Below are 72,089 nucleotides of genomic sequence, written 5' to 3'. Positions count from 1 at the left end.
ACCTCAGAACTCTGCAGTGGGGATGGGGCTAAACCATATCCTTCACCAGCTGCTCCGCTGGGGACAGGTGCATCCAGTCAAAAATAATTAAAAGCACGGCACAAGAGAGGGCTGGAAGGGTGCCAGGCCGCCGGTGGTCCAGGTGTGCCCCGCCCCTCCGCCGCCCCTTCCCCGAGGACGCTACCTGAAGGAATAGCTCCTAAAGAATCTCTTCCCGCACGCTGGGCTCTAAATTGCCCACAAACCCGGTACTGTCGGCCTCCTCCTGAGCTGGGAACATCCCTCCGGTGTCAGCCCCAGGATGGAGGAAGGGCCAGACCCACCCCCTTGCTCCGCTTCACTGCGCTGCTGGGGTGAGGGAGGAGGGCGGGAAAGGGAGCGCGCTAGTAATGGAGCTAAGCTGCGGACCAAGCCCCCCGGAGCCCGCGGGGACCGCCCACCACGCTGCCCCACGCCCAGAATCAGGCCTTGGAAGAGTGTTAGGAAAGGAAGATTGTTGTTAAGGGGCTTTGCCCTTTTGCTTGTCGAGGGTGCTCTCTGTTTTCTCCTGCTTTTTAAAGTCCTTATTTAAAATGTCGGTTGAGTAAATCCAAAGTCAAAGACTACAGAGATGATTTAAGATTTAGTAACTTCACTCTCAGAAGCTGCTAGGCTAATAAGGGAAGAATAATTTGTCTCCAAAGAGTCAAAGGATGAGTCATTAAGATTTTTAAAATTAAATTGTTATAGAAAATGATATTTAAAGAATGAATGCATGTATGGATCTTGTTACAATAGAATACTGAAATTAAAATTTTATTTACCCAGGAAGTGCTCCTAAGAGAAGTCTTTGAAAATGGCAACCCAAGTTTTTGGTGGGCTCCGAAAGCAGTTGAACTTGAGAAAACAGTCATATCAAGGAATCCTTGGAAAATGTCTACGTAGGATCCTGAAACCATCCTGTAAATATGGTAAAAGTAATGAGGACACCATTCCTTTTAGTTTGGGAATTCATTTTGAATTGAGGAGGCAAGTTTTTGCTTGTCTGATGGACCAGAAAAATCATCTTTTCAAAAAAAAAAAGATACATTTTAGGAAATCTACTTTTCTCCTTTTACTCTGACATTACTTAGCTTTATGACTTTGAAAAAATAACTTCTGTTTGGAATTCAGGTTATGTTCCTTAAGGAATGGATCAGACTAAATATAATGACTTCATTTAATAGGTATTTTCTGAGTGTTCCCTATGAAATGAAAGTGAACATAAAAACTCTGCATAATGGGAAAGACAGAGGTTCTATACATACAAATGCAATAAAGTGTCAGTAACTCTAGTAATTATCTTAGTTGATAATTCATGAGTATATAAATTGTTTCCCTTTCTCTCTCTCTCTCTCTCTCTCTCTCTCTCTCTCTCTCTCTCTCTCTCTCTCCCTCTCCCTCTGTCACCAGTATAAACATAGTAGGGTAGAAGGAGGTTAAGGAAACTAGTACAGTTTAAGCAAATAACAAAGAAATGCTGACCAAATGAATGGTTACCTGCAAGTCTCTGTTATGTGTATATCTCCTGATATACATGTATTTATGTATCTTATACAAACCAACATATTTCCTCCTTAACCTACCTTCGGACACTACTTGTCTTGGAGCTGTATCTTCAGCTTTCTTTGTAAAAATTTAGTGTTATTTTTGACTGTGCATGCTATAAATCTTTGTATTTGCAAATAATTAGTGTAATTAGATCATATTATGTTTTTATATTGAAATTTACACCATTCTTTTGTTTACAGATGCACATGAGTTTGGTGTTCTTAATACATCTTCTGTTTTGGTTGTACATGATTTATAGTGCTTATGATTCTGGAGTACTTATTCAATGTTATAAACTATAAAATTCAGCCCCTGTGGCTATTTGTTTAGAATTTTACCTCAATAGATCTTTTTTTTTAAATGTATATATACTGTGTTTCCTAACTCATGATAGGAAATCTAGCAATAACTAAAAAATAATTCACTTTACTCTTAACATTTACTGGACCATTAGTCACATAGAAGGCATTGCTTGTTTCAATCTGAGGAATACTTTATTATAAAGAATTAGCTTTTCTTTATTCATACCAGGATGTCTTATACTTCTACTTGTATGAACCTGTCAAAATGAAAAAAATATATATTTAAATTAGTTTATATGCTTATAAAACTGGAGCTCTTTACTCTTTCTTCTTTACCCAGATGACTCATTCTTTTTTAACTCAGTCCAGGTAGGATTCCCTGAATTCTGCAATCTAGATTAGCGGAGGGCCCCACCTGTATAAGTATCACAGTTTCCTAAGTATTTCTTCAAGTCCCCCTTTATTGTGAACTATCATGCAGTAAATATACTATAATACCTAGAACAATCTCTGACATGTCTATAGGCCAATAATAAATAGTTGCTGAAATAATACTGTTTGAATAAATGAATATTCTTACTTTGTATTTGTATTCCCAGCAGGTTAGTCTATGCCGGGCAATCCATAGGTGCTTAATAAAAGTTGCATAAATGAATGACCAAATGAATGTCCAAATGGAAAATTGGAAATTTACTGTTAAAGGACTCTTTTTTTAAAAAATTGACTTCATTTTTAAAAATTCTAATTTTGTCTTTATTATGATTTTCCTGCCCATATTTTCCCCCAAGTAAATATAACAGTTTTTGTTCTTGTTTTTTTACATGTATTTTAGATGTGGTTATTATAAAGAAACTTTTTTTTAATTTAAAGAAATAAAATTAAAAATTACCAGAAAATATATCACATAGAGATAATAATCTTGGAGGGAAAACTTGGATTTTGAACAATATGTATATACATATAACACAATTTTAAAATCATACTGTCTATATCATTTTTGAGCTTATCCTTTTCTCCTTAAAAGCATAATGAAGGTTTTTTTCTACACGTATAAATATGGGTCTGTCTGATTTATAAATTTTAATCTGCAGTGTGGATATAATTAGGCTAATCCTACATGGTTAGAAATTTATATTTTTCCATTTTTTGGCTATTATACCAATGCTCTGATGAACATCCTTGTTGGGATACATTTGTGCACATGTGGATTATTATTACTTTGGAGGACCTTGGATTTTTGTAGAAAAGTATCCTGGTGTTAAAAATACCTTGATGAATGAAAGGGTAAGATTACTAAACATTTTGACACATTGCTAAGTTAAATAAAATGTTGTAGTGAAGTGCATTCTGATAAATAGTTACTTTGCAATCACTATAAATATTATTCAACTATTATAATTACCTCAGAAGCAAGTCTGGTGCATAGAACTCAGTTTTCTTTCTTCTTAATCATTATCATCACCATTATTGTCAATGTCATCATCACCTTGATGTTCTTGTTCACACTGTATGCATGTCAGCCATTTTTTATATCCAAGGAAAACTAAATAAGTATACAAGTAAATAAGGACCTATTAAACTATTGGAATTTTATATATTATTTTGTCATTTCTTTATAATTTGCTATTTAATCCAATAGGCTTTAACCCCAACTTTCCCAATTGACAGTAAGTATATGATAATTAATACATGTATTTTGAAACTCTGCTTTGTGTTGTCCTATATGAAATGCCAAGTTCTTATGATCTCTTTAGAATGATAAAGATGAAAATAATGTGTGAGGGTCATATTATAGTATTACCTCAAAAGCATGAAGAAAAGGGAAAATATAAATAAAATAGGAAATATTTATGTTTTAATTTATTCAGTATACATTTGTTAAAAAATGTTTTACATGAATAATGTGTACATTATCTTTCTCCACTTTGTGAAGTGATGTGGTTTATTTATATCTCTGTTATATCCCAGTGCAGTTACTACAGCTCAGTGCTGTGGAAGGACCTACATTATTTGGTGGTAAACAAATTATAGTAATGGCAGCCTTTCAAAATAAAGCCTCACATAAACATTCAGAGATCAAACATGTCAAAATAATGATGCTTCATCAGCAGTTAAATTCTCATGATTTTAAAATGAATATTTGTTTGTGAACTTCTGAAGCATGATTCCAGATTCAGATGAGTTTCTGCTGATCTCTGATGTACATTAAACACTTCTGTTCTTACTGAATCTTTGGAAGTTACAGAGACAAGAATTTTCTAAAAATAAATTCAATTTTTGAACTTATAACCCATGTACTTAGAAAACTCTCAATTTTCTTTGCTGAAGTTCATAGCTGGGAGGAAAATAAGACTTAAATCAACATGTAAAAAGAAAGCTTGTAATAATTTAAAATTATAGTAAAAGCAAAAGTATTTTTTTAAATTTTAAATTTCTAGCCTTAAGAGACAAGCTAGAATTTTAAATTTAAAATAGCCTCTGTGTTTTGGATGCAAAATGATATAAACCTGAAAAGCCCATAGTTTACACTTAACAGCTTCATGGGTTTGGATTTCATTATTGGTTTTCTGGTATATAAAGACAACTTAGTTTGTAATCAAACTGAACATAAACCACAACTCTTTCTGACTCTTTCCATTTCTGGCATTTTCTAGCAAGACATTTTTTCCCCTAGGCTTTCCACAATAGATTCTTCTAGACCACTTCTGAAATCCTGAGGCTAAAAGAAATAAAATATATAATTAGCCTTTTTATTCCCTTAAATTCAACTTGTGTAGTTGAAGCTTTGTGACTTATTACAGAGACTTTGACTTGAATATCCTTCTCACGAACTCAAGTCAAAAAGGAAAAAGAAACTACCTCACCTTTTCAACAAAGAGGGAGGAGCAAAAGTCAGTTTTACAGTAAAGCCTGCCAGCTTGTGACAAGCCTATCAAAGACAAACCTTAATGAATTACGGATTTTTTTTTTGTGTGTGTGTGTGTGAATCTGAGTGCTTCTTTTACTTTTTCAGATTCCGAATGAGAGTATACATTTTCCTGTGTTTGATGTGCTGGGTAAGATCTGGTAAGATACTTATTAATGATTTGTCTTTAAAACCGCATATAAAATAATTAGTACAGTTTGTATTCTGGGATAAAGAATGTTATGACATCATAGTATGAAAAAAATATGCTATGATCATAGGTATATTAAACCAGATTACTATGATGATTTGTATGTATATGTATACTTGTGTGTTTAATATTGGGAAATTGATGTTCTGTATTTTATTTACTTTTCAGATAATTAATAATTAGAAAACCTTTTACAAGAAGACTATATAGGGAATAAATTTATAAAGAGAAAAATAATTGAATAAAAGAGAAATTAATTCAGTGATGAAAATCATAACTTAATAAATGTTGTATTTTAATTTCATTAATTCAAATAGCCCTCCTTTTTAGAAAACTTTTTACACAGGTAAATTATGAATTGCAAAGCAAACTAATCATAAAATACAACTTTCTTCCTTGTTTAGCATAATACAAACCAAAGCCGGTATATGCTCATAAGGAAAAACTTTATTCAATCCTGGTTTACTGGTTTACGTTAATAAACTTTACTAATTTTAGTAATTTACTACTTTATTAGTTTTTATGGCAATGAAATAGTATTAATAACATAGAACAATTTGTTCTACTTTATGATAGTATAAACAGCAAGTTTAAAATTCAAAATGAGGAGTTTTCTGAGGAATTTTGTGAAAGTAGATTATTTTTTTATGTTTTAAATGTTTTCCTAAAATATTCTTGCATGTATACTAAAAATAAAATATGAAATAGAAATTAGCAAATATTTAATTTTATATTTTCAACTGCATATTTAAGCTAATTATTACTTCTAGAAACATTTAAATTTTCAAAACAGAATCTAAAGAATAGTAGTGTACAGTTTATCATATTTATTTTATCATTTATATTTATATCCTGTTGCATAAGTCTCTTAATAAGTGTTTTGTTTATGTAGTACTTAACTTGGGCACTTTAAAAGTTAGAGAAATTTGAACTCTGGGCTCCTAACCTTATGTGTCATTTTAATGTCATAGTTTGTGATCATTTTCATATTGTAGTTTCACTATGAACTGTTGGGCAGACTTCCTGAGATTGTTTTGATTAAAGCTTTAGTCAGTTGCCTGAGTTTTTTAATTAGGAAAACTCAAAGAATATTACTCAATGTTTCTTTGTTGACAGTTTCATTCATGTATGATAATGATTAAAATATAATAGAACCTTTATATATTAACAATAGCAAAAAGAAAATAAGGTAATCAAAAATTTTGGTGTGTCTTGAAATCATTTTTAACCCATGAAAACTCTTAAGATTTCTCTCATCTTCCTTGAATCTATACTTGATAAGGGAATTGTGTTGAATTTTCAGTAGATTATTTCACATGATTGTTTTATTCAAATCATACCTACTCTTCCTAAACCCCTAGATATTTACCTCTAGGATGGCATGCTTTGCTCTTGTTGACATGAGAAATCATTGATTACATCTGTATTTTAAAAAGGAAAAAAATCTGATAAGTGAAACTAGTCAGGTATTTTAAGAAAAATGAATATAATGGAAGTGGAGAGGTAACTATAAAAACAATATATAATTTATATGTCTCTCTGTGTATATTCTAATTATATGCATATATATTTGTAGTATAGTTGATGACTCATACTACCTGTAAAAATGGCAGTTTTTGTTGTTGCTATTATTTCTGCAGCAAAGGTTAGAAAATATTTCTGCAAAAGGCCAGAGGGTAAATATTTTTGTTTTTGAGGGTCATCTATTCATCTCTGCCAACATAGTATGAAAGGAGCTATAGACAGTATGTAAAAAAAGGAGTGTGGCTATGTTCTAACAAAACTTATGGATGGATGCTAAATTTTACATTAGTTATAATTTTCACCTGTCACAAAATATTATCATTTTGATTTTTTCAGTCATTTAACAATATGAAAGCTATTCTTAGATTTCTGACAGTATTTGTCTCATAGGATATAGTTTTCCAAATCCTGTGTTCTAATATTCTGGCAAAGATGTAAAAGATAGATCAATTCAGCTTTCTCATTTCATAGATGTGAAAAGTGAAATATAGGAAATTGAGTCATTTTCCTAAAAATCATGAAACTTGCATTTATGGTAAAGTACGCTTAGCAAACTTGGTAAAATGCAAATTCTTATTCATGGGCTGGAGAGGAAGCCCCAGTTTCTGCATTGCTAATAAGCTGTTAGGTGATACATGGGTACTGAAGCACACTACAAGTAGCAAGGGAATAGCATAGCAAGTCATGCAACCTTAATAGCCAGTATGTAGGACAGTGACTTTTCCAAGATCCATGGGATTCTGAGCTCATTGTCTAAAACAAAATTATTATATTTGTCTAAATTGTACAAATACTCTTCTGATGTGTCCAGTAATTTATTACTGTTGACTTATGAAAATGAAGTGCATACAAATGACTAATTTACTGTACTAAAGTCACTTTAATACAAGGGTGATGTGAAAGAACATGCAATGTGTAATTTTAAATTCATGTCCTGGTGGCTAGATATCAGGGCTAAGTGACTCAGCCTCCATGAACTTCAGTTTGCTCATTTTTAATTGAAAAGAATAGTTACAATACTACTTCATAGAATTGTGAAGCTCAAATGAGATAATGTAAATGTGTGATGTGACAGATTGTAAAGCAATAATCCACTGTTTTCTCTTTAAATGCATTTTCTTTTAATTCTGTTGGATAATTTCCAACTGTAGATCTTCTTCATGCAGTTTCATGGACTACTTGAATCTCCTAGGTTATACATTTAAAAATGCAAATCTACCTACCAATCAGAATCTCTGGAAATTGCCCCAGGAAACCACATTCTGAACAAACGTACCCAGTATTTTTTCACACTGTTTTTTAAACCTATGCTTGGGAAATCCTAGTTTGTTTTGCTTGTGTAGTCAGATTCCTTGTCAGTCATTGTCCACATATTTTTATAAATAAGTGATTGAATATCTTGATTTTGTATAACACATTGACTCAATATTTATTTTCTGAATTTGCATTGGTGGCTCAGAACTAAAATTTAAAATACATTTTTGCCTTTACTTTTGCTTTTGGCCTCTATCCTTGAGGGATCTTAGAGTTTCACCTATACAATTTTGTTTTAACTGCTGCTATAACCACATAAACACCTGTCTTGGTGACATCAGTGGGTAAATTGTTTCAGGTTTGGGATTCTGCTGTTTCCAAAGGCTCTTTATTCTTGATACACACAAATAGGCAAATGGACTAGTGAACTTCTGATGGGGTCTTATTTGTGTTGCTCAAATGTGTACAAAATAGCTTATACCATAAATATGTTGCTATGGCTTTTTGGAATTCACCTGAAAATGTTCTGTTGCTTCTTATTTTATGACCTTAGGTCATTTAATCTGTTTAATCATCACTTTACTCATATGTAGAATATGTGAAGAGTAAGGAAATATAAAACGACACAGGACTTGGCATGGAGTGAGTGCTAAATAATCATATGCCATATGATTGTTGTTGATATGAATGCTGTTGATAACAAATCCATTTTGTTTTCAGAAATAGGGAAAGAGAAGGAAGGAGATTTTCAGGTACACTTTTTGGGATGAGATTGTAGTTTAAGGGGATTATCATAGAACAATGGATTAAATTCAGGATATGTGTGAGGATTTGTAACATTTTATGCAAGTGTTGGTCAACACTGAAAGTCACAAGATAAAATCATTTGTCTTAGTAGTTTACCAACCAGGAAAATGTGTTTGGAGTCAAATAATATTATAGTAGTAGAGGACATTTGTCTCAACTCCTTCCATTTAAAGATGAGGGCATTATTATATTAAGTGAGTAAGTCAGAAAGATAAATGTCTCATGGCATGATCTTATTCATATGTAGAATCTTAAAAAAGTTATCTTGTAGAGGTTGAGAGTTGGATAGTGGTTACCAGAGAATTGGGAGGGGAAGTGGGAAAGGAAGATCAGGGAAAAGTAGGTCAACACATCCAAAGTTACAATTGGATAAGAATAAGCACTGGTGTTTTATCACCTGTTAGGGTGACAATATCTAATAATATTTTGTATATTTCAAGATAGCTAGAAAAGAGGATCTAGACTTATCACCAGAAAGAGGTACTAAAGATTGAGGTACTATATATAGCAATCTGATTCAGTTTTTTTTTTTTTTTAAGGTTTAGGCATTGAAACCAGGGGCACACTATGACTGATGTATATCAATAGCCTTTTTATTTTTTATTTTGAGACAAGTTCTCACTAAGTTGTTCAGACTTACCTTGAATTTGTAATCCTTCTGCTTCAGCCTCTTTACAGGCATGTGACAGTTATTCAGTGTATATATGTATTGAAATGTACTCCATAAACATGCAATTATTATATGGTTGATTACATAAAGTAAGGCAATAAAATATTTCAAAAAGTGAAGAAACCCAGGCTCAGGGTTGAGAGGCATAAGAATTTGTTCAGAGCTGTAAGGGAAGTATGAGAGGGACTAGAGGCCCTTGGGTTTTAGCTGCTCATGCCAAGGGCACTGTTCATTCTTTGGAATGTTGTGATCATTCTGTTCTCATTATTACAGCCATTGTAACTGTAATGAGAATGTATTGTGAAGATACAGTTGCACAGTGTAGAACAATTTTCCCTAACTTCACCATGTATCTGACATTTTTTAAAAATTTTTCTGCTACTTTATTTAAAATTTGAAACCTAAAATGATTTTCAGCATTCTTTATCAGTGTACCTCTCTTTTGACAATTTCCAGAATCTTTATCTTCCTAAGAACTAGCAATTAACTCCTATATTGTTTCCCAATTCTCAATTTTTAATCACAATAATGTTACATAATCTAATCCTCAGACCCTCAGTTTGTTATTCAAAAATTAATATTTCTTTTTCTGCTTTGATTTCTTTGACTTTTTTCCCCAATAACATTAATTTTTGGTGTTTTCAATTTTAATTCAGTGGGGTCTATTTAAACCAATTTTCTTCACAATAACACCAAAACGTGAATATTTTAGATTCAAAAATCTAAGAAAATAAAGAAATACAGGAAATAGAAAAGACAAAAGTACAAATAAGGAGAAAAAAATCGCTGTAATAGTAGCATCACCATAAACTATACTTTATGGATCTGTATCCTGGTTCTATTACAATAAAAATGTATGGTTGTGTATGTGCACATGTACATGTGTATATTTGTATTGTGCATACACATACATTAAGTATTACAGATGAAATTAGGACTATACCTATGGACTACACATAGAAATATATTTATGTGATTTATTTATATGTTTTTGTAATCTTGCTTTTTATTTTATTTTATATAAAAAGTTTTATAATTTATCACTAGTTTTTATAAATGATTTTTAATTTGTTTCATAGCCTTCATCTTAAGGATCCACTATAATTTATTTTATTAGTCTCTCATTGCTATAATTTAGTTGATTCCTAAATACTGACCATTAAAATTATAATACATTTTGATGTATTAATACTAATAAGGTCAATTGGTATGATTTTAAAAATAATATGGTAATATTTTAGTTAAATTTTATTTCTTTGATCATATTTTAATAATTTTGTGAGCCCTTTACTTTGGATAGTATCTGTTTTTCCTTTGCTTGCAAGTATCATTTTCCTTTACTCATTTATGTTTTTTAAAAAAATGCATATATATTTTTCTTTTCTACCTTATAATGAAAATGTTTTTCTAATTTATTTTTTATATTTTAGCTAGTTTATAGTTTCTGTATACAGACATTTTAAGTTTATGTGCTGTGGAATATGTTGGCTTGTATTTATATTTCCACCTTTGTTTTTATGCTTAAGATCATTTCTCAGTCTGTAATTGTACTAATTGTATCCTTCTAGTTCACACAACTTGGCTTTTACATGGAATGATTTAGTATAGCTAGACTCAAAAAATCATCTTCGCATTGTTTATTTAAAAATCTACTGCCTTTGACTGTTTTAATTGCCCTCATTTTCATAGCTAACATGATATACTTATTGGTGTCCTCATTTTGTTTCATCTATTAGTTCTTGATTCAATTTCACAGGCCTCTTTATTTATAATATTGGGATAATTTTAACCATGCCCCTTATTATCTTCAAAAAGTCATACTTTTTTAAATACATTTTCCCCTTCCTGTGACATCTTATTAACATCTTAATTTTAGAATTGTAAAATTAACTTGAATAAAAATTATTTCATATTAAATCTTCCATTCTGGATTGTGATATATCTTAGTGTTATTTGAATCCATTTTATTTCTATGTACAGTTTCTTTGGCTTTGTAGCTTTGTTTTCATTTAAAAAAATGTTTATTGTATATATTTTTGTCTTTGTTTTTTTTCCTTTCTTCCTCCTTTTCTTCCTCTTATTCTTTTTTTAAAGGTTTTGAAGTATTTATTTCATTGCACAAAATATACATTGTTATTCATCATCATAAAATTTGAAACTATAACAATATCTACTGCCATAACATTATCTACTGATTTTTAAAAAATGGTAATCTTGTTGTGGAAAATGACTTGCTTTGTTCTTCTTTTCATCATGATTTCTATTTTCCTGTTCCTTACTTCTTATACTTACTGCACACCTGCCTTTATGCCTTATTGCTTTTTTCAACTGTTCTTCTATCAAGATGGCCCTCTGATATTAATACCTCATCAAGCAAAAAAAAAATCACCTAAAATCAATCAATCAATCTATCTATCTATCTGTCTATAATGTTTTGTTGTTGTTTTCTCCTAATACCTCTTATTCTTTCTCCTTTCTCCTTACACTCTGCTTCCTCTTCTTTTTTTGAAAGAACTAGTTGACTTGCAAATCATAGAACCTTGTTCAAACTAGGTTAAACAAAAACAGGAGTTTATTATCTTGTATAACTTAAAGAGTTTTGCATGAAATACCACTGAATACAAGTACTCAGGAAATAATAGCTTCAGGATGTATTTCCCTCTAGCTTGAGCTCTCAAAAGAATAAAGGCACTTTTTTTATTTCAATGCCTCTCTCAAAAGGTTCCTAAGTGGGTCTGCTTAGATTTCACACACTCCTGTGGATCCAATCCAATACTCTGTTTGAGTATTCAGAGTTCACTGAGATGGAGAGAGAATACACCTTTGCAAATTAGCTTAAAAAATCATTTAGGATGGGGAGAAGTTTCCAAAAACGTAAGGCAGGAGAGCTGAAAAACAAATTATACAGATAGTAATATTAATTAATATTTTTTGTGGTTCTGAATATTTTTAAAATTATATTTTATATTGACTACTGTTGCTGTGAGCCAAATTATTGACTTTTATATATTAACACTAAAGTTTCTCACTGGATTACTTTTTCAGTTGCCATCTTCATATTTTTGGTAGAATATCATGTTATGTGCAATAATAAAGAATAATATCTGCATTCTTTTGATTATATCATATTTCTTTTTCTTATTGCTAATTTAAAAATATTAAAAATGCATAATATAATAGTATTTATTTTTATATTTTTTAAATGGATATATGCTATTATTATTTCCTCATTAATAGGATAATGGCTCTTAGTATGAAATTCACAGGATTTTCTCATTTTAATAAATAATATCTGTTTTAACTTATGTAGAATACTTTGTAAAATTTATTTGTTCTAATTAGTTATGCATGCAGCAGAATACATTTCAGTTCATAGTACACAAGTGGTGCACAACTTTTCATTTTTCTGGTTGTACAAAATGTAGAGTCAAACCATTTATGTCATCACACATGTATGTAGGGTAATGATGTCTGTCTCATTCACCATCTTTCCTATCCCTATGCCTTCTCCCTTTCCCTTCTTTGCCTTTGCCCTATCTAAAGTTTCTCTATTCCTCCCATGCCTCTCCCAACCCCCATTAAAGATCAGCGTCTACTTATTAGAGAGAACATTTGGTCTTTGCTTTTTTGGGATGGGCATAATTCACTTAGCAAGATATTCTCCAACTCCATCCATTTACCTGTAAATGTCATTATTTGATGATATTCTCCAACTCCATCCATTTACTTGTAAATGCCATGATTTTATTCTCTTTTAGTGCTGAGTAATATTCCATTGTGTATATAAATCACTGTTTATTTAACCATTCAACTGTTGAAGGGCATCTAGGTTGGTTCCACAGTTTAGTTATTTTGATTGTGCTGCTATAAACATTGATGTGGCTGCATCACTGTAGTATGCTGATTTTTAAGCCCTTTGGGTATAAACTAACAAGCATCATTGTTGATCCATTAAAATGTTTTTTTTTTTTTTAATTTTGTCTAATGCTGTGTATTTTTGTCAATATGTTATTTAGGCATTTTGCTTTTAAGGTGTTGCATGACTTAGAATGATTTGTAATTCATGTATCTCTGTGTGTGTGTGTGTGTGTGTGTGTGTGTGTGTGTGTGCATGCACATGCGCTTTGTGCATGTGTGTCCTTGTCTTATTTTCATGTTTGGTATTAAGGTTATTGAACTTTTTAAAGTGATTTTAAAAGTTTTTTTTTCTGTTTGCTGCTAAATATTGGGTACTTACTATGGCATTTTATTAAATTAAGGTTATTGAGGTATAATTTAAATACAGTAAAATATATACTTTAATTTTGATGAACTATGAATATATATGTGTACGGTTTTATAAGTCTTAGTAAAAACATATTAAGATTTAACATTTATTTTACCCTAAAAGTTAGCTCTTTGCAATTAATTCCCTTTCCTTCTCTGATTCCTTATAAACTGGACATATTTTCTGACATTCTAGATTCAAGATCCTTTTCTAGAATTTCATATAAATGAAATCTTCTTTTCTATAGGTTTTATAGCTATAGTTTTGCTTAGAATATAATTTTTTGTGATTCATCGAAGTTGTTCATGAATAAATACTCTATTCCTTTATATTGCTGGTGGCCTTACATTATATCGATAATCACACTTTGTTTATTTATGCCCTTTTTGATTAGCATATGGGTTCTTTCCAATTGTTTATGTGAAAAAATACTACTGAGTGGTACATGCCTGTGATCCCAACAACTCAGGAGGCTGAGGTGGGTGAATTGCATGCTCAAAGCCACCTCAGCAACTTATTTTGAGTCCTGTCTCCAAATTAAAAATAAAAAGGGCTGGGGTATTGCTCAGTAGTTGAACATTTTTGAGTTCCATCCCTAGTACCGAAAAAGAAAAGAAAAAGTGCTACTATGAAATTGTACATGTTGTGGTGAGGACATATTTTCAGTTCTCAAGGGTTAATACCTAGATGTGAGCTTTTTGTGGTTATGTAAGTTACATATTTAGCATTATAAAAAAGCTATCAACCTTTTTCCCCAAAGTATTGTATTATTTTTTCCTTTTTCTTCATTAATGTAGAATGGTTTCAGCTTGCTTTTGCCAGTTTTTTAAAATTCTAGTGGGTGAGTAGTGTTGTATTATTTTGTTTTTAATTTGCATTTTTTGAATGACTAAAGACTTTGAGCACCATTTCTTGAGATTCTTGGCCATTATTACAATCTTCTGTTAAATGTCTTCAGTTCTTTTGCCTATTAAAATATTGGTGTGTTTTATTATTATATGTATATTCTACACACACTCACACACACAAATCGTTTGAGCCCAAGTACTTGTCAGATATACATATTGCAGGTCTGCATGTTTGTATCCTTGACACTGTTATTTGAGGAGCAAATCGGTTTCATTATGAGAAGGTCCAATATATCACTTGTTTCTTTTTTGTTTCATTCTTGCAGTTTCTTATTTGAGAAATCCTGGCTTCACTCAAGATCGTTAATGTTTTCTCTCAATTCATACACATATTCTGCTTCCTGCCATTAAATGAGACTGAATCAAAGCAAGTAGAGTTGAAAACATGAGAGGGCGAAAGGGCTTGTCAAAGTTATCTTTTACTTTATATGTGGTTTAGCAGCATGGCAACTAATGTCTGACTTTCTGGGGTCTCTAGAGGATGGACATGCTTTTCACTAATGTCCTTCTACTCTATCTAGTTGAGACATTAGTGTCTTCGTTCCCTGCATGACCTCTGGAGTTGTTCAGCTTGTAGCACCTTGTGCTTTATTCTATGCATGTGTAGGTTTGTATACAGCAACAGACACAAAGAAACTGCCCTATAGATTTCAAACCTCTTCTTCTTCATGGATTCTTCCTCTCTAGCATTCTGCTGTTCAAACTTCAATGGCCAAACTCCAGCTTTCTCCTATGTTAGCAAGATCGCCATGCTCTAACTGGATTCACACTTCCTACACTGCAGTGAAGAAAGGACCTCCTAGCAGAAAGATATTAGATTATAGGATTCAAATAATTTGTTTCTCTTCTTTCAGGGAACACATTCCTGTGATTGTTGTTGTCAAATTTTAAACTTATTTATTCCAATTCTTATCCAGTGTTCTGTTTTTAGAGAAATATCTGCAATGGATATCCATCATGACAGGAATTGTATTCTGTAAAGCATTTACTTATCTACTTATTTTTGTTCTTAATTGAGGTAAAACACATAAAAAATTTACATTTTAGCCATTTCAAGTGTATAATTCTGTGGCATTAAGTATAAAAATATTGTCATGTAACCATCATCACTAACCATCTCCAGAACTTTTTCTCCTTCCCAAACTGAAACAATGTTCCTTTGAAACATTAACTCTCCTTTACCTCTTTCTGTTCAGCCTCTGGAAACCACCATTCTACTTTCTCTCTGAAATCAACTATTTTGGTCATTGAAACTAAGTTAATCATGTAAGTGGAACCATAGAATATTTGATCTATTTTTGACTTTTGTATTTTCACTTTATCATATCTAGTCAAGGTTTTCTCATATTGTAACATGTGTAAAATTTTCTTCCTTTTTAAGGTTGAATAACATTCCATTGTATATTAGAGATTTTGCTAATCCATTAATTTATTGATTGGTATGTAGGTTGTTTCCACTCTTTAGCTATTGTAAATACTGCCATAAGCCTCAGCCTTCAATTATTTGGTCATTTACCTAAGAATGGAATTACTGGATTTGTTTCTCTTCTTTCAGGGAACACATTGTGGTAATTCTATTTAATTTTTTTTTGAGAAGACATCATATTGTTTCCACAGCAGTGGTACCATTTTGCATTCCCACCATCAATGCACAAGAATTCCATTTTTCCATATCTTCATCAATAGTTGTATTTTTTGATGTTTTAAAAAACAGTAGAGGTTCTAAAGAGTTGGAAGTGTTATTCAATTATGGTTTTAATTTAATTTTCTTAAATTTAGTATTTTTTAAATCAGTTTATTGACCATTTACTTTTCCTCATTGATATGTCTATTCTACTCCTCTGCCCATTTATTTTTTTTAAATTGAGTGTTTGATTTTCATTTGTTATATTGTGGTATTCATCTGAAAATTATCTGCTTCTCGATGAATATATTTTCCCATTCTGTGGGTTGTCTTTTAACTTTGTTGATTCTGTCCTTTAATGCACAAAAGCTTTTAATTTTGATAAAACTAAACTTATCTATTTTTGCTTTCATTGCTTGTGCTTTTTAAAATCTTTTTGGTATTCATTGAGAAATCAGGGAATCCGTGCTAAATTCAAACTAATAAAGTTTTCTATTTCTGTTTTTTGGAGGTTTTATTGTTTAAGCTTTATAGTGTTTTTCCTAATCTTTTAACAATTTTTAATTTAAAGTAATTTTGTCTGGTATTAGTGTAGCATTTCTACTCTCTGTTGAATTGAATATTTTTCTTCATCTTTTGACAAAATGAGTCTGTTATACATAGAATATAGTTGGAGGCTGGATTCTTTGTTTTGTTTTGTTTTGTTTGTTTGTTTCCCATTCTGCCAATGTACACCTTTAGAGTAGGGGTTTCAATACATCTACATTCACCTGTGGTGATCTACTCTTTTGTCATTAGTTTTCTACATGTCTTCAAGTATTTTTTGTTCCTCATTTCCTACATCAGTGCCTTTTGTTGTGTTTAGTTGGCTTTCATACTGACATGCTTTTAGTCTCATTCCCTTTCTTATAAATCCTATATGTAGTTTTTATGAGGTTACCATGGAGACCACAAATAACATACTAAAATTATACCAATCTAACTTAAACTGATACTAACTTAAATTCAATCCCATAAAAAACTACCTCTCTAAAGTTCCACTCCACCCTACTTAATGTTACTGATGACAAAACTTTTGTCTTTATACATTGTCTACCCTTGAACATGCAGTTACAGTTATTTCTATTCATTTGTCTTTTAAATCCTTTTTTGTTCCTCATTTCCTACATTATTACCTTTTCTTATGTTTAGTTGATTTTTATACTGTCATGCTTTTACAGAAAAGTAAAGTTATAAACCAAAATTATGATAGTATTGTTTTCTGTATTTGTCATGTGTTTTGTCTTTACTGGAGAACTTTATATTTTCATGACTTCAAATTACTGTCTAGTGGACTTTTATTTCAATTTGAAAGATGCATCAGCATTTCTTATAGGGCAAGTCTAGTAAGTAAAGGAGCTTCCAGCTTGTTTGGGAATATTTCAATTTATACCTAATTGTTAAGGATAATTGTATGAGGATTCTGATATATTTTTGTTGCCTAGAATTTTATTCTTCTTTCTACTCCAAAGATCTAGAATTAAATCAATTTAATGTTCTTTAAGTCTAACAATACACTATGTTAACTCTTTTGTATTAGTTGGTATCTCTTGTTTTCACTCTCTTTCCTACAATATCGAATCAGGCAAAAATAAAGCCAAAACAAAGTAAATGCTAACATCCTTAGTGGCACTTGATGTGAATCCATTATTCTCACCTGTGGCCTCAGTGAACATAATAAGGAACAATTATTATTCTTGTTTTTGGTTGTGATCACCAGCATGTCTGACTGTTGAGTGGCCATCATCTGGACTGACTAGTGCCTAGCACAACTGAGGAAATAAGCTTTTCCACACCAGTCTCATCTTCTAGCTGGACAGACCAGGGTTGTTTTCATGTGATGGCAGAGGTGTGGAAGTGTAAGTTGCCTGGTACAAGTCCATTTCAAGCCTCTGCTTCCTTCAAGTTTCCTAAGGTACTATTTGTAAAAGAAAGTCCTATTTTTGTTTCTTCATTGTGGGTTTGGGGCAAATCACCCCACTTAAATGAGAGAATACTTCAAAGTGACACAATAAATGGCCCAGACTTGGGAAAGGGTGATGAATTGGAACCATCATTGCACTCTAATAAAGCTGCCTATGCCCCTTTTGTGAGGAATATACTTATCTGTCCATTTATATTCTTATTTATTTTTAAAATATTTTTAGTTGTAGATGGATACAATATCTTTATTTTGTTTATTTGATTTCTTTAGGTGGTGCTGGGGAACAAACCTAGCGCCTCATGCATGCAACGCCATGCATGCTAGGCAAGCACTCTTACCACTAAGCCACGACCCCAGCCCTGTGTTCTTATTCTAGATGTGTTATTCTTATTTATTTATTTATTTTTACAAAAGCTGAAATTGATTATGTTTTAATAGCCAACTTTACAGTTACATGTCTATTTACATATCATATATTTTTCTCTAGTGTAACTTTATCATTGTCTTATGCTTTCTAGTTTCAGTACTTCAATTTTCAAATTTTCTTTTATTTTTGTATATATATATATATATATATATATATATATATATATATATATACAGTTATATGAGTAAATATTTAATTTATATTCTAAATATTTTTATATTTAGAAATTTATGTGTTATGTTTTGCATAGCATAGCAGTTGACATTTGGGTTTTCAATATTTTTTAATACCCTATTTTTCTATTTCTACAGTTAAAAATTTTGAATTTTTACAAATTCCTCCTCTATTAAGGACTTTTTGCACCAAGCCCACTTCCTCTATACTCATTTTAATATATGCTTCTGTCTTATTAGTTTAATTTGGACATACAGAAATAACTTTTGTTATTGCTTTTCTGTTTTATCCAATTTTGTAACATTCAACCTAAATCAGTGTTCACCTTATTTGCACATTCACTTTCAATCTTTTTTATACTATGAAATTCTGTCGATCTTATCTCCAATAAATCTAACATTTTTAAGTAACAATGATGATTCAGAAAGTCTGCTGTATTATTCTTAGTAGAGTCCTCTAGAAAGACATAGACTTCTTAAGCCCCAAACTTTCCACTTCTAACTTTTGTCTGTCTGATATATTCATTTAAAGGAAAACATGAAGTCATCATTACTTCATTCCTCTGTTTCTAACCTATATTTTCTGCCTTACTATTTTTAGGATATTTCTCTCTTTCACAGAACTCCAAATGAATTTCTAGGAAACCTCTTGGTGAGTCTGATTAACTGACTTTCTCTGAATTCTAGTGAACCTTCTCAGTTTGCAACTCCTGGTATGCAATTCCCTTAATTTTTGTAGTTTCTACCCACCCCCTCCCCAATGCCCCAGCCCATGGAACAACAACATTTTAAGATTTGAATCATCTTTCTTTCTCTTGTATGTATGTTTCCCTTCATAATTTTAATTTTTCCTTGTTTTATTTCTTGCTATAAGAGAGTTCCATGTTTGTTATAATATTTATAATGTGAATTTTAATTCTGCAATTGCTTCTTTTTACTTTCATAAACTAGAATATTTCATTATTCTGTTCTCCATGTGATGCTGTGTTTTTTTTTTTTTTCTTTTTTAACCTCAGTTAATTTTCTCTTAATGGCTTCCTGCTTTGTGTTTCTGAAATGAGATTTTTCTTCGCATTCCAATGGGGATGCTATCTCTATAGAAATTATTTCTGCAATTATTTATAATAATATATTTATAATAATATAATAATATATTTCTCTGCTGGTGGTTTTGGATGATAATTTCTTTCCTTTAATTTTTTTTCACAGTAATCCTACTGAATAATTCCCCATTATTCATTCTAGGGCCATGTAACAGCTACCTAGAGTTTGAGTGGGTCAGCAGTTTGGATTCATTGAATACATTTGGCCCTTGTTCCAAGTTCTGCTGATAAGATAAGGTGGAGGTACAGAATTTCTTACACAACTTGAACAGTGTAGCAAGCATTCATAGGCACTATGATTCAATCTATTCCTTCTCTTACTTCCTCATTCTCTAGTACTTAAAACATATAAAGAATCAAGGTTTTAACTTTCCAAGGATACCTTAGTTTTTTGCCTGGGAATTGAATGTATAACTTGCTTCTCCTTCAATGTCTTTCTCCTTTTACTGTATCTCAGTGATTATGACAATATTGCAAATATATATTCACAATTAAGATTATTATATAATATATATGTCCAGTAATAAAATAATATTTGTTAGTTCATTTCTTTTTGTTTTTTTTTCTGATAGATTCTTAGAAGTAGATTTGCTGAGATAAAATATACTAACACATTTGTAAATATTTCATATGTGTTGACAAATTCTCTTCCAAATATTATAGAGTTAATGTTCAAGAAGGAATATAAGCACACATTCTCATTAAAAGTTTATTTGGAAAACAAACTTTTGGAATTATGTTGTTATTATGAAAAGAGTTACAATTCTGAAAATCTATGAAAGAGAAAATAAAAAGTGGCTGTTGTTTTACTATGTGGCAATGAGCATTTTTAATCTTTCTTACTTATTTTATTTTCTGCCTTAGTTTCTTCTGGGAATTATAAAGGGAGAGAAAAAGAAAGAGAAAGAGAGAGGGAGAGAGAACACATATAGTTTCATAATGACATTTAAAGTGATTTATAATTTTGTGCCAAGAATAAGTGTGTGGTGCACACATATGGAGATACACGCATAAATATAAATTTTTCAAAGAGTGTGTCATTTTATATGTTCTCACTGTTTGTGTTTATCAGTCATTTGGTATTTACCCTAATCAATGGTATAGGAAGATTTTTCTATTTTTATTTGATAGGAAAATGTTACCTTGTTTTTATTCATATTCATTAGAGAACTGGTCAAGTAAAATATCTTTTTACCTAAAGCTTATTATTCATATATAAGTACTATTCTATAAAGGTATTGTTAAAGTTCATAATTCAAAATCAATTTATCTATCTTATTGGTGGTGGGCTCATCACTTCTTTATTAGCAATATTCATGACTTTAGTCACAAACATTGCTATAATTTCCTATTTTATACAGATAAACAACCCATGATTTTAAATGAATCATATTTATTTTTTTGCCTGATCAGTGCATTACTTTGAACAGTGAAGTTGATTAGTGAATTATATTTGATTGCTAAGAAAATTTTGAAATACCCCAACCCTCATATTCAATTCTGTTCTTTATAATAGCATCAAGAATCCAATAATATCTAAGTTCTCAGCTTGATTGACTTTTTAAATTTTAATTTCAGAGAATAAAAGACCATGCATTGAATTCTCTCATCTAAGTGTAAAGGATTCCTTAAAAGATTTGTTTATTCCCAGAATAAAGATAGTTCTGATGATGTATACAAGGAACAACCTGAACTGTGCTGAGCCACTTTTAGGGCTCAATAACTCACTCAATGTTAATTTCAACACACAAAAGAAAACAGTCTGGCTGATTCATGGATACAGACCAATGGGCTCCACCCCATCATGGCTTTCAAATTTGTAAGGAGTTTATTGCATAAAGAAGATATTAATGTAATTGTAGTAGACTGGAACCATGGTGCTACAACTTTTATTTACAACAGAGCAGTTAAAAACACCAGAAAAGTTGCTGAGACTTTGACTGAGTACATTCAATATCTTTTGGTAAGTCTGGAAATTTTATCATTAATCTTGCTATACAATATATAATGTGTTATGTAATACTACTTGTGATAATAAAAGTAATACTTTTTTCCCATAAGCATTTAGAATTATAGCTTTGAAATTCTAATTTGTGCAGTCTTATTATCTTTGCATCAAAATATAATTGTATATCTAGGTTTACCTTATTTTAAAATATTTCTCATTAACATTTATTATGATTAATTTAAAACATTGTAAGACTTTTTGACTCTAACTAAATTAACTTCAGAATAAAGTAGTGATCCTAAGTGGGCAGAGGGGATAAAGTATATAATCTTTTCATTCTTTGGATATTTTCCCTAAAATATGTCTTAACATGTTTACATTAATCAAATATGAATTTGGTAAAAGACAGGGGAAAACAGTCTGAAAAGTAGATTAATTTTATCAATGTCAAAGGAAATTCCATTCAGGTTTGCTCAAAGTGGGGATGGGTCAGGTAAATTTAGGCCAGTTCTGGGTCATCTATAGTTTGAATGAGTTTTCTTAACCATGTCAACCTTTATGGAGACTCATGTTTGTCCTGAGAGGTGGTGGTTATGGATAATTGAAAGACAGAAGGGTTAATTTGGTCTGTGGTACATTCTTGGGCTTGAAATTGCACATGTTGTGCTGAACTTCCAAGTCTTTGCTGAAATTAAACAAGCATAGTAAATCCAAGAATCAGCTACATATAGTGGCTATAAGTCAGACTCAGTGGTTCAAAGTCCAGATCCTTCACTAACCATCACAATTTGTTAACCTCTCTATGTGCATTTCCTTATTTTTGCATTTAAGATAAAATTTTATAATAATGTTTATAGAAATATTAGAAGAATACATAGATATATAAAAAATGTTCATGTGTATGTATGTGTTTAGCCAATGAATACCATTTAGTAATCATTGAATACAATCAACTTTCATTATTATTTTTATGTTTCCTAATTTGGAGAAAATCGTACCATCCCTTTGAAAGGAAAAAGAGATAATTGCCTTACTCATTGCTATCAGTAGGTTATAAAAGTGCACCATCAATTTTTTTCTGGTTATAGATTTTACATAATAAAAACGAACCTCAAAGTATGGAAAGGGTGAGAGATAAGTAGAGAAACTTGGGAAAATTTGAAGCATAGATAAATTTCTAGCAATACTTCAAAGTTCAGTAACTGTTTTAAAAAATAACACAAATTGTTCAGTAGCACTAAACTTTGGAGAAATATTTCCTTCAAGTTTTGGGGCATTGCTCTGAAGTGTTTTAAGAACTTTATTGCTTTGTGCTGGGAAAGCCTGCCTAGTTTTCCCTTAGTGGCAATTTACATCTTTCTGTAAGCCTTCAGGCATGTCACCATGTAGACTAGACATGATCTGCCTACAAGTCTTCTAATATTTCCTTTTGAATATGGTGGAAGAAATACACCCTCATGTAAGCTCCTAACACCTCCATCTTCCCACCTCTACCATTGACTAACAGCTTTTCAAACCCTGACCTTGGCAGATTAGATTCCATCATTATCCAGCTTGTGATAGGGGAAGCCACTTAAAATCCATAATCCTCATTTTATCATTTCTGAAGTAGAAATGATTATTACACTTTCACCAGCTTTTCTAGGATTTTTGATAGAATCTAAACAGAGAAAATGGAGAGACAGATTAGCATAAACTTTGGAGTCAGATTGATCTGGGGTATGTCTTAATTCATTTGAACTGCTGTAACAAAAAACAAGCTATACATAGTGACTTACCTTTAAATAAAAGTTTAATGATAATTAAATAAAAGTTTAATGATAATTAAATAAAAGTTTAACTTGTTTCAAAAATTTAAAAAGTTATCTTCTCTTTCTCCCAGAAATGAATTAAGCCATGAGAAAAAAAGAATGAGTTTTAGAACATGGTTGTGTGAGACAGGATTTGTAAATACCCAAAATGAAAATTGTGACATTCTTAATTTCAATTGTAGACACATGAAGCATCTCTTGACAATTTTCACTTCATAGGCATGAGCTTAGGAGCTCATATTAGTGGTTTTGTTGGAAAGATATTTCATGGTGGACTTGGAAGAATAACAGGTAAAACTATTTTTAATAAATTATTATTTTAGCACACTTTTAAGTATCAGAAGTTATTTAAAATTTAGCAGGTACAAAAAATGAAGCAATAGAAATTATGTATGCACATTTATTTTTCTGTACTCGTCTTCAAATATTAGATATAAGTAAGATTCTAAAATATTTTTTAGTTCTGAATACAGCTCATATGACTTGAGATAGAAATGAGAGGAAAAGATCTATCCCTGTATTTCTATCTAAATTATTGTTGTAAGAATACACAGGAAAATTCGGCACATTAAATTAAACTTTATTGTACTTCATGTATGCTGATATAAGAATGATAAGAATATGGCGATGTACTTAATTTTCACAAAACTGTATTTCAGTTTTTAAAGTGTTTTACTTTAGTGCTAGAAGAATCAAGAGTCGGTATCCAAGTTTGAGGGGTTCTGATTCCCAATTTCCCACATATTCCCATGACAGAGTTACTGTATCCACAAAACTCCGTAACCAAATAATGCCAACATAGACTTTCTTCCTTCCTCTAGAAGTAGTGGTGATTTTAGAAGAAGTACAATATCCTTCCTTGAACAATTTATGTTATTTTTAAAAGTTATTTATATGTATGTCTGTAGAATATTGATAACATTTTGAAGTATTAATAAAAGACAATAAACTTTTAGTTGAGTTTTAGAAAAGAGGAAAAGTAGACAAGAAAAAATTTGTATGGATGGATATATATTTCTACCTATTAGTCAAATTTAATGGCTCCATCTTGGGAGTATTTAAATAAAATAAGAATACTAGAAGGGCCCAAGATGAGCAACATATTTTTCAAATAAATTTTTAAGATGGTACTTTCTTCCACTGCATATATGCTGTCAAGGAAATTAATTTTATCTCCCCTGACTTTTGATACAATTCAGAAAATCATGAGTCTAGAATTTTATGTAAAATTTAAGCTACTCTATAAGTAATACTTATATTACATAGAAATTTTAAATATTTTTTTTCTTAAGAGAATGTGTACACATACTATTTATTATCTTTTCCCCTCCAGGAGAAGTTATAGTTGTTATTAAACACTGAACTTCTAATTTGCTAACAATTGTTACCTAAACGAAAATTCTAGAAATGTTTCAAAATGTTGTGTGTAGGTATCTCTAAGGTGGTTTAGTTTGACTGTCTTCAAATGTTGATATTAAGTATTCAAATAATGAAGATACATGATATTTATCAAGTTTTACTTACCTTTAAATATGGTTTGGGGGCAGATTTCAACTTAAAGTGCTTAGTATGTTTCTAATGTAATATTAATAAAACAACCATGCAATAAATGAGCATCAAGGAAGACTTGATTAGATTAATCATTCCTTTCTTGAATTTCAGGTCTTGATCCTGCTGGGCCAAAATTTACTGGAAAACCATCAAATAGTAGATTAGATTACACTGATGCAAAATTTGTAGATGTCATCCATTCTGCTGTCAAAGGTAAAGCAGTGGCTTAATGATTTAAAAATAAAAAATGTAGACCCTGGAGAAGAGGAGATAATAAGAGGAAGAAGGGATGTGGATAAGATGTTTCATGTTAATGATTTTCTGCATTGTCGAATGACACTGTTTGTCTCAGTTTGCCTCATTCAGGTTTCAAGAAGTAGCACATCATCCTAAAAATGAAAATTTTGGGTAACATAATTTGTTCTATTCAAGCCATTAATAGTCATTGATTTGATCCTCTTCCCCCCTTTTTTAAACCTAAATTCCATCTTTTAAAAAATAACTTTAGAATCTAAGTACTAGTACTAGTACTTTTCAATAGATTTTGTAAGCAATTTTGTTTTAAGTGATTGTTGCCTACCTGATTATATACATTTTGTGATTATTGGGTACTTTTCTTCTTAGGTTTAGGTATCCAAGAGCCATTGGGACATATAGATTTTTATCCAAATGGAGGAAAAAAAGAACCTGGATGTCCTAAGTCAATTTTTTCAGGTATATGAAATAGTATTTGCCAATGAACTATGCATGATTGGAAATGGTGAAAGAAAATAATTTATTTTTTCTTTTTTAATCTTTGGGCAATAGTTTGATGTAATCTTTTTTTCCCCAAGATTCAGGATAGTTATTGATCATAAATACTTTAATTTGACCCTGAGTCATTCATAAAGATTGCCAGTAGTCATATCATTTGGTTATGAATGAGACCTATTATGTAATGTTTCCAGTGATTTTAGTTCATCATTTTAAATGTTAGGAAAACTTTTAAGTTATTGAGAAAGCACCATGTAGCTAAAGTATCATGTAACACACATTTGATCTCAAAACTCAATATTCACCATCACCATTTTATTGTACAAACAAATATTCTCAATTCTTGATTGTCTTATATAGAGAGATAGATGAACAGCTGCTACAGGTGTGGAATTTGGCTCATCTTAGAGCCATGGTGATAAATATTCTTAGGTTCACAGCAGTAATGAGTAAGACATAACACAGAGCCAAAAGCTGCTGAAGATAGACGAGTTTGGTCAAAGGGAGAGGATGCTAGACCTTGGGATAGGAAAGAGAGATCATAAAGTTTCAATGTCATCTGCTTCCATAGGTATTTCTAATGCTGGATGGAAATCTTAGAGGTAGAGAATTAGAAGGGAGAGATATATACTAGTTATTAAATATGCTAGCTTTGTGTTTTTACAACCTGCTTCTATTGAAATTAAACATCCTTGCTGTATTAGTAATTACTTTATGAAAAATATTATTAATTTTTCTGCAAAAGAAATGCTAAAGTTAAGTTTTTAATGGTACTGTTTGTTTAGGGTCTTGAGATATAACTAAATTGTAGTCAACAATTTCATATTTATGAGGTGCACAGAATTTAGTAGAGCTTAATCTTCAGTTTTTCTTTAATTAATCTCAGTTTAATACATCTATAGTTCTTTTTCTTTTTTTTTCTCTAAAGGATTGGAATATATTAAGTGTGACCACCAGTGAGCAATTCACTTGTTCATGGCAACTTTGGAAACAAACTGCATTTTTGTTTCATTTCCTTGTTCTTCATACAGAGATTACAAGGCTTGCTTATGTGTGGACTGTGGCAGCTTTAAGGAAAACTCATGTCCTAGGCTAGGAGAGAGGAATTGGTATAGTTACTGTAATTCCTTTTGAAAATGAATACCCTAATTATTAGTATTTTCTGCTGTATTTAAATTATAAAATCAATTATTTATGTTATGTGTTAATTTGCTAACATTTTATGGAAAATGCACCTGTGGAGATGTGGTACTGCCAGAATAAATATTTTATTTACTACTAAATTTTAAAAGATAATTAATGAGAGAAATAGATCAACTGCCTTCATGTACTTAATATAAGGGCAGATTTCAATGCCCTCATTATGACCCATGTTCTTGATAGCCAAATGGATCTAACTATTTATCATCAAATTATATTTACATTTAAATAAAGAAACTTGCCCATTTTTTGCAGCCCTCATAATTTGTTTTTAATGTGAAGTTTCAGGAGCAAGTGAAGAGGTGTGAACTACAGATAGATTTTCATTTGGTATCAGCAAGTAGTCATGAATCCTACATGGTTCACACCTTCTAAATCAATAAAGCTTGGTAAGAGCATTTAGGCATTGCAGCTTCTAAAAATTAAAATCTTCCAGTGGAAAATTATAAAGCAAAAAGAATGCATATGAAAATAGAATGTTAGAATTTCAGGGACTGTTCAGTGTTTTCCAAAGAAAATACTAGAGCCTAGCATATAAACGTCCAGTCAGTATCAAGGAAAAATATTCCAGAAATGTTTCTAAAACCAAAGGAGCTCTAAGAGTAAGTAGTGATTACAAAGGCTGAATCCAATCATATGCAACCAGTTTTCTTTAGCAGGACTAAAATATATGGAAAATCTCTAGGCAGGTATGCATTACACAAAATTGTTATTATCCTAGTTCACATCTGCCCACATGACATCATGTGGGTTCATTTTCTGCAGAGCTCTTTTAGGATTGTTTTTTTGGTCTTATTGTTTTTTCATATTTGACCCAGATTGGTTAAGAGCGTATGTGGTGGCTGGGGTTGTGGCTCAGCAGTAGAGCGCTCATCTAGCACATGCGAGGCCCTGGGTTCAATCCTCAGCACCACATAAAAATAAATAAATAAAGATATTGTGTCCAACCAAAAAATAAATGTTAAAAAAAAAGAGAGCATAAGTAGGAACTAAAGTTAAACGTGTGAAATCTCCACTAAGCATTCGTTCTACTTCATTCAAATCTCCATGTTGGAGGAAGGAGTTGAGGAACAAAGAAGCATTTGAAATATGTATGTGCATATATATTTAATAAATATTTAAATTTTATAAATATGGAAATCTGTTATATATAATACAATTCTATATGCATATGTGTACATTTATTAAATATGTTATCTACTATGTGTCTGTGTATAGATGCCCTTTATGCTATTAACATATTTATATTGTACATCATATATATACATGCATATCATATGTGTATGTATGTATGCATGTGTATGTAGGAAAACTGAGGGCTATACCCAAAGAACTAAATTATATGTTCATTTACTACATTGTATTCTGCAGAACTTACTAAAGAGTTACAAGTACAATTATGAATTCATAATATAGTAGTAAAACCTATTATAAATAGACTATAAGTCTTGTGACGTGTTAAATTCTGATTAGACTGTTAGAGAGTGGATTTATTGATGAATCCTGAATTTGAGTTGTTATTGTAGTTGAAATAAGTAGAATACTATACTTTTTTTTTTAGTTGTCACTGGACCTTTTTATTTATTTATTTATATGCAATGCTGAGGATCAAACCCAGGGCCTCACACATGCCAGGCAAGTACTGTACCACTGAGACCAGCTCCAGTTACCAATACCACATCATTTAAAAAATGTTTTTTAAATTATTAAAATCTATGACTGTGATTATTGCAATGATTATGCTTATTAATTCTTTAGTTATATTTTAGTGATTTGAAATATGCATGTTATTTGATAGAAGTTCAATATCCCATGTTCTTTTTCTTAAATCTTAGGTTATTAAGCTCAGCTATGGAAAATTAGCTTAAAAGGAAGAGTGGAAGGATGGCCTCATAGGACCATTGTGTATTTGGATACTAGTAGTACAAGTCCATTTTGTAGTAAGTTGTTAACATTTTTAATAAATGAAAAAATATTATTTTTTTGTATTCCTTTAAAAAAATTTTTTTTTGCACCAAGGATTGAACTCAGGGGCATTAACCACTAAGCCACATCCCCAGTCCTTTTTTATGTTTTATTTTGAGACAGGGTCTTCCTGAGTTGCTGAGGGCCTCACTAAATTGCAGGGGCTGGCTTTGAATTCAATATCCTCCCGCCTCAGCCTCCCAAGCTGCTGGGATTATAGGCATGTGCCACCATGCCTGCTGTAGTCCTTTTTATTTTATTGAAAATATGCTTTGCACTCTCCCAAATTCCATCACTTTAAAAAATTTGTTACAGATAGTTGAACAAATTTGACTAAGGACTTTATTTTTTTAGATAAGTTGATCAGATGCTTGTATAATATTTTCCCAAAGAAATGATCCTAGCCTCCTTCAAAATAACATGATTTGTTTTCCAGAAATCATTTCAGCATATAAATCTTAGGAAGCCTAAGACTTTTGTATATGTTATTTATACCAAATTAAGACTTAAAGTGTATACATCTGAAAATGGCAAATAAGTAATAATCTCCCTAATATATTTAGAGTTAAATGAGAGAAAATGTGTAGAATAGGAGAGAATGTTATGCCAGTTGTATTACATAATTAACTTAAAGAGGACCCATGTAAGATAGCACAATTATTTTCTTTAGAGATGAAAAGCTGGAAGTGATTTATAAAGAAATCACTTTATATGGATATTATGAGGTTAGTTTCTAGTTAGTGGCATTGACTTTGGTGTCTGAGAAATTTAGGAGGGCCAGTTACTGTTAAGGTTTTGAAGTTGTACTCACTGTCAGTTCAAGAAATTATAATTCTTTAAACCTTAATTGTATGTCCTGTTATACTGAATTGAGTCTGTCCACTAATGAATTAAAATTTTTATTTATTAATTTTAGATTTGCAAATAGAAGAACTAATACAGAGCTACACACCTTTTATCCAATTTCCCTCCATGGTAACATTTTATAATACTATAGGTAATATAATTTCATTAGCAGTATATTGATGTTTGTATAGTCCATCTTCTTTATTCAGATCTTTTCCAAAATTGTGTATATATGTGTGTGTGTGTATGTATAATATGTATACAGATTAGTCACATGTATATGGTATGTCTCTACCAATACAGTTAAGATACTGAGCAGTTCATCACCCCAAGTATTCCTTATGTTGTGCTTTTATAACCATATATGCTACTTCCCAGCTGTCTCTGACTTCTGACATCCATTAAAATATATTTCTATAGTTTTGTCATTTCAAAAATGTTATATAAAAGGAATTATTTAGTATGTGATTTTGTTGTTGGCTCTTCTTCATGCAACATAACCTGAAAGGTCATTCATGTAACATGTAAGAATAATTCATTCCTTTTCTTCTGTGAGTAGTATTCCAGAGTATGTATGCACTATAGTTTGACCGTTGAGCTGTTAAAAGAGCATAGAGGATGAATTTAGTTTTTGGCTATTACAAATAATGCTATTAAGAATTTTGTGTACAAAGTTTTGTGTGAATATGTTTTCATTTATGTCACAAGGCTCAGGAGTGCAATTGTTGTATCATAAACTAATTGCTTGCTTAAGTTTATAAGAAACTGACAATTGTTTTCCAAAATGGCTGTATCATTTTGTATTCCCCTGAGCAAACTATGCATGATCTATTTTCTCTGATTCCCACTTGGCTTTGTCATTATTTTTGAAATCTTACTGATTCTGAAGAGCATATACTGACACCACATTTGACTTTAACTTGCATTGCCTGACATGTGATTATATTGAATATCATTTTATAAGTCCTTTTTAGGTGAAGAGTGTGTTCACTCCTTTTTGGCATTTTCCAATTGGATTATTTTTTAACTATTGAGTTTGAGATTTCTTTACATATTGTAGAAATTATTACTTATTAGTTATTTGGTCTGAAAATATTTTCTCAGGTTCTGCAACTCGTCTTCACAGTTTTTTACTGTTTCATGTTAGTTATACATGACATTAAGATTCATTTTTACATAATTAAAAAAACATGGAATGTAAGTTACTAAAATTCTGTCCCCTGTATTTCCCCTTCCTCTTGCAGTTCCTTTCCTCTACTCTATAGACTTTTCTGCTGTTTATTTTTTAGTTTTCTTTTTGTTGTTGTTATTGATGGTGAGATTCACAGTGATATATTCATATATAGGCATAGAAAAGTTAGGTTAGATTCATTCCTTTATTCTTCCTTTATCCTCTCCCTTCTTCCTCCCCCTTAGTCTCCTCCACCTAGCTTACCCATCTTTCTTTTATTTGATGGGATCCCCCACTGTTTCCCACTCTCTCTTCCTTTCTTTCTCTCATTTTTTCCTCCTTACTTTGGGCTTGATTTCACATATGAGGGAAAACATTGGGCCTTTCACTTTCTGAGTGTAGCTTATTTCTCTTAGCATCATAGTCTCCGGATCCATCCATTTACCAGCAAATGCCATAATTTTATTCATTTTTATGGCTGAGTAAAACTCCATCGTGTATGTGTACCACATTTTCTTTATCTACTCATCTGTTGAAGCTGAAATATGGTTGGTTTCATATTTCAGCTGTTGTGAATTTTCCTTCTGTAAACATTGATGTGGCTGAGTCACCATAGTATGCTGATTTTAGTTCTTTTGAATATGTGCTGAGGAGTGGTATAGCTGGATCATATGGTAATTCCATTCCTAGATTTTGATAAATCTCCATACTGCTTTCCATACTTGTTGCACTAGTTTGCAGTCCCATCAACAATGCATGAGTGTACTTTTTCTCTCATATCCTCACCAACACTTACTGTTATTTGTATTCTTGATAATTGCTATTTTGACTAGAGTGAGATGAAGTCTCACCATAGTTTTGATTTGTATTTCCTTGATTACTAGCAATGTTGAACATTTTAAAAATAGATTTTTTGGCCAGTAGTATTTTTTCTTTTGTGAGGTGTGTGTTCAGTTCATCTGCCTACTTATAAATTAGGTTATTTGTTTTTGGTGTCAAGTTTTTGAGTTCTTTATATATATTCTTAATATTAATACCCTACCAGAGGTGTGGGTGTCAAAGATCTTTATTGTGTAGGCATTCTTATTACTTTCCTTTGCTGTATAGAAGCTTTTTAATTCAATGAGATCTTACTTATTGGTTTTTAAGTTTATTTCTTGCATTTTAAGGGGCTTGCTAAGCAGGTAGTTCCTATGCTAAAATGTTACAGTGTTGGGTCTACATTTTCTTTGAACAGTTGGAGAGTTAAAGACCTAATTCTGAGGTCTTTGATCCACTTTTAATTGACTTATGTGCAGGGTGAGAGATAGAGGCCAAGTTTCATTCTTCTACATATAGGATTCTAGTTTTCCTAGCTCCATTTGTTAAAAAGGCTAACTTTTCTCCAGTGTATATTTTTAGCAACTTTCTTTTGTTTAAGATAACTGTATCTACATGAATTTGTCTCTCTGTCTATTCTGTTCCATTCATTTTCATGTCTGTCTGGGTTGTCAGCACCATGCTGTTTTGTTACTATAGCTCTCTAGTGTATTTCAAAGTCTGGTATTATGATGTCTACAGCATCATATTTTTTTTTTCAGGATTTCTTTGGCTGTTCTACATCTCTTATTTTTCCAAATGGATTTTAGAATTGCTTTTTCTAATTCTGTAAGAATATCATTGGCACTTCAATGGAGATTGCATTGAATCTTTATACAATGCTTTTGGTAGTATGGCAATTTTAATAATATTGATTCTGCAGATCCAAGAACAAGATGTAAAGTTCTTTTGGATATATACTGAGGAGTGGTATAGCTGGATCACATGGTAATTTCATGATATTTACATCTCTTGCATTAGAAGTTTTCATATTCTAAAGTCTTCTTCAGTTTTTTTTCTTCAGTTTTCTATAGTTTTCACTGTAGAGATCCTTGACATCTTTTGTTAGATTCATTCCCATGTATTTTATTTTATTTTCTGAGGTTAATGTGGATGGGATAGTTTTCCCAATTTCTTTTTCAGTGGGTTATTATTGGGTTTATTATTTCAGTAGTTTTGCCTCTGGAAGGTATACCATACTAAATTTTCATGAGGGCATTTTGAATAGGACCTACTGTGAACTTGCCCTACTACGGTTATTTAATTTAATAGAGTCATTTAATTTAATCTTTCAGCAGCCCAAAAAATTGGGGGTGATGGTAGTCAAGCAGATATAGCTTGGACTATTAATCAGATAATTAAGAAACCTTATAATATTTCCTTAGAAATCTTATTGAAAAGTACAAATTGTTTAATTTGCCTAAATTTTGAATGTTGTTTATTTTTTGATTTGCAGATTAATTAGAATTTATTAGGTATTTGGCCAAATCCTAACCACAACCATAACTAGGTTCTTATTCTTTGTTTTTAAGACTAGTCAAAAGTTGACAAACAAGTCAGGTGCAGTGGTACACACCTGAAATCTGAGCAGCTCAATAGCTAAGACAGGAGGATTTTGAGTTCAAAGCCAGAGTCAGCAATGACAAGGCTCTAAGGAATTCATTGAGAGACTCTGGCTCTAAACAAAATACAAAATAGGACTAGGGATGTGACTCAGTGGTTGAGTGCCTCTGAGTTCAATTCCTGGTATTCCCTCCCTCAAAGAAAAAGAAGCTGAGAAACAAGCAAAATATATTACTTAAGGACAAAAAGAGAGCTTCTAATGAATATCATTTAACATATATAATATAGGACTAAATTAAATAATATATATCTCTGTGTATTTGTATATGTACCAAAATTAAAGTTTAAAAATAATGTGAATGGCCTTTTATATTTTTATTTTGTAGCTTATTATTTTGTTCTCAGTATAGTTCCTGTGGATGAAGCTATGAGTGATGGCTATATTTCATTTAGATTATTAAACCAACTTGGAACCATTGAAAATCCAAGGCTCTATGAGTAAGTACCATTTCATGTTTTCTTCTTTCATACATTAAATGTTTGCTATCTTGAGTATCCAGTTTAGAAGATAGTCCAAACAGAGTAAATTTCTATCCAAAGAGTATTAAAATGTTAGATATTACAAGGATCCCATGTGTCAACTTTGGATTCTTTCATTTTAAAGAGGAAGATATTGAATATGAGGCTGAATAGCTAATTAATATTATAGAACTGGTTACTACCTCAGTTACAAGAGTACAAGAAGAAATGTTTTGTTTTCTCTCTGTCTTTTCATTCTTTTTTTAAAAAGTTGGATGTGGGCATGATACCTTATTTATTTTTATGTAGTGCTGAGAATCGAACCCAGTGCCTCACACGTGCTAGGCAAGTACTCTACCGCTGAGCTACGACTTCAGCCTCATCTTTCCATTCTTAATTCCACTATTCTTCCTAACAATTTTGCCTTCCCGATTTCTTCAGTTTTCATGCAACATCATGTTTACAGTGGCGAAAGTGAAGGTCCAGTGGCATCAGTTAATAACCAAGTGATGCCATTTTAGTATTTCAGAAAACCATGCTCAGCCACAAATTTCCTAAATAATAGGAGAGGGATGTTTTTCTTTAATCTTCTATTTAGCTTCTTATGCATGTGCAATTGTATATACATTTCTAATGTTATCTAATCATCTCAAAGCCAACTATCATGTGGTTTTCTTGAATGCCTGTGTGTTTAATAAATTCTTAAAGCAGGAAATTTATTTTCTCTCAAAAGTATGACAAATACGTACATGTTAGAATTGAAATTATGACTTCCAATATAGTGTGTTGGACTTCTGGAAAGTGATTAAAAAACAGAATTTCTTTCAAAAGACTCACAGTTACCATGTCAGGTGATTAAATAAAAGATAAATTTTATTTTGCTATGGATGCACTTATAATAGTTTGGTTTAACTTTTGAATGGCTATTGATGATATTGGAGCTTCAGGGGGTTTAGTTGGTATCTCAAACATTTGCTCCTGTCACATTTTAGGTAGTCCTAGTACCTGAATTGGCAAATTGATTAAGTCTAATGTGTGAGGGACCTTAGACCTGAGTATACAGTGATATATAGATTTATTCAGTCATTAACTATGAACTAGGAAAAAGTTCCTGCCAATTTTATTTGCACAACAATAGCAGTGTTTTTAATATTATTGTATTATTAACATTTAATTAAAATAAGAATAACATTAAAATATAAAAGGAGACACACTTTAAAACTGATACAGTGTTTAAGACAAAATATTTTAGACCATGAACTACACAAAGAAAATGATTTTAAAAAGTTCATGTTGATAAAAATCACTGAAAACCTCCGTACTGAAGAAAAGTAAAGACCTTCCATCATGGGAAGCGATGATCATCCTCAGGAATAATATTCTTGGTTGAGAGTCAGGCAGTTTTTAAAAACTTTTGAGAAAAATGAATTTTTTAATATTAAAAATTCTAACATTAATTTTCTAAAGTTAGTAAAATCATTGCAGATAATTTAATGGTAAAATGAATGTAGTAGGGCTGGGGATGTGGCTCAAGCGGTAGCGTGCTCACCTGGCATGTGCCGGGCACTGGGTTCCATCCTCAGCACCACATACAAATAAAAATAAAGATGTTGTGTCCACTGAAAACTAAAAAATAAATATAAAAATCTCTCTCTCTCTCTCTAGAAAAAAAAAGAAATGTAATAATAATGCAAGAGTACCAATTATTCTTGTTCTTTTCCTTTTTGAAAGCTTTCTGTATTCATTTAGAAAAGAAGATAAAAGAAATAAAATTAGAATTTCAATCCAGATTTTTTACTTTTATCAAGCCCGGGTCTTTTATTATAAAAAGCTTTAATGCGTTATTTACCTAATTTTGAACATTGGTCAAATGTGTTGTCATTGTATATATTATTGCATAATAGTTGACTACTTTTAAGTAACATTGTATGTAATTCTAATTTGAGTATGTATATTTATGCATATTCATATAGTCAATTACTTAGTCTTATCAGAAATATGCTTTTTTAGCTTTTGTATGAATTTACTTATCTAACACATTATTAATCACAAATCTTATTCAGACATTTTACAGAGTACTAAAACTCAAACTGAAATAATTTTATTGTTCACAAGGAAGTCACAGAATACTGGAAGACTAAGCCATAATTGCATCTCTGAGTAATCAGTTTTATGATAGAATATCACTAAGTTACTGTTAAAGCACAGAGGAGAAGCAAGGGAGCATTTGAAAATAAGGTGATGGACTCCAAAAACAGGGAGAAGTTATTTTCAAAGACAGGGAGATGGGAAAACACGTAATATAAGAATAGTGCACAGAGTAGAGTTCTCAAGCAGTTGCTTTGAATTTTTCTGGAAAGCAAACTTATCTCTTGATTTACTTTGCAAACATATGGAACACCATGGAGAAATGTAAAATATGGGAACATTCCGTGGTAAAATCTACCCATCTAACTCTGGATAATGGGTTTATTGTTTATATATTAATTATTATTGGGGATTTGAATTACTTTTTAGATGCTCTGGGAGTCAGAGAATGTTAATGATCTTTTATTTGCCTTTCCAAAATTGAAACAGGAATATTTCCTCACTGTAGAAAATGTGTCATTTTATAGACTGGAGAATGAGAATTGCCTTTAATTGTATCACACAAGAATATTCACACTTAACCATTTTTTTATAAAAATAATCATTCCACCCCTTCTTTCTCCTCTTTTTCCCCTTTCTTGTTCTTTTCCTTCTCTGTCTTCTTATGAGCCTCTTTTTTTTTTGGTGGTTGTTGTTTTTGCTCATGACCCTGTGGAAATATTTTTTTATTTAGCAAAATGTGAATCTTACTGAAAATGTGGTCTGCATCTGATTGTTATACTTAGTGATATAGTGTGGACACATTTCCCTTGTGACTAAAAAGCACTTAGATCTTATGAGACCAAAAGTATGAATATGCCAATGCAGGACTTTAAACAGGAAATACCAGTAACACAAGTTCAGATTGTAACAATTCTCTAGATGGATGAGCAGTAGGTAGATTAGAGGGAATGAGATTGGTGCCAAGAGTCCACAGATAGAGCTACTGCCATATTCCTATAAAAGATGAGGGGGTGTGGATCAAGCCAGTGGGCATGAAAAAGAAGTGTGAGACTCTAGAGGTTTTAAGGCTTACACATAGTTATGTGGTGTGTTTTTATGATTAAATGAATGTGAAAATCAAGAAAAGAAATCTATTTAGAGTAACTTTATGTGTGGAGCTTGGTGATTATTTAAAAAGTGGAGTGCTATTCCATAGTGAGGTAAGACTTATTTGGGGATGATCCAATTTAATCATTAAATTAAAAAATGTTGAGAATTTTCATAGCCCAGGAACAATGCTAGGGATGGGAAAGAAACTCTTGGACAAATTGGATCTCTGCCCTTATATGATTTCAGCATATTGGTTTTAAATTAATGATAGAAAGAACACAAGTAGGTCCATCATCCCTATTTTCAAACAATTTTATGTACATTGAGTCAGGCCCTCTGCTAAGTGTTTAGAATATTGCAATGAGCAAAACAGACTTGGTCCTCTCCTCATTAAGCTTGCAGCATAGTGAGGAATAGAAGGATAGACAAATTATAAATAAGATAAAAGTAAAATCTGTCCAGGAAAAATATCTTGAGACAAATTTATACTCATGTATGGAAACTTAAAGTAGGGAACATGAATTAGTGGGGTCATTAAAACATTTTTGTGGCTATTTTTCATTAGTTGAGATCTAAATGATGAATAGGTCATGACCCCTGCTGCATTCTAGGCTGGGGACCCACAAATGCAAAGAACTTGATGCAGAAAGCAGCACAAGCCACTCTGGGACCTGACAGGAGCTCTGTGTTACAGAATAGAGGTAGAACAAATGAGAGGGGCGGGGAGGGAGAAAGATTAGAGAGAGAGAGCTCCCAGATATCACAGGAACAAGAATTCATAGGCCATGCTTCAGAATTTGTAATAAATTCACTGGACAAATGAAAATCACTGAAATGTTTTCATTGGGAAGTTTGACTGGGGCCAAGACTGTATTTTTATTTTGGAAAAACAATAGACCACATTGGTTGGAGAGGAAATTGGAGAGGGGATTGAGTGCTATTGCAAGAATATATATAGGCAAGATACAATGGTCTCCTGGGTAAGATGATTTGCAACGGAGATAGAAAAATGAGATTGGATTCAAAGATTCAAGATATTTTTTAAGTAAGATTCATATTAAGCATTTATGAAACACTAGATGTGGGGATTGACTGGAGAATGGTATTAGTGATGAATCCTGATTTTTGGGATAAGGCAATAGATGGTAGTATGAATTTACTTATCCAACGCATTAATTTACTTATCCAACACCATAAAGATAATAATGCCCTTTAATATCATTAGGAAATTTATGTTTTTGTTTAGATTTTATTTTCTTTTTGTTGTCAGGGAAAGGTGTTGGGGAAGATGATTCGTTTAGATTTGAAACTTCTAAGCTTTAGGCATCCTTGTGATATTCAAATGTCAAAGTGAAAACTGGTGGATATGTGTTTCTGGACTCTCAATTTGAGGTTGCTACTTGGTGATCATGAGCAACCTGTCAGCATTTAAAACCACTGGGGTGGATGCAAATTGGTGGGAAAGGTAACAGGTTCCTATACGGATATGTTGAATTTGAAGTATTGAGATCCAGATAACTTCTTGGAAAAACATTAGGGAGATATTCAATGACATATTCTGTGAAAGAGGAGGAGGTGGCTCTGCTGGGAGGGAGCTGGGATAAACCTTAAGGATAATGATGGCATCCATCTTTGGGCCTAGCTGTTGTAAAGGAATAAAACAGGAGGGCAATAAAAATAAGATATGGTAGGAAATGTTTGTTCTTCAGTGTTTCTGTATGAGATTGTCACCTTGGTTTAAAGCAAGTCTTTCTTTTCTCAAAAGAGGAGTTTCTTTTAATAGAATTACTTACTTACTTACTTACTTACTTACTTAATTAATTAATGTTTTTACAGATTTTATTTCAATAGACTTTAAAAAACAATTTTCTTCCTTCTCTTCTTTCCTTTCTTCTCCTTAACTTTGTTTCTTTTCTTTTCCTCTCCTTCCCTTCCTTCTCTCATTCTTCTGCCCTGTTCCCTTTTTCCTCCATTTTGATCATGCTCCCCCTCATATGCTGCCTCCAGTTTTTCTTTTTTTTGCTCTTAGTTTTATCTAAAGAGACAAAATGCAGTGGAGTAGGTTGAGTCTCTTTGCAGACAGGTAAATCCATGTTAATTCAAACAATTCCAGGGACACGGAAATGAAGAATTGGTAGAGAAGCACCAGTGAGGCTGTTGACATCCCACGTGCTTGTCTATCAGCTGTATGACTTTAAGAAAGGCACCTGGATGCTCTGCTACTCACTTTTCTCATATATATAATAGTAATTCTCAGAATTCCTAATAAAAAGAGTTGTTGAAATAGTCAAATAAGGTCTAATATGTGGAGCATTGTTAGAATTCTGGGTACATCATGAGTGCTTAGGAAATTGTATTCACTAAATATTACCCTTAATTTTTCTTTTGAATTAGTTGAGATCTAAATGATGAATGGGTCACGGCTTTTATAGATTATCACTTTAAGTATAAAATCTTTGATAAGATTGCATAGAACAGTAGGGTTATTGTTTGAACTTCTAATCTGTTTAAGGAATTGTAATATTGAAGTGTCCAAAGAAAGAAATGTAAAACAAATAATCTTAAACAAATGTATAATCTAGGCACTCACTCAGAAAAACAAGATATATCACTTTTTAAAAAATTTATTTATTTGCTCTTATCAGTTATACATGACAGCAGAATGCTCTTCTATTCATTATACACAAATGGAGCACAGTTTTTTACATCTCTGGTTGTACCCAAAGTAGGGTCACACTATTCGTGCAATCATACATGAACATAGGGTAATGATGTCCATCTCATATCACCATCTTTCCTACCCCTGTGTCCCCTTCCCTCCTCCTCTTTGCCCAATCTAAAGTTTCTCCATTAATCCCAGCCCCTGCACCCCATTATGTATAAGCATCTACTTATCAGAGAAAAACATTTAGCCTTTGTTTGTTTTTGGGGGGGATTGGCTTACTTGGCTTAGCATCATGATATTCTCTAACTCCACCATTTATCTGCAAACGCCATAATTTTATTCTCTTTTATTGCTGAGTAATACTCCATTGTGTATATATACCACAGTTTCTTTATTAATTCATCTATTGAAGGACATCTAGGTTGGTTCCACAGTTTAGCTATTGTGAATTGGGCTGCTATAAACATTGATTTGGCTATGTTACTGTAGTGTGCTGCTATTAAGTCCTTTGGGTATAGGACTATCCAAGGAGTGGAATAGCTGGGTCAAATGGTGGTTCCATTCCAAGGTTTTTAAGGAATCTCCATATTGCTTTCCAGATTGACTGCACCAGCAGATTGGCTGCACCAGCAATGTTTGATTGTACCTTTTTCCCCACATCCTCACCAACTCTTATTGTAATTTATATTCTTGATAGCTGCCATTCTGACTAGAGTGAGACAGGATATCTCACTTTTTTTTCCTCAAAAGTATTCACCCAATATATCTGTGGTAATGTATGTATTATTATTATTTTATTAGGTTTATAGTAAATTACTGTTTAGATTATTTTAATAAATATTTAACAAGTATTTTATTTGGCCTTTTCCATATCAAATTGTTTTCTAAATCCTGCTTCATTAGGATTATACTGATTTTAGACATAATGTATGTTTAAAATCATTAATATGCAAATTTTTTATTTAGGAAGAGCAAACCATTTTATAGACTTCAAGAAGTCAATATTCTTGCTCAATTTTTCACTGATGTTGTAAATATTTCAAGCATTGGTTTGACGTATTTCCAGACCAAAAATATACAATTTTCCACTTGCAACTACAGGATCCAGAGTCTCATGTTAAAATCACTCACGTACCCAGAAAGATAAGACCACTCAATTTTTATTTCAATGTGTCATCTTTAACTTGAAAATCCCTTGTTAAGTAATATTGTAAATATTCATGTATAAATATTCAAGTATCTGTTTATTGTTGATTTCAGACTATATTATATGTAGATATTAGAGTGTTAAAAAGGTATGAAATACATTTTTTTGGGCTTGGATAAAATTTATTTTGAAATTACATTACCTAAGTAAAGAAAATGCACACACACAGTCACTTCCTGAGACACAACAAACATGAAAAAGTGAGACAATGTGTGCCTTAGAGGTTTATCTATAGCTTCTTATTTATAATACATTTTCACGGAGTGGTTGAGAGCTGTCCTTTAGGTGGTGACCAGTGGTTGAAAACTATGATGAAACACAGGGTCACAGCAAATGCAGGCCGTCATGGCTTCTAGCCATTTATTCTTTCTCCCAATTTTATTACCGTTTGGTTGGGGAAGGAAGAAAGTCCATTTTCATTTGATGCCCCTAAGATTCTGGAGATAACTGGAGATTCAACACAAGAACAGAGTGAGACTATGGGATGCATACCACAACAGCATGAAGAGAAGCTGACTCTACACACTTTAGTTTTATAGTCATTATAGTCATCTGTCTTGTTTGTCACTTATGTCACTGTTGCCTCCATTCCTATTGAAATGTGACACCATCATGACCATCTGGGGATCATCAGCTTAGCAGTAGTTTGCTTCAGCCCACTGACTATTCTTGATTTCTTATACTCACAACCACAGAGGACTCCTTGTCTTTGTGGTGGTGATGAAAATGTTCACCAAAGAATTTATGTCTTCATCAATAACACTCTTGTGAAGGTATTAGGAACACTGAGGAGCTCCTTTGTGAGTTGGTCACCTGTCATTTGCATGTGTGAGTATTTCCAACAGTAAGCATCATCTGAGAGCCAGTAGAAAAGCCATGTGTGGATTGCTGGAAATCTCCATTCTTTTCTTGTCTATGATGCTTTCTCTTCATTTATCTTTATGTACTTGTGTATTTATATATTTGATTTCCCAATTACCTTCCTATGAATGTTGACAATAGTAAATATGAATTTGTGGAGAGTAAAAATAAAAATGATAAGAATACAAATTTACATGAAGTCTATATCAACAGAGAGGAGTTGGGAAAATTCTCTGAAGTATAGGTCATTTTATAACTTTGGGGGTAATATTTAGACACTAAAATGTCAACAAAATGCCATTATAATGACAAAAACTAAGGATTATTTTATTGTCATTTGTCTTGGGTTGAAATGTCTGCAAAAATATATGGACATTTTTAGCAGGAACATTTTGCTTTATCATTCTCTACCAAAGTACAAGGTAATGATGGTGGTGAGACCATGGCTTGAATGACTAAAACTGTAAATATTTAAATCTTCAGCCAATCTCCGTATTTACTTTGTTAAAGATACAAGGTCTCCACTAAACACAAGCATAGAAATTGTATTAGCAATCCCCAAAGCTGGGCTTAGAAGAGGTCAGAGTTGTTACAGCATCTCCTCTGTTCATACCTTTCTGAGTATAAAGATGGAAGATATAAATGCAGAAGTCTGGCGGTTGTAATTTTGCAGTTTGTCTATAGACTTTAAGGAATTCATATTGTCCAGAAATAGTCTTTTTTATTTGGTATCATAAATGGAAAGAAAATGAAGAATTTTCTTTTCAGTCCAGAGAAGCACCCAATATAAATCCTGACAAGATACCAGGTGTTTAACAAGAATATTTGCATACAGAACAGCACACAAGCTCAAGATGAGCAAAAAGAAATTTTGTTGCAAGCATGCATACAATAAAAGAAACCACTCAGACTCCATTCTTTGTGAGCATGGGTAAATATGGGGGTATACAGTCCACTTACTGTTTAAACTGAAATGAACAGAAAACATAAGAACATAGGTTCTAATACAGTGTTGAAAACATAAGAAAGAAAAAATTTACAGTCAAGCTTTAGGAATAAGTTTACTTTAAAAATATTTATCAAGGAAATTACATAAAGTATTGCTCAGGGTTCTCACAATAATTAAGAAAACAAATTTAGGAAAAAAACAAGTGAAGAATGATATGATGAGACAAATGATAGTCGTTAAAAGAGATTTGGCTGAGATAACTGAAATCAATGTCAAAATTGGTATTGGTATTGCAAACAGTAAAGGAAGGTTCAATAATGTAGAAAATACATTATAATCTACTGAATAAGGAGATGTAAATAATTGAGAATATCGGATAATATGGACACGGGAAAATAATTGAAATGCAAAGTGAATACCTGATGTCACTAAAGAGGAGACAGAAGAGAAGAACTCCATTTGTGATAAAATGAATCTCCCTTCAGTAGAAGAAAAGAAGATAAACATCTCAAATGGAAAGGCTGAACTAAAAAGCAGGAAACCAAGAGGCCAACATTTAGACTATTCTTATAAAATTTATTTTAAAATTTTGATGATAAAGAGAATTTTTCAAATATTCAAAGAAATCTTCAGGGAGTAGAAAATTCAATGTTTTAGCAAAGAGAGTTTTTATTAAATGCATGTGCAGGTTTAATGTGATGCCAATAAAAATATAATATTTAAATCTTCTAACCAATCTGAAATTAGAAATATCAAGATGAGCCAAGAAAGCTTGAGTAATTAGTATAATTTTTATAACTTTAAGTGTGAAGCAGTAAAGAATTTATCGTTGCTTCCATGCAGCAATAATTTAAAAAGTCTGAAATTGGCAGATGAATTTAAATGTAGTTTAATGAATAAATGGAAACCCCCAAAATCTTATGGATGTTGAGGATAGCAGTGAAATAATGACACTATACCAAATGATTGACAAGTAAAAAGTTTGACATTTTCTTATTACACATCAAAATTATTTCCAAATATAGTAAAGTATTAAATGTAAACTGGTAAACAAAGAACAGAAAGAAATTTAGAACATGTTTGTGTTTGCACTAAATTAAAGCTGAGATAGAAAACAAAAAAAAATGTTAATCAGTTTGCCTATATAAGAATTTAAAAAACAAGTATGTATATGTCAAAGATACCATTAACAAAAATAAAATAAGCTTAGAAAATTTTATAATGTATATGATATTGGATGACTTTAAACTATATGTAATAATTTTTACAAAACCTATTAAAATGCATTTTAGTTGGAGTATGGAGTAAAGGACCTTAAAATTATTTAAAACCCAATTTCTGAGTCTATCTTCATTTATCATAGCCTAGATTCTTTGTCTTACACTCCACATCCAGTTTTGGTATTCCTTGTCCCTACCTTCTAATCATTCTCAGAATTCATCCATTCTTCCTATCTCCACTGCTGCAAACTCTATTAACCTGGACTCTAGAAACATTTTAATAGCCTCTTACCTGTTCTCTTTACCTTAGTCAAATATCCTATAATTTATTTTTTTTTCTTTTCCTTCGCCACCACCCCATTTTTCTCCTTTTCTTGGTTGGGTATTAGGGTTGAACTCAAGGATGTTGTACCACTAAGCTACATCCTCAGCCCTTTTTCATTTTGAAACAGGGTCTCATTAAGTTTCTGTGGTTTTTACTAAGATTTTTGAGGCTGGCTTTGAACTTTCTATCCTTCGGCTTTGTTCTCCCCAGTTTCTGGGGTTCTAGATGTTTAGCATCACTGTGCCTGGCTTATAGTTTGTTTTTAAAACAGTGCCCAGAGTGATCCTGTGAATGGTGATTTAGGTTCTATTAAACTGACTCACTTAGCTCTTCTCAAAGGCTTTCTTGATGTCCTTGGATACCCTGGACTGATACTCCTTAGTGTAACTTCTCCCTCCATGCTATTCCCCTGGTTGGTTCCTCTACCTGGAAATTTCTGCTGCTTGATATGCCCCTGGCTAACTTTCTTGTCTCCAAAATTTTTCTCAAACATGGTTTTCTCAATGAAGCCTACCTTACCATTCTGTTCACAGTGTACCCAGCAGTCTCACCACTCCTAACCTGCTTCTTTATCATTGTAGCACTCGTTATTTATGGTGAACTCTATACTTATTCCTTATTTTTGTTGTTTGTTTCTCCCTGGTAGACTGTAAGCATCTTGAGGGCACTGATTTTATCTCTTCTGCTAAAAATATTTCAAGTGCCTTAAAATGTGCTTGGGACATATTGGTCACTAAATGAATGGTTATTGGATGAAGAAATGCAGATGTATATTGTCATAGAACAACTTTAAAAGTTGAAGTAACAAATGGTTAATAGTCATTTTAGAATTAAGGCAAGAAAACATAGCATATTTTTCCCAAGTTGGTAAAACAAAGTCTGTTATTGAATTCATACTAAAATTGCCTTCCTGTTTTACTGCTGGTAGGTATGTAAGCTTTTACACATATTCCAGAAAAAAATTAGTAAAATATATCAAGAACTCCCAAATGTTAATATATCATTTCATTTTTAAGAATTTACATTTCAGAGACTTGGGGTGGTGTTTATGAGCATCAACTCTGCAGTCAGAGTGTCTGGGTTTGATCATTTAATTACTATTTTTCTCATCTTGAACAAATGAATTAATCATCTGTGCTTTAATGTCCTTATCTGAAAATAGGAATAATAATATTTTACTTTGTAGAATTAAGAAGGTTGAATAGTATAAAAGAAATCTATAATAGATACAATATTTTAGATATTTAAACTATTGCCTGGCTATAGTAAGTGCTATGTAAATGTTTGTTAAAGGAAATATCAGATATATATATATATATAAGTATTTCTATATAAGAAATGTATGCACAGTTTGATTTACAATACTAAAATAGAAGTAAATTAACTGCATTTGGTGGGATAATTGATACATTTATTATGGAATATCTATAGTATGAAATGTTAGGTAGTCATCAAAATAGGCCAATTAACACAGTATATTGTTTAATGACTTAAGTTTTTCAAATATAATCAATGTATTCCACAATTAGGAAAAAAATTAATGAAATATATTTTTTTCTCTTGGGGGGACTTGATGAAAATAATTTAAATATATACTAATATAATAATTCTGCAAATTTAGTCTAAACATTTTCCTTATTTCATGTTAAATTCTCTGGTTACTTAAAAGTAGTTTCCTATAGTTCAATAGTTTCGAGACTCTTTTGGAAATATACATAAGGCTTAAATTTAATGAAGGGCAAGCATTTGAAGAAGAAGAGTCAAGAAGCTCTCTTTAATTTAGAAAATAGCCTCAGAAAGCCAATTTATAGTTACATACTTTGTGGTGAAATAGAGATTTCATATTTGTCCTTTAAACTTCATGCCCAAAACACCAAAGTACTCAGAAATTGTGGGAATTGGTATTCCAGATCTCTGAGGTGTATAAAAGTAGCAACTTTTGCAAAACCTCTGAAGTACATTTTTCCAAAATGTGTTCATGCAATCCGAACCTTTCTATCCTCACTATCCACTCCCCCCCACCCCTGGATCTCAAATGATGTGATCCAGTTCCAGGGGATTGTGGAGAGGTGGCACAGATAAAGCACCCCAGTGTCAGTAGTGTGAGGCACATATACATGTGTTTTAGTAAGCTTTTTGCTGCTGGGAATAAAAGCCTCAAGCAATATAATTGAAGAAAAGGAAAACTTTGTGGGCTCAGGGTTTCAGGGATCTCAATCCATAGACAGCAGGCTCCAAATCTCCGGCTCAAGGTGAGGTAGAACATCATGGCAGACAATTTTGGCAGAGAGAAGCAGAACTCACTCACATGATGATCGGAAAGCAGAGAAAGACTCCACTTGCCAGATACAAATATATACCCCAAGGCCCAATAGCCCCAAAGCCCAATCTTCTCCAGCCACACCCCATCTGCCTTTAGCCACCATTTAATCCCATCAGGTGATTAATTCACTGATTGGGTTAAGGCTCTCGTGACCCAATCATTTCTTCTTCGAATCTTCTTGCAATGTCTCACGCAAGAACTTTTGGGGGACACCTCACATCCAAACCATAACAGTGCATTTCTGTATGGAGTGTAAGGCACACCTCAACAAGAAGAATCTAACAGGTTTAGGAGGCCTGAAATGGATGCTCCTCACATGTACCAGTACAGTCATTACTAAATAAAAAGAAAATTAAGTCTAATTATTTTAAGAAATACAATTTAATTATCATATTAAGGGAAAGGGCATTTTATTTATATTTTACTTCTAATACTATTTGGTTTAAATCATTTTTTCCTGTAGTTACATTACATAAGATTTTTTTTTTTTTTTTTACACCAAGTGCATTCGCACTTGCCTGTCATCTGAACCACACAGCTGGTTGAGATGGGAAGACTGTGTGCCCAAGGCTAGCCTGGGCCACTGGTGAGACCCACATCTCAAAAAACAAAAACAAAGAAACTAAAAAACCAAAAATAAAATGAATGATTTTTAAAATTATGAATAATTGCATAAAATGATAGAAAATAAGAAGTTCCACTGAACTATTGCACAGCAGGGTGACTATAAATAATGACAGTATTCTATATATTTCAAAAATCTGAAGAAATTATTTTGAATATTTCTATCATAAAGAAATGATGTTTGAGAGCCAGGCACAGTGGTGCATACCTGTAATCCCAGCAACTGGAGAGCTGAGGCAGGAGGTCCTCAAGTTTGAGACCTGTCTCAGCAACTTATTGAGATCCTATTTAAGTTAGTGAAACACTGTCTCCAAAAATAATCAATAAAAAGGGTTGGGGGATATGGTTCAGTGGTTAAACACCCCTGGGTTCAATCTCCTTTACCTGGAAGAAATGATGTTTGTGGAGACAGACATGTTGACCCTGATTTAAACATTACATAGTTTACATATGTTTACACACAGTACTCCATGAAACAATTTTCATGGTTTTGTTTCTGTAAAAAGAACTTAATTTAAATTTAAAAAATAAAATAAAATTCTCTCGTTAATTTGCCTGGAAGTTATTATGAAATAGTTTATGGTAGTAATTGTGTAATTGCACAGTGTAATCAACAATTTTAAGGTGGTAATCCTGAAAACTGAAGCATGTATATTTTAACTAACTATTTTAAAACTATTATATTATTGCATAAATATTAAATCCTCAATTAAAATCTCAATAAAATTTGATTAAAAGTATATTACATATGTAGATAAGTGTGTTTAATAATCAGTCCTTCTGGTTCATAAAATAATTGCTTTTCTTACTATATTTGTCTTGTAATTTGTTCCATACATTTTCAGTTACATAATATGTGTAAAGTATATATTTTGTCCATAGTGGATACTCCATCTTTTCTTCTAATTTTCTTCCTTTAACTGTTTAGTCCACAATTTATCTTTCCATACACGTCCTTGCATCTGTAAATACATAGTTCAGTCAGCAGACAGACCAAGATAATAATTATATGAAACATATTTTCCCATTGTTGAAACTATCGATAAAAATGATTTCCAACCCGATTCCCAATACTTCTGTTAATAGGTTTTATTGCATAACCATATAAATTCTCCTAGCTTCTTGTAAATATTGCAATTGTTACAACACTCTTGACTTCTTATCAAGGCTCTATTCTCACTTCTACCACTCTGGTAACTGCAGTGCTATGCATTCTAATCTAAGAGAGTTTGGGGTGATATAGGAAGACTGAGCAAAACTAAGAAATTTGGAAAAAGAAATCTTTCATTGATCGAAATCGCATCTCATAAGGTAGAATTTATCTTCAGAGTTATTTATCCCAACTTTAGTTTAACCTCTTCCTGCAGAAAATTGAAGGGACTTTTAGTTTTATCCAAGGTGCAGGTTTTAGACAACACACACACGTGATTTAAATACAATATATTGTGCACCAAGGATAGATAATTTTAAATATTTGAGCATGAAAGATACATTTTTTGAGAATTTTTATATGATTGAACTGCTTTATAGGTAAATAATCATGTGAACATTTGTATATAATATGCTAAATTGCAGATGCTATTTTTTGTGATATTTAACACAAGTCTTTGAGATATTTTGTTTTATTTAGCAAGGAGACAGAAATTCACTAGTGGAAAGAACATATCTAAGCTTTATTAGCTACTTAATATATTCTAATATTCACTGCATAACTTTTGAAAGTTTTAATTATATCATCCTTCAAATAAAAGATAACAATTATTAATATTTTGTCATATTAAGCATATAAGTATAAGCATGCATGCTACAATTAAACCATGCATTTAATTTTTTATATCATGGTAGAAGCAGGGTCTATTTGTGAAATCATGCAGTCTATTTATTGACTGCAATAGAGTCAGGTATTCACTGTTCCTGGGGACATCAACATGAACACAATGTATCCAACCTGTGCTGCACTGTGGACCAGGCTATCAGCCATTTTTTTCTTTCTAACTATAAGTTAATGGCTACATTGTATTTCACCTTTTGTGGAATATTTAACCTTATATTTCATTATTTTCAGATCCTTCATTTTTTACAATGTGCTATTATGATAAACAATGAATATTTGTACATATATAACTATTTGCATTTTAAGCAATTTTCTTCTTAAGTATTCATAGTTGAGAGATTAAGAAGGAGAAACATTTTCAAATTTTTCATTTCACCTCATAATGCTCATACCTTTATTCAGACTGTTGGAGAACCTATAGGTAGTCCCTGTTCTCCCAGTGTATTTCCTTCTTTAAGGTCACTTATTATAGTTGGTAAAGGAAACAGAAGAGGCAACACAGATAACCACCATTATATTTGATTCATTATCAAACACTGTGTAAAATTTATTCACAGGTTAAGAAGTAGAGTGAAGTTATTGGGATATGCCCCAGTGTAAAAAAAATGCTCTGGTTTGCAATTTTAAATTTAATGTGAAATCTAAACCATGGATAGAATATGAAAATTCACTACGTTTATGAAATTTGGAAGCAGTTGTTTCTACTCAGGAAAAAGATACCTAAAATATATTTTGTGGGTGTGTAGCAAAACTTAACATTCCCTGCTGGCTGGAGATTGCTAACAGATGCTTAGATGAAAGTATGCTGTAAGTTTAATTACCTAGATAATTGCTATAACCCATCTAGTGAATTTTTCTATTTAGATCTGTCCATATAGATAATGTGCAATTAATGAGAATTAGCACTGCCAAATTATTGTAAATGTGAGTTATAAAAATGTGATGCCTTATGGTTTAGATTAAACTGCAGGCACTCAACAATACTTATTTCTGTAATGAGTGTGATAGAGACTACAAGCACCCTTTCCTTCCAGACAGTTAAGTTGGACCTTAGAATTTAGGGAGTGAAGAATATACATGGCAGATGTGACCTGGGATGCCTTCTGGAGAATACTTGGGCTATGTGTCCCCCAAAACTCATGCTCCCAAAAGAGAGTACAGAAATCTTTAGAAGTGAAATGATTAGAGCACAAGAGTCATAACCTAATTGGTAGATTAATCCATTTGATTGATTAATGGGAAGTAATTTAGGCAGATAGTGAAGGAAGTAGGTCATTGGGGTAATTCCTTTATAGTTTATGTTTTTTTCCCCTGGCACCTCTCTCCCCCCAGGACCCCCAACCTTTCATGACTCTACTTTCTGTCTTGAACTGAGCTGCTTTCCTCTATCACACCCTTCTGCTATGATTTCTGCCTCAACTTTGGCCCAGAGCTATGGAGTAGGCCAACCATGAACTGAGGCTTTGAAACTAAGCCAAAATAAACTTTTCCTCCCCTAAGTTGTTCTTGTCAGGTATGTTGGTCACAGAAATACAAAGTTGACTAAAATAGTCACAAAAACTCCCTGGTACTGCCCCTTGGTTTTCCACCCCATTTGCCATCCATCCCCACCCACTGACAACCAATCTGGTCTTGCCTTTTCCAGATATTAACAAAATATGTTATATTATGTAAATGGAATTGTATAATATGTTATCTTTTAGGTGTGGCTTCTTTCATTTAGCTGCTTAAAATTTATCCATATTGCTGCTCCCATCAATGGAATGTGTAGATGAATACTGTTCCATTGGTGCAAATAGACCACAGTTCATTTATCCATTTACCAGGTAGAGGTCATAAGGCTTCCTTGAAGTTTTTGTTGTCTATTAATAAAACTGCCATAAATATTTGCATGTAAGCTTTTATGTGAACATAGTTTTTGTTTCCCTTGAATAGATATCTCAAAAAGGGATTGCTGGGTGTTATGTAAGTGTGTATTTAACTTTATAAGAAACTCAGTGATTTTCCAGAGTGACTATATACCCAGAAGTTTTATTCCTCTCCTGCACCCAAACTGTATTTTATCAGTTTGTTGTGTTGTTTTGCTTACTTGTTTTTTTCATTTTAGCTCTGTAAATGGATGTCTAGAGGCATGTTGCCATTTTAAATGTGCATTTCTCAAATGAAAAAATGACTTTGGTGATGTCTGACATTTAATTGAGGGTATTTACATACTAATTTAATGCAGTAAGTGATATGGCTGGTTTTAATTCTATTATCTTGCTGTTTTTCTATTTATTTTTCCACCTGTTGTTTCTTTTTTCCTTATTATCCGTCTTCCTTTGGATGAATTGAGTAGTTTTATGGTACCATTTTATCTCTTTGTGGGTTGTTAGATATGTATCTTTGTTTTATCATTTTGATATTTTTAGGGGTTTGCATTATAATCTCTTGTTCATTATAGTTTATCTTCCAGTGGATTTTATCATTTCACATGTACACAGTAGCATACTTCCAATCTCTCTCCCAGCTTTTATGCTGTTGTTGGAAAACATTTTTCTATACATATGCTAAAAACCTCCATAATACATTGTATCATTGTTGTTTGAACAATCAATTGAAGAGATATAAGTAGCTGGGAAAAAATCACATATAGTTACCCACAGAGTTTCCATATCCAGTCCCTTCAGACCCCTATGTAAGTACACGCTTTTAACTGGTATAATTCTTCTTCCAAATTGAAGTAGCTTCTTTAACCTACTTTTATACTACAGCTGTCCAGGTGGTAAGTGATTTAAGTTTGGGGTGTCTGAAAACATCTTGATGTTGCCTTCATTCTGAAAAATCATTTGAGTACAGAATTTACATTTATTATTTTAACATTTTTATACAATGCAGCATCTACCAAACATTGATCCTAATGAGAAACCTATTGCTCTTCTTTCTTTTGTTTCCCCTGGTGCTAAGGATTAAACCCAGATCCTTGTGCATGCTAAACAAGTGCTCTCCCACTGAGATACATGCTCATCCCTGCTTGCTAATTCTTGATTAACTGTCAGACATTGTGCATTTAGTCATGTGGATTTTCTATATTTGTGTTCCTATACATTTTCTTGAGGTTTATTTTCAAGCTGCTGTTAAGTTATCTGTAGTCAAGTATTCATTTCTGGTCCTCTTTTCAACATGTAATTAGGCAGCCAGGTCTGGCCAAGTGCTTAGTCTAGGTTCAATAACTTGCACTACTTAAAAAAAGACTTCTTTGTGTGCTTTATCTTGTGCCCTTGGATCATTGGTTTTTCCCACTTGGCAGGTAGGAACTGGCACTATTTTTGTTCCTGTCTTGGTGTTTAGAATCTTATCCTAAGTAAAACAAAAAAGTCTCAAAAAAGAGATTTTTTAACTGAAAAAAAAATACATTCCTTTCTTATAATTTAGTGTGATATATATGGATTAAAATATATGGATGAAAATTAAAAACTATGTTGTATTTAAATTTTAGGGGCTATTTATTTCAGGACTTCTTCCATTACATTCATTAAAGTTTATACTCTGTCAAGGTAATGTGCTCATTTCTGTGAATTTATGGTCAGAAAAACATTGGAAATGTAATAGTATACTTTTTGAGATTAAAAAAGTAAACACAATATTCTTCTCAAAGTAGTTTCACATAGATCATACATTATCTTCTAAATTATGGTGTTTTCATTTCATATTGTTTGGACAGAAGGAACTATTGATAATAAAATAAAAAGGTAGTTATATGTTTTGGTGAAATTTAACTTTGGCAGGCATTGCAAAACTGCTTAAGCTTTTTTAATGCTTTCAGAGGCTTTATGAAGTGTGGGGTCTTTAATAATGGTGTGTATTTACTATGTTAACAATAGAATACATATCAATGGTCATAAGATTGTGCGTTTTCATTCTATTGTAAAAAAGAGACAAAAACATACTTGCCTTCATATTATATTATAGATATGAAACAGAAAAATTATTAAATGACAAAGGCAATATTTCTAATGACATGTTTACTGAACTTGATAAATTTAAAATGAGATGAGTCTAGGAAATTCAGTGCATTGAAAGTACATTCAGTGATAAGAATAGATGACAAGTTATCATAATTGTATATACATTTGTATGGGGAATAAAAAAATCATTCATCTACTTATTTCTTGATGGAGAAGGATAACATCAGATTTCTCAATTATATGCCAATATTCTAAAGATAAATGTGCACATTTTACTCTCTGATGGCTTAACAAAAAACTACTTTGCCAACATTCAAAAGATCTTCCACATTGAAACATTATTATTTCACATTTACTGTTAGAGTATTAAAATGGAATTTCAAATTGCCTTTATTAGTTCAAATGGAAAATACTGTACTATCCTTTATCAACTTCCAGAAATGAAGATGAACGTCTATCTTTTATGACTTTTGTGACTTCTAAGCATGTGTAGAAATTTAATTTATTTTTTAAAAAATGAATTATTTAAACTTAAAATGCTCTCGAGTGTTTACAAAATGTGTTCAGTGGTATCTTAACCAAGCTGGGAGGACCCTGGGAGCCATGGACCTTCTGAGTGAGAGCTGTCCATGCCACATTAAGGTGAGCTGCCACCATCTCTGAAGTCCCTTTTCTTTAACTGGTGATGGTTGCTGATACAGATTTTTAAAAATTTATTTTTACTATTTTACTTTGTCTTTTATTGAGATTTTACCACCTTTTTTTCATTTTAGCTGATCACTTTTTTGAGAGTTTTTCAAGACATTAAAAGGAAAGTTTATAGCTTGACAAGATGCCTTATCTTGCATTTGAAGATACACTCTTCACGTAGTATACATATAATCTCTCCAAGAGAGATTGTATTGTTATGTCCATTTTAATGAGTGGCAAAGAAAAAAAAGGGACTGATTGAAGAATTTAGGCAAAATTTGCCTATACAATTCACTTCACTTTTCTTTTGAGGTAGTCATGAGAGTGGCCTGGCCACTTAGTGAATACAGGTTAAGCTATTTCAGTGTCCAACTATGTCTCCCATACAATGTGAACTTTCCAGTAAAGCAAAAAGTACATATGCTGAAATGGAGAATTTCTTCTTCATCAGTGTTATATCTTCTTCATCCCTACATGACTAAAGGAGATGTAATGTCTTTGAGTCTGTAGGTTTGTTGGAAATCTGTGCATTTGGAGAACTAGTTAGTTACAGGCATAGACTATCCTAATACTTCTAAAAAAGGGAAATAAAATTTGTTCTTTTACTAATCAATATCTTTCTCTCTTTTTTTCTATTTTACAGACCACCACTCTGCAGGTATAATTTTACACTTAAACAGGGAAAAGAAATATTTCTTAAACTACGTGCATGTACAGCAAAGAATATTTAAACTCCTTCTCCCATCAACTGTAAACTTATTTGTGAATTAAAGAATTTTTAAATTAGGAAAATACCGTCATTCTTTCTTTTAGAATGCATTGTTCAATCAGATGCATTGAGTTCTTAAGTAAAATTTTAAGAATCAAGAATATTAAAAATAAAAATGCATATGAAAAAATGTTCTGAATAGATTCTAAAGCAGTTTATTTCTCTTTACCTCATCTACTTCCTAAATCATATACTTACCATTGAATGTTTACCTCATATGTTAAAACATTTTCTAAAGGAAAAATGGTGAAGAACTTAGTGGATCCCTTCTAATCAATATCATTGTACAACTCTGATTGCAGTAATAAATTAATTTTTTAAAAAATTATAAATTTGGGCTAATGTAATCTTTGTAAATATAAATACTTGGTACTTTTGGTAAAGTTTTGTAAATAAAGTATTTGCTAATATGGAACATAGTAATTAAATAACATGTAGGCCTCTAAAATTATGTTTAAATCCTGTGTTCATTATTTATTAATGTTGAAATCCTGAGTAAGTTAATTTATTTTAACATGTCTCAATCATCTAAGGAAATTTTGTGAAGATTGACTTAATAAAGAACTTTGAATAGTGTATGTCTATAATAATAAGAATGATGATAGCTATTACATATATTTATCATTGTGTTCTTGGAAAATATTAATTAGTTTAATATTACAAAAACTCATGAAGTTAGTCTTGTTTTCTCCATAGATGAAGAAACTAAGGCCTAGAAATGTTCACTGACTTACCGAGGATCACACATAGAACCAGAATTCAAACCTAAGAAGTTTGAGTTTATAGTTTTTTTTTTCTTCAAAGTTTGATGAGTGTTAATCATATTAGTAGCCATATTTATTAATTATCACGTTCAAAATAATAATATGAACACGGTTGAAATTTTCCAACTTATCTGTTCAGTTCAAGAATTTCTGGGCAAATTTCCCTCTCACTTATGTTTCAATGCCCTGTCTTTTATGTTTTCCTCTGAAGCAGACTATCAACAATAGTCAATATCTATAGTATTTATTGTCTACTGTTATGGTTTGCATATGAAGTGTCCTCCAATAAACTCAGGTAATAGACAATGAGGAATGGCCAGAGGTGAAAGGATTTGATTATGTGAACAGTGACCTAATCAGTGGATTAATCCATTTGATGGATTAATACTTTAAAAGGACTACTTACTGGGTGATAACTGGGGCATGACAGGAGGATGTAGGGATCTGAGGCATGCTATTAGGGATTACATCTAATTCCTTGGGTTCAAGTTTCTCTCTCTGTCTGCTTCCTGGCTGCTATGAGGTAAGCAGCTTTCTTTCACCAGTCCCTTCTGCCATGATGCTCTGCCTTACCTGGGCCACAGAGCAATAAAGTTGGTCAACCATGGACTTAACCTCTGTAACTGTGAACACGAAACTAATTTTTCATCCTCTAATTTGTTATTGTCTCGTGTCTTAGACACAGCAATGAAAAGTTAACTAACATACTTCCTGTATTAGTTTTTCATGAATTCCAGAACAAAATACCATATATTGAGGGGTTGAAGCAACAGAAATGTATTTTCTCAGCATTCTGGAGCCTAGGAGTGTAGGATCAAGAGTTGGCAGGTTTGGTTTCCTGTGAGGCCTCTCTCCTTGAAATGCAGATGGATTCCTTCTTGTTGTGTCTTTTTAAGGCCTTATGTGCATATTTATCCTGTGTCTCTGTATCCAAATTTTCTCTTGTTGTAAGGTTGCCTGCCAGAATGGATTAGGGTCTACCCCAATGGCCTCATTTTAAATTAATCATTACTATAAAGGTCCTATTCTTAAATTTAGTCACATTGGGAAGTAGTGAGAAATAGGGTTTTAACATATGAATTGTAAGGGTGTACATTTGAGTATGTAACACTTGCCACGAACCCTTAATTACACACTTGAAGGTGAACTGGGGCCATTGTGGGGTGCCCACCTGGAAAATACTGACTGTGAAGTCCTTGAGGTATCAGTTACATGCTCTAGGAAGAAACACAAAGATGCTTCACTGTTTACCTACGGTTTTAAGAAGTGTTGCCTGCACCTCTACTAAATGACTGTACTTCAGGAAAACAGCTCCTTTGATTTTTGCTGTCATCCTTCACTCCATAGGCCCATGACTATAGTCCACAGAGATACTTTCTCTCTCCTTTCTGACACTGACATGTCTACTCACAGCCTTTCCACATTCTTAAGCAAACCCACAAACTCTTATGTAATTTCATTTTTTATAATGATACTCTCCATTAATTTTTGAGATATTCCTAGAAGCTTTTGAATCTCACAATGATATTAGAGTAATTTAAAATAAAAAAAAATACTATAGATATGCTTCTAGGGATACCAGAAGTGTTCCTGATTGCTTACAGTCTCTGGGCATTAGGAAAAACAGTAGCCTACTTTTCTCATAGGATATTGGACCACTTTGTCTTCATAATGAAAGTTCCATCCACAAGTGATTCAATCTTCCAAGAATAACTCAAAGATGAAGATGTTTACAGATTTTCACATTGCCATGCCTTCTAACTTTTTTCAGGGTAAAAAATTGGCCTGAATAAAGAGCCTTTGGAGTTTGCATTTACGGTAGTAAGGGAAATAAATTCCTGTGACCCCTAAGTTTATAGCACCCAAACAAATAATGTACTCTTATATCCCCCCAATAAATTTGCAAAACCTGTAGATTACAAAATAAATGTAATGAGGAAAAAATTGCACTTTTGGCGGGGACCATAGTGAAGCACAGGTATTCTAAAAAAATTATCTGGAACAACAAATGAACAAGTGGCCATTATGTACAAAATATATTATGTCAGATTGCCTTGATGACATGATGCTCTAGGTCAGATCTAGAAAAGTGCAAAGAGACTAGGTGATTTAATTCTCTATTCCTTAGATGACTACTCAGCCCAGGTCACAGAACTTGACAAAATACTACCTTTTAAAATCTCTCAAGAAGGCAGTTTGATTATATTTTTGTTAATGTTTTAATATAAAGTTATTCAACCTAATTAAATAAGACCTATTTTATTAATGGGACTTATTTTAATTGAATTATAAACTTCATATAAAAATGTCATCGATAAAGCGATCTTTGTTACTTTGGCTTTGAGGATTTGATTTTTGCTCTTTTAAAAAAACAACGCTTCAAAACAGTAAAAAGAATAATGTTACCTAGATGGCTATGTAAGGTTTCTAAGTTACTGAAAAATCACTTAAATGTGTGTTGCCAATATATACTAGGTATAATTATATTCATGTATGTATAATTATAGTAATAGAATTGTCATGGCTTATAATATTTTTGGCTTTTGCATTAATCCTGTTATTTCACATTATTACAACAATAATAGCAAAAACACAACGAGTATTTAGTGTGTTAGTTTTCCATTGCTGCGCCAAAATACCTGAGAAAATAAAAGGAGGAAAGACTTATTGTAGCTCGTGTTTGAGAGGTTTCAGCTGGCTCTGTTGTTTTTGAGCCTGATGGAAGGCAGAACATCATGATGAGCATACGTACTTGGAAAGTTCTAAACATCTCATGGTGACTGGGAAGCAAGAAAAGAGAGGAGAGGAAGAGACTAGATCCCAACATCCCCTTTGAAAACATGTAACAATGACCTAATTTCCTTGCATTAGTCCTTGTATCTTGAAAACTTCCACCACCTCCCAAATGGAGCCATCAACTTGGGACCAAGCCTAAACACATGATCCTTTGGGGGACATTGAAGATTCAAACCAAAATGCTTTCTGTGTACTTGGAACATCTCATGTATCCTTATAAATGCCCTATAGAGCATCTTCAGGTACTCAGAGTCTGAGACAAAAGGAAAAAAAATCCTTTGAATGATTGAAAATACTGGAAAAAAAATTGTTGTGTTTTGATTGTTATATATTAAGTAAATAATGAGCATTGTATAAATTCATGAATGAATAAATTAGTGAATGGATGAACAAAAAGTCAAATCCTCTACAAACGGCATATAGGACAACAGAGAGTTTTAAGTAATAGTGATGTGGCTGGTGTTTGCCAAGTGACAAGAATTTGATGAATGTGACCATTTAGGCAAATTGACCGTCACTCATGCTGTTTTTCTGTTTGTGCTTTTAGGTTCTTAGGATTAAGACACGCTATAAATTACCCAGTACTTGAGTCCTGCCCAAGATAAATATGACTTGCTTTTTCAAGTGACCTAATCATTGTTAGAGAACATTAAGGAATGGTTCTGGAGTTATGAGGTGTAGGACTGCAAAGCACAGATAACATTTCCATTCATAATTTTTTCCCTGTGAACATGTGGGATATGAAAAAAGAAGAAAATCTAGTAGATGAACAGCTGGTCATGCAGATGGTGTTGACGAAGTGAATTTGGATTTCTTTATCATGGTTTAAGTTTTTGGAATGCTAGACTCTTGGCTTAAGGTAGAATTTTATCTCACAAGGACATGAAAGAATGTATTTGCATTCAGGCTAACAGTCATGATTAAAGTGCTTTAAATGGAACACAACATTGCAGAAAGTGTTTGAAGATTCAAAGCAACCAATCACTCACCCAGATTCACTAGGATTCTATTGAATACTCTTCTATGTTTCTGTGGTCCTCATTAGCACATTCCAGTTCTTAGCTTGTATTTGTCCTAACATCTTTCTTCTCAGTTGGGACCTTTCCTTTGCTGTTGTTGTGGTTGATTTATCAGTCCCAAGCCTAACACTACATTTACCTTTGCTTCCTGCCCTATTTACTAGATATTTTTGTCCATGTATGTGTTCTGGCCTGGATATTACAAATCTCTGCTAATTTGTCTGTATCCATCATGAGAATGTGAGCTTCCTGAGAGTAGGAAGTTTTAGATTGCATATCTTTGTATTGTTAGGCCTCAGTGAATGGCTGGCTAACATACTGGTCATGTTAGCAGTTTGGATTTTATCCTAAGTAGGATTGAGGCAGGATGGTATCACATTAATGAAAACTTCCTTGGTAGCCAGGTAAGGTTGGAAGCAGGCAGCCACTGAGAATGGCTCCTAATGTCATAATATGGATTTAATTTTAACTAGATTGGGTGGAATGGGAAACAGGAAGATTTTGCGGGGAAATAGTGGGCTATGAATAATAATTCAATTTTGGAAATTTAAGATTTGAGATGACTAACAAAAAAGATCCAATGGAGATATCAAGTGGGTCTTTAGAAATATCAGGTGTGGAATAAGACAAGAAAGTTAAATAATCAGGATTTTCTTCAGCTCATCTCATCTACACTAAAAAGTACAAAATATTTGGCATGCAGTGGAAATTTCAACACTGGGAGTTCCTGACAACTTGAAACAAAGACATGAACGAAAGAAGTTAAACTCTGAGGGTGAGCAAGAAGAAACCATTTTCTTATATAGTTGACAACAGCCATACTAGAGATTTAGTAAATATGAAAATCAAAACAAATCTATACTCTTGCATAAGTATTCTGAAATAAAGAAGGGTGAAACCATATTAAAATGGGAGAAATAGATGAAAATTTTATATATGAAACATTTATTATGAAAAACCAATAATATTTTAGAGAGTATCTATACTGAGTTTTCCAAAACAAGAACACGCAGAGGGTAAGGAATGGATTAAAAATAGGGGGAAAAATCCAATGCACTGATATGAAAATGGAAAATGACAGAGAAGTTAAAAGATTTGGAGAGTTATGGAAATATGTTAAGGAAATTAAAAAAATCAATAGCAGTTTTAACCAAAAAGTAATAGGTACTACAAAATATATCAAGAATGATATTTCAGAAATTTGAGACATGCTTTTAAAATGAAAAGAAAATATTGAAATGATAAATGATAAGTAGGAATGACAAAGACTAAAATTCCAAATTAAAGATAATTGATATTTCTGAACACAGAGTAGAATAGAAAACCATATATTTAAAATATAATTAAAAATACTAAAATATAAAGTAGTTTGACATAAAACATTAAGTGGTGTGGTAAAATTAATTAAACTGGAACAATTAACCATATCCATGCCATTCCTTTAAATATAAAGGGTAAAGAAAATAAACAGAAATTAAGTCAATAATTACTAAAAACATAATTGTGGCTAGCAAATTTTCCACTACAGTCAAAATCCAAAGATAACCAGAAACAATCGAAGTTGAAGAAGGGAATTAGATGTAAAGATTGTTCTGTGGAAATGAAATATATAATACAAACATGCCATATTTATATATAAAATATAAACATATAAATATATGATGGAGGTGCAACACAAGACAATCTCAATACTGAAGAATGAAAAGATTTTAGAATATAGAGATCACTGTCAGAAAAAAAAAAGTGTTGGTGGTTAGGGTTTCCTCCAATGAAATATGCATTTACCTAATTTTAATTAAACATAAAATCAAAAAATGTACTTGAGCAAACGGTAGAATTAGTGACATAACATAAAAATTAATTTAAATCTGGGTTTATAATTTCAGATGGTGTCAAGAAAGAAGGCTAATTGTTGAGAAATGGAGATGGGGAATTAACAGAACATTAATTTGCTCATAAGATCCAGAGGGAAACTGTAAGTGAGATTTTGGAAATATAAATCCAAATAATTTTTTGCATATTAAAAACATGAGTAATAAAGAGGAAAAAAGTGGACATTGTTTTTTCTTGATCTAATTGCTTTATCCACAAATCTGCTAACACTTATCTCTCTGGCTATTCTGGGAAGATGGACTTGATATTATTCTGACTGCAGGATTCCAAAATCTCTATTTTTTTTCATGATTTAATAAATATCCTGTACTTCTTTTCAGTTCCCACTTTCTCTCTCTCTCTCTCTCTCTCTCTCTCTCTCTCTCTCTCTCTCTTTGTTGTTTTCTCTCTCTCTCTACTGTGTTTGAACAAATCCTCAGAGAATTAATTCTTCTGGGAGGAAAAAAAATACCAGTAGAAATACAATTTTTCAAATACAATTTGAAAGCCAAATTGTTCACAAGGAAGCAGATTTTGTCTACCACTGGTCACAAACTTATGGTGAAGCAAAGGAACTCTAAACCCCAGCTACTTGCTTATAATTCTCAGAAGAATAGGCAGAAAAAAAAAACATGAAATGTTAACTCACTCCCCTGAAACCAAACAAAAACCATAGCCCATTTAGTAATGAATAGTAAACAAGAGAAATTGTTGAAAAACATAATACAAGAGAGTTTAAAACAATATGACAACAGTAAGAACAAACATGTTTGGGAAAGAAGTAAAAACAGATCCAATTTAATGATGAAGAATCAATGCTTAAACAAGTAGCATGCAAATGACCCAAAGTCATGGATGTGAAATGATGAATGAAACTACCAGAAATGGATAAATAAGTGACCCATAATTATAGAGGCATAAAATACTCTTTTCAGAAATTTTCAGATCCAAGGATTCCCAAATGCATTTGGATATAGTGAACATGCGTCTATATATATACTTAGTACTTTTAAACACATAACAAACATTTTCTAGTATTTTAGGAAGTTTTACAACATTACCTTCCTGGTCAATTGGTGGTTATTAGGCTATAGGACTAAAGTCTTGATTAATATTCCAAAGATAAAATATTCACAATGAATTTTTAAACTATGATGCCATGAACTAAAAATTTGTAATATAGAAAGATGCTGTTTTCACTTAGAAATTTAAAAGTGTTCTACCAAGGAACTAAATATCAAAGAAGATATTGGAAAAGTTAGTAACATTATTAGAAAGTAATATGTATAAGAATATTATATAACTGAAGCGACCAGTGGTTCTCAATCAATTTCAACTCTAAAATTTATTAAGATAAAAAAATAATCCCATAAAAAAGCAAAAGAATAGCAACAAATAAAACTGTCAACTTATTTGGCAATACTCAAGGAGGATAAGAACACACATATGCTAGATACATTTAAAACTGGAGAAAAGGCATAATAAAATAAATGATATATATTTTGATAAAAATATTTTCAACACAAATGAAACAGATGCCTTTCTACTGATAAAAATTACTAAATTTTTATGTAAAAAGTCACAATTAGGCAGATGAATCAATTAATAAAAAAATCAGATACTTATTAGTATTTGACTCGAAAAAGCCTTTGATCTAGAATTCTTTCCAACACTGAAGGAAGAAAAAAAGTTACACATTGCATAAAGAGTTCTAGAATATGATCAGGTGAAGTGTTTCACAAGTGAATCAAGCATATTTATATCAAAGGCTAACCAAAGGAAAACACATTTCCATTTTATTAGGAAATCTGTATTGACGATTGAAAATCAAATGATTATTTTGTTTGTTTATATCACAAAATGTATTTTATAAAATCTGTATTTTTAAGATAGGGTTGTTGTAACAATGTACCACAAAGTAGTACAATTGAAATTTATTCCTTTAAAGTTCTGGAGGCTGGGCTTCCAAAACCAAGTGTGGTGGAGGTTGGTTCCTTCCAGAGGGTTGCATGGAGAGTCTATCCCATGCCTGTGTCCTGGCTGTTGGTGTTTTAATGAAATCATGGTGTTTCTTGGCTTGTATGTGTATCATTCCACTGTCTGCCTGTCTTACATGGTGCTTTCTCTGTACGTCTGCCTATGTCTGTGTGTGTTCTTTTTTAAGGGCCCTGTCTGGGATTTAGGGCCCCAAAATAATCCAGTGTGACCCCATTCGAACAAATTACATCTAGAAATAAATAAGTCCAAATAAGATTTTTGGTGAACAAGATTTTATACAGACATTATTCAGTAATGAAAAAAGAAAAAAATCGAAACTTCCATTTCTCAGAAAATGGAAGAAGATACAATTTTATTAAACGAGGATTTTAATATTTTTACTGAAAATATTAAATATTTTTATTAAAAAGTTTCTTAGAATGATAAAATATATACCTTTAATATTTTCCACTTTAATTAAGCATCAGTTATACTTGAAATCAGAATCAAGGTAAGGAATCTTATTATCACTGTAGTTTTTTTTTTTTTTTTTTAATCTTGGTAATTTTTTCCCAAGCAATACACATGAAATAAATATGTATAAATTCAATATACTTTAATAATGTGTATACATAACTATCCTCTGCAAACAATGCTAACACTGTGTCCTCCTTTTTCAAGTGATTTTTGTTTTCAGATGATAATACTCAATAGAATCAGTTGCCCTTAATTATGAATGGTAGGATATAAGAGAATGTTTAGAAATTAATATTTGCTCCATAGAATTAGTTAGAAAACTATACATAGTAAGAGAGATATAATTTATGTTGCAAATAAATTATAGCATACCTGATATGTTATTTTTATGTAATATCAGTCGTTTTTTCTGTTTATAAAAAATAATCATAGTGAATGAGTAAACGTAAAGCTCAAAAATCACAAAGTCCTTTTACTACCAGTATTTCTCTTTCTCTCAGTTCACAGAATATTTCTAAACAGTGTCTAGATGTAAAATTATGCATTAATACTTTGTATCAGCTTTGCTGATAATTTTGAAGAATCTAAAACTTTGTTGTCCTTGCAAACTAGCAAGTTAGTCTGCTGCATTCTCATGCAAGAAGAGATTTTCATTCAGAGGAAAAAAAAAAAGACTATGTCACTGAGAGCAATTGTGCAGCCAGACTGTCCAACTCCCAGAAATCCTGTTCTCCCAGGGCAACACAGAGCTGCCAGCATGTTGTATCATAGCAGAGCCATTCCAAGCTTAGGAAACCAAAACCATTGTTTATGGGCAGTTCACTTGGCTGAACTTTTTCCCAGAGGGAAAATTCATCTATAATACACTGGACAATGAACAATATTTCCCTTTGCTCCAGAAGGAGGCACTTAAAAAATACATATATAATATATATGTATATGTAGAGAAATATATATATACACAATATATATGTACCTATGTGTATATGTGTGTGTGTGTGTGTGTGTGTCTGTGTGTGTGTGTATATATATATATATATATATATATATATATATATATATATATATATTATGTGTATACCTCAAACTTTTGTAAACAAATCTCCAGAACAAGGAGTCACTGTCAAATTTGAAAAATGCACAGAAATTCAAGAGACACAAGAATTGCTGTTCTACAATATCCTGTTGTTTATTAAAAAAAGCATTTTTCCCTGCATAATATACCTTCAGTATACTATCATATTCTGAAATAATAATAAGAATTATCCCAGATTTGAGATTCAGAAGGATATGGTGAATTTAATTTTATTTAGTACCACTTTAAATAGTAGTGATTGTAATAACTACAAATAAAATCATAAAAATAATGCTAATAATATTGCTATTATTAAGGAGACAATCACAAATTATTTTATTCTGCAATCCTAGTGTCATAATGAGCACAGGGATTATTTTCTACTGTAAAATTAATAGACAACAAAGAATGACATGAGAATAAATGTTTAAATAACAAATCTGAATTTAAATGGTAAGTTTCAAATGTATGTAGAATAAGTGGAATTGTTTTCCCTTAAATGCTAGAATTCCAACATTAGAATCCCAAAATCAGCCAGGGGAGCTCTGTAGCAGGAGATACCAACTGTTCTGGTGTAGGGAGCACTCAAGATTAAAGTCAATCCATCATCAAGGATACAAAGCAAAGGATGAGAAACCTAATCCATGATCATTTTTGCATCTGGCCTGAAGAGCCAAAGTCTCCAGAAACAGAACTGTTTTAAACACATCATTAAATAGATCATAAGTACTCTCTCCACTTCCTCAGTTCAAATCTTGGCTCTATCCCTTACCATCCTGTACCTTTATTCTGACTACTTAAACCTTCTGTGCCTTAATTTCCCCATCCAGAAATGCTGATATCAATCATAGCTTCTTCACTGGGTTGGTGTAAGGGTTAAATAATTGAAAGTCTGGCATGTACTCAAAGAATACTCAAAGAATACACAGAAATATAATAACTATTAAAATAATTAAAACCAGGGCAAAGTGTTTCCTTAAATATTACTTTGTTATTCAGAGTAAACAACAACAACAGCAAACACCCATCATGGAAAGACTTGTGAATATTCAAGTATAAAGAGGATAATTTTTCTGAGCGATAATTATGGAAGAAATTTCATGTTGATTTTAACATGTATGGTAATGTCCTTATTTACTAATATCCTATGTTCACTCTGTTCTCTTCCTATGTAGCCCAGCCAGTCCAATATTATTCTCCAAAAGGCGACTGCCTCTCCAGAGTCTAGTTTATCTACACACCCCATTTTACCATAGGTTAATTTCTCTTTTAAAATGCACTGACATCAGTTCAAGGTGATATAATTTATACAGAGTGCGAATACATGCTGCATGAGCATTCTTAGAGATCATGTATGTTTCAATCCATAAATTCAGAAGGGCATGTAATGTCCATTTTCTTCAAGCCCTTTAAGACACTGTTCACCTGAACTGTCAGGAAAATTAGCCTTAGTCTGTTTTTAGAAGCTGCCTCCTGGGTTGTTCCACAAGTATTGGGGTGTCATTAATCGGGTGTTTCAGAAAGTGTCTTAAATGGATAGAAAGGAAGCTTATTGGGATATTCCCAACATGTGTAAGAGCGAAGCCCAAAGGACTGGGCAGAATCAGAGGTTAACAGAAGCCAGTCATAAAAATGGCCTCAGCCAACTCTAGGGGATTTATTATTAGTAGGTCACCAAACCTCTCAAATTGGGGCAAAGAGTCCGGGCCTTTATAGCTCCATGGTGATCAGTTCTTGGATGTGGGATATCCTTGGAAAAAATTAGATGAGGGGAATTTACTCAAACTTGAGTTTTATTGCCAATACGCATCTGTCAAAACTCCCAAGAACTGAGGAAGGACGTTTTAATCACTTAGAATCCATTCAGTTGCAGACCACAGCCTTGTTAAATGGAGGCCAAGCATGGAGGATGAATGGTGTGGCTGGCACTTGGTGCTTGATTACCTGTCACACAAGCTGCAGCTGGCCTCCTTTGTCAATTTCTTCCTGGCCTGTTTTGTCCACTAGTTCACTGCTGCTTTTTATTATACTTGGAAATGCAAAAATCTCACGAGTCTGTTTGTGGCTCCTTCTAGCTAGACAAATTCTTGTGGCTGCTTTTCTGGTATCTTTATACTTTGGAGGATGTTTTTAGGAAACTGTGCTCATGTCACACTGATTACCAAGGGGACTTTCTGTTTACTTTTCCTCTGAACCATGGGAAAGGAATGTAGGGATAGAGGGGTCGGATTTTTTTTTCCAGTTCAGGGAAAATCTTTTCCCCTTTACATTTGTGTACATTTTATCCTTTCTGACTGAGCCACCATCCTTCTCATTCTCTCAGAGAATTAAGATTCCAGAAAACAAAATTGAGCAAGTTGCAAGTTACAAGTTACTATTCTTTTCCAACAAAACTTTCCATTCTATCCTATAAAGCAATGAGCCCAGAACAGATTTTCTTCTGGAATTGGGAAGAGGGTCTTGGGGAAATACTGGAAGAAAAAAACTTTTAATTCTTAAAAGTTAAGGTTGAAAAAAGATTGCCACTGTATTTTTACTATGGAGTATAAAAATGTAAAGAAGAAAACAGTTTTAAGGCAGCTGAAGGAAAGACAGTCCACAGAACATTATAGCCCTATCATACAATCCATTTAGTTATGATTTCTGCTTTATAATTCATTTCCTTATAGAAAGGGACCAAGTGTTCTCATTAATATATCCACACAATCTTAGAAGTACTTAGCATATAAAAAAGCCTCTGTGAGGTTTGAAAATGACCTGAGTGTTCAAATAGCATTGTCATCCCCTGGTAAGTTTCACTGGTTGTCTAAATAAAAACTAAGTTCTTTGTCTTTTTCAGGTATCATAACATATATATGTATATATATATATATATATATATATATATATATATATATATATATGCATAATAACACTTGCAATTGTACTTAGAAATTATTTTTTATATCATTTACCTCCTGAGTTAGGTCTCATGCATTAGCTCTTTAAACCCACAGGATTTGTGCCATTCCATTAGAGATATCTGCTGATGAATTGATTATTTAATCTGGGGGTAACATTCATAGTTACTCTAATATAGATGGTGGTCTAGGTTATCACATTCTGTGATGTGTGCCACTTCCATTTCAATCTGTATTGAATTTTTACTTTTTTAAACAAGAAAAGTGATTTTTAATTTTTTAAAATATGTCCATTTAGCTAGCTAAATAATGAGCTGGATTAAAACCTTTAATTCCATGAAGCATCTACCTAGATGAAGTATACATTATCAAAAGCTGGCATATTAGCAAGATAGTTTTACTATGTTAAAACTTTCTTTTTTCATACTATTTTGAGTTGGATTCTAGTGGGTATATGGTAAGGTTAAGATTTGACCAGTAAAAAATATAATATCTTGCCACAAGAGGGCAGCCTTTCAACATAAATTGTTTCTGAATTTGTAGGCATCTCCTGGTATTTGAAGTTTTTGTTTTTTTTTTTCTGCAAACTAAATTATGATAAATGATACAAGATGTTTAGGCAAATAATTCATGTATGATGTGCCTTTTTATTATGTCTAGTTGACATAATAAAACCAAAAGTTTTATTATGACATAAGAAAAAGTTGACATAAGAAAACCAAAGTTGGTGTAGAAGATGGATTTCCTTAGCTTTTCCCATTTTAAATACCAAGGTAGCAAGTTGCTGTCTGAGGCTGAGTATGTCAAAATTCTCACATAGCTATATTCAAATCTACATCTGATCTACTCAAAATTCCAATCAAGTGAAGACAACTTGGAAGAACCAGAACAATGTATGAACCCAGAGAAAATGAATGACTCTGAATTATATGGTTCAAATTTCCAAACTCACAAGTATAACAAGTACATTAATGCTATTTGAAGCTGTTTGTAAAGAGTAAATCACAAGACGTCTTGATCTCTAGGACATCTTCCACGGGTACTCTTAGATCTGCAGATCTGATCCTCTTTCCACTGGTGATTGCTCACGGCAGAGCTGAGCCACCTGTATAAGGTTATACCCACTTCCCAGGAACACCTCACAGTACTGTACTGCCTGATTCTCACCTTTCCCCAATTTAGTTTTCTGTAGCTACTAAATTGGAAAGTGCTCATGTGGTGCTCAGGTTTCAGAAGTCCACAAGCTGATTTGATGTAAATTAAACCATAAGAACTACTAGCAGCTGCTGGCAGAGAACATTGAAAAGCCCTCAGCCTCTGTGAGGTTTGAAAATGACCCGAGTGTTCAGCCTTACTAATGTTCCAATCTGCAACTGGGTTCACCTGTAGGCTCTTCTCTCTTCCCCCTGTCCAGGGTTGGTCATGAACCAAGGCAGTATTTAAGGAGGTCTACCGTTCAAGCCTTAGTTCCTCAACATGTCCGATGAACTCAGTCTAGTTGTGTTTATGGGGATATCCCCTTGTGTGTGTGTGTGTGTGTGTTTTAATCTATCATATTCTATCCAGAAATTACTTCCATCTTCTGGTAAGTAAGCTTCTTGTCAAATATATGTTTCTGAGTTTGTTTTGGTTCTTGTTTTAGTAGTCCAGTTATTCTCAATGTCTAAATGACCCAGAATGCATCTCTCTCTCTGTTTCTTCTGAGTTTCAAAACATAAACTTTCTTAATTCCACCTTTTTTTGTTAAATGAGAACTCTGCTTTCTTTTTGCCATTTGTACTCTACCAGGAGTACCAATCTCTGCCTGGATTTCCCAGTGGTGACTACTCTAAATGTCCTTTTGTGGGACTTTGATTCCTGTAACATAAATTTTCATCTTACACATCACCAATCATCCTTTTCTCTTGCTCTGTTACTTCCTAGTAGCAAGGATAATCTTTATAGGACACAGAAGGTAAGTCAGTTTCAGTGTGTATCCACAATATGCTAAAGCCAAACTCCTCCCTGTTGACCCATCTGTGTTGATTTGTTCCACCAGTTTCTGATGCTCCTGTCCCGGGAGCTGAGCAATTGGTCCTAGAAGTGATACAAGCTGTGCAACAGACCTGTCTTTTACACGGTGTTGCAGAAAATGGGGCAGGGCCTAATATTTTCATTTCTGAAAAAATTTCAATAGTGGATGGAGTTTGAAGGCATTTTACTTGTTTTTCTTTTTGTATAGTATTTTAAGATTAAGAAAATATTTTCTTAATTATTGCAAGTGAAAATGTAGATGTATTTAGTCTTCTAGACCAAGTAAGGGCTCCCAAGAGAGTTTGGAAATCTGCTGAGAACTCTAAGGAACATATTTTTTCCTGGAAAGAAAACTAAATTACATGGCTTTCTATTCTGTTTTAATTTAATCATGTATTTTAATATATATTGCAGCTTCAAAGCAGCATGTTATTTCAAAATAAGATACTGAGAAAATAAAAAGATTTTATTCTGAGAAAATAAAAAGATTTTATTCTGACTTCTTATTCTAAAGGAAGCTAAGAATAAAGCAAAATTAAGAAGATTAAAAGACCATTGTCTGCTGATGTAGCAGAATTACAGTTACATGTGTTTTTTTATTTGGATATGAATGGTAATACCTGAGGTAAAAGAAAAAAATGGTCAATTTTTTTTGACCAGACACTTGAGGTTTAAAGCCTTGGTCAGGAGCTGAAGCATTTTGGAATTGTGTATGAGTAGAAACTGTCCTGCTCATTGATTCTGAGATAAATTACTAGGGAGAGCAAAAACACAGGGGAATGGCTTAGATATCTGGTGATGCCTGATCTCACCTCAGTCTAAGCTTCGAATTGGGGGAGTGCATTGTTGGCTGGGGGTTCTGGGAATCCAAGAATATTGATAAAAAGCAAGGTTCTAATGTACCCCTAGTCCAGCTTGTGTAGAAGCCAGAGAAATAGTTGTGAGCTCTTGGAAGCTCATTGGCGACAGATGATCTCTTTGCAAGTCCAGAATGACATATGTGCATTATCAAGATTCTGTGGACTGGAACCAGTAAGGTGTGTTCCACAGAGCTGAAGAGGCCTTGTGTGGAGCTGCAGACAAGATTTTTGTTATCAGCTAATAATTGAAGACTCAGATTAGTCCCTTTTTGTTATTAACATGGTTTTGGCATTGCACCCATCATGACAGCTTAACAATGTAGAACAGCCCCTCCCTAACCCCTGAAATCTGGAGTCAATACTGGGAAGAGGGCAGGGGAATTCCTTAATTCACAATTTAATTTTGCCACCAATTGGCTACATGAGACATAAATGCACCAACCACTGTCATACAATTGTTGGCAACTTAAAATTGCAGCTTTTTAACTATGGTGAATAATTTTGCAATAAAGTAATTCTTGCCTTTATAAACTTACAAAATGACTGAAAACACCACAGCATATCAAAACAGGTATAAATGTTCATCACATTATGTTATTTATACCAATGATTGTTATCATATATAAAGCTAATCTTCACATGGGATTGGAATTTAAACTAGTGAGATTTAAGAGTCTATATTTTGCCTCCTTTAGTAATGATCCTAGCAATTCACCAGTTTTGTTCTAAAATTTAAATATTTTAATGCATTTTTGAGGTTCATTAAATTCAATTTATTCTAAGAGAGAAGTTTTAAATGCTTCTTTGCAAGAACTAAAAGGTTAAAGTATAAATTAATAGGGATTTGGATAGTTTATAAGTATGATAATATACAATGGTATTGAAAATTTGTGTACAATGGAAAACACTCAAATCTAACTAGACCATTTTTACCATAGGCCATTTTTGATTCAACCTAGGAAAAAAAAACTGATTGAAGCCAAAAGGACAATATTTTAAAAGGTCAATTAATACATGATAATACAAAACATTATACCTCGTTAATTAGCATTTCATAAATTGAACATAATTAGATAAATTTAGCATCTTATTACTGAAGGATTTTTTAGCAGAGCAGAGTCCCAAAGAAGTATCTATGAACCAGATATTTTTGATATTTAGTTTTTAATATCTGAAGATTGTTAAATTAAAAATTAAACCATTCTTAAATGACATGAGATAGTTATCCCTTCCTACATTGTAACAGGATTTATTTCTAAGTGATTAAGTTCTAAGTGGTTGAGAGTTTTGTGGAATAATATTGTTTCATTGTTGGAACTGTATTTCTTTGGTTTTTAGACTACTTTTGTTTCTAACTTAGAGAAAATTACCATAATGTTTGCTGCTGTGTATCTGGATCTAGAATATTACTGAAAACAATCAATCAGTTACATGTTGGTCAAATAAATAGATATCTTATACTGAACTAGTAATAGAGTGGTCAGGTTTAAAGTCAAGACTGGCTTTTACATAGAAAATAAGTTTGGAAAAATCAAACATGGTGCCTATGATTGGGTAAGTACAAGTTCAAAAGCCAGATTCACATTCAACATTAATGATGAATAGAAGTCATGTTTGTGAATACTCTTTTCTTGACCTAATCTGTGAGGTTTAAATATTAAGGGTTTTATATTAAGTCTAGTATTATTCATAAGTTTTTATGTGGATGCATTCGTTCCAAGGACCGAATATTTTTATTCCTGTTTCACTAAGCGTTTTATTAGCAATGGATGCTGAATTTTGCCAATGACTTTTTCTGTGCCACTGTAGCAGAGCCTGACACCAGGTAACAGAAAAGAGGTTCATTTGGC

The 72,089-nt window shown here is 32.3% G+C and overlaps 2 pseudogenes; one reads left to right on the top strand and one right to left on the bottom strand.

Moving 5' to 3' along the window:
* Positions 1-280, bottom strand: part of LOC143640957 (splicing regulator RBM11-like) — an 8,325-nt pseudogene extending 8,045 nt beyond the window's left edge.
* A 21,094-nt stretch (positions 281-21,374) lies between these two features.
* On the top strand, positions 21,375-40,884 carry LOC143640952 (lipase member I-like; annotated as a pseudogene).
* Positions 40,885-72,089: the final 31,205 nt, after the last annotated feature.

This window comes from Callospermophilus lateralis, unplaced genomic scaffold (assembly GCF_048772815.1).
Source record: "Callospermophilus lateralis isolate mCalLat2 unplaced genomic scaffold, mCalLat2.hap1 Scaffold_79, whole genome shotgun sequence".
In the NCBI taxonomy this organism is placed as follows: Eukaryota; Metazoa; Chordata; class Mammalia; order Rodentia; family Sciuridae; genus Callospermophilus; species Callospermophilus lateralis.
Note: the sequence above shows the minus strand (reverse complement) of the source record. Positions and strands in the feature narration are given on the sequence as shown.